The following is a 72,089-nucleotide window of genomic DNA, read 5'->3' as shown; positions in this document are numbered from 1 at the left end:
TTCTTCTGGAGATATCATCTAAAACAAGAAAATCCATATTTTAGCGAAGCATGACGGTGCTATGGGATCTGGTACACATCCTGCACACCCGTATAACCTTGTAAGTATCTGTCCTCCGGTACAACATCAAGGTCGATTCCTCTTATTTGATCAACCATTCGCCGTGTCAAAAATGCAGAGGGGGATGCAAGGAGCACAAGGCCTGCACATCCAAGCAAGTGGTAACATGGACTTGTACATGGAACATCCCAAGCGCAAGCAGAGCTGCAGTGAGCCTGTACAACGAGCTAGCGTAAGTCCCTGCATTTCATTTAATTCGTACTGGCATTTGTGTATAATTTGTGTGCAGTGGCTGATTCACGAATTCAAGTAACCAGGGGCGAAAATTTAACTTAAAAAATATGAAGGCACTTGCACTTCGGAAATTGACATAACTTGAAAAATGTGAAGCTACATGCACTTTGAAAACCAGCTAATGATCCAAAGTAGTTCAGATTATAAACACTAAATGATGCAAGCACCAAAAAACACAAAATGCAACATGGTGTACAAGGACTACAAACATGGTCTGTACCTTCTTAAATTATTCGTTCTCTAGCTGAAAATACCAAAGTGTAATTGCATATATAACCAGTGCGCAAACTGCATATCAATATATCTATCCTGCACAAGTATGCCAATAGTTTCAAACAATAGATTAGAAAAGTATTTATGCTATGTTGTCATGATACGGGGACTTTCTGGTAGATGGCCTCGACATTTCCTCAAGCTATGAAAATGCACTATAATTTGCTTGTCATCAATGCCTGCAAATCTCTGTCTCTGTCAACATAGTAGATCATCATTAGACACTAAATCCTTCAATGAGCTTGCAAAATGCTTGCATTAGATCCCTCATTAGACACTATATGTTCATCACCAGGAGCATGTAAAATGTTTGCATCAAATCCTTCATTAGCAGTCTGTTCATTAGACACTTCAGGCTCAAGAACAACATGAGCTTGTATGTTTGCACCGGAAACTTGATTAGATACATCAGATTCAGTCAGTTCAGTATTGATTGGGGGAGTTATAAAATAAGTAGAAATTGGTTTCATTTTCTCATAGATTCCCTACATACAAGCAGTTTTACAACACCGTCAGGTTTAACTATTGGCCAGAAATTGAAGAGTTGAATTAGATATAATCAGGGATGTGATGTACCTGCTCGGTGCGCATGCTACTCTTGCAAGCTGCGATTGTCCATTTGCGCAAGCTCGATGCCATGCCCGTGCTGCCACCGCTGCCTCCCACGCAGGCTACACCCAGGGTTGGATCTTCATCTTATTTTCCTTCCGTTCGCTTGAAGCCCGGCGATCGCCCTCCAACGAGGGCGCGAGGAAGGGCTGTGTCGGTCTGTCCAGTGGTGGCTAGGTTAGGAGCGAACCAGACTAGAGGCTGGAGCGAATGAATTGGGATTTTTCCTGCTGTCGATCGATAGGCGAGGCGCTCGTTTGGGCCGCGAGCCTGCTATAGGGCCTACCTTGCACTTATGTTATTGGCCCATCCAAATTGAAACATTTTTCTTCATTTTTTACATTGCCTGCTCGTGCATTGGGACGAACAAAACTAGCATGGGCCAACCTGGACGACTCAAACTAGGTGCACACTTGCCAGCCACCTGAGGCGGCCGCCCATACCAGCCCCTATGGTGGCGTCGCCCCCCTTTTTGCGTGTATGATTGGATAGTGAAAAATATTCCAGTGCCGCTTTTGATTTACCCACAGAATGGTTGAATTGCTTGTTTCTATGAACTGAGTTCGCCAATAATGTGAAGGATGCTAGTCTTTTCATCCTATTGTAGATTGCTTAGATCTCAATATGCCAAAAGTAATCACATGAAATATATAGTAAAAGCCAGTGTGATGTGTTTGGCTACAACTAGTCTGACTACACGTCCTCATATAACATATCAAGGACGCACCATCTTACCAGATTAACCATTCAACTTACCCAAGCAGTGTGGGAAGAAAGAAGTATTGGGACTGCGTATCCAAGCAATTGATGCCATGGACTCCTTCGTACAACCTTGTAAGCGAAAAAGAAGTTGCAGTGTGCCTGTACAAAGAACTAGCGTAAGTTCAGTTACATGCTTCTCAGAATTTTAGTTAGCCACTTATTGCAAAATTGTTCAATTACGTTGCTTGGCTTAATTTAGTTTGCTACTGATTACATAATGGCACAGCCTGTTAATCATATTGTAGACTGCGCCTATCTATGTGTTTGATACTTACTGTTAAGAATTACATGTTTGCCTTAACTTAAATATCTACTTGTTTGTTTAACTACTTTGCTGCTGCAACAGCGGGTTACAATGATGTTAATAACTACTTTTCAGCATCCAATTGAAACTCTTTAATTCCTTGTTTGTTTAACTGGTTTGCTGTTATAACTCTCAGTTGAGATGTTTTGCTAACTTCAACTTTTCTGAATCCAATCGGAACTTCAATGGTAAAACAGGTTAGCCCAAGATCAAAGAGCGAGGTCCCCATGGACGTTGCATCATCCCACAACAGTGGCACCGGACCAATCATGCATTATGAATTGCCAACTGCTGATGCTCTAGAGGCTAAACTAGTGGTAGAAAGAGATTCTGCTTCTGCACTTAGAGATGAAGTTGACATGTTGAGGAAGCAAACAACACAATCACAAGCAGTAATCAAGACAACCATTAAATATTTGGTGGATTTAAAAACGAAGCAAGCTGAGACTGACCAGATTGTTAAGGTCCTGAAGGAAAAAAGGAAATTAAATTCTTACTTGGTAAATCATAGGTGAAATGTTCTTTCCATAGTTGAATAACCTTTGTGTTGTCTGTTCATGTAATAAATCAAACCATTTGTTTTAGAGATCATGTAATAATTGTTTTTTTTTGTAATTTTATTTGAGCACAAGTCTGTATTAATTGATAAGACTCGGAGACATTTCATTTGGATTGCTGTGCCAGACCTACAAATATGCCAATCGGGCTGAATGTGCATTCAGCAATAGTAGTATAGATGGACCTTAAGTGGCACGCATCGGAAAGGGCCAAGATGCTGGCTAAAAAAGGATGTTGTTGTAGCCAAAAAAAAGTACAGCGGCCTGGCTTATGTATGTTAGTTGATATTATTGATCCATATAATCTATAAGTGTTTATATGTCTGTTAGTTCCGTACATTCTTGGTTGATTGACTCGGTATTTGAATCTTGATACATCGCTTGTGTACATATCTAAATGGGAGTACACATTATGCTGCGTGTGGCATTTGATTGGACATGAAGTGTTCCAAATATTCGAATTCACCTTAAACTGAATTCTAGTTTCTGAATTTGAGTATCGGCATTTGTAAACCATATTCATATATGACAGTGGAATACATCTTTGTCATCCTTTTGAAGATATATAAAAACACATAGAATGATTTATAAAGATTCATATAGGAATACAAAATGGATTCAAATTTAGTTGCCAGGGTAAACGTGGATGCTTATTGTCCCAAAATTCGAAAGAAACAACAAAATGTCCACTCCCACATCGGCTGCCCGAAGCCAAGTGTTTGGGAGATGGAAATTACTGTCTACCCATTACACGGACAATCCATCGGCTCGATTTCCACTGCTCTAAATAGGGGTAGGTTAGTAACTTCAATTAGACGTGACACGACCGCCTTTGAGCCCATTCCGACACGGTGGGCATCAAACATGGGCGGCAAAACTCATTTGATTCAAGCTCGTCCGAAAGACCTTTGTTCCCCCCCCCCATTCCCCATTCATACACGGTGGGCGGCAAAACACCCTCTCCTTGTTCAAAATAGATGTAGGCTAATATTTTAAATAGGGGCAGATGTGTAACTTCCATCAGACGTGACACAACCGCCCTACCTGTCAGCCCCATTCATACACCATGGGCGCCAACCGTGGGCGGCAAAACACCCTCTCCTCGCCCGAAATAGTTACCGGCAAATATTTGGGAGATGCGAGATTACCGTCCTATCCCCAACCGACGAGACGTCCAAATTTGAAACGGGCGATAAGTTCGTAACTTTCCCATATTTCAGACAGGCGCGTCCCAAAAACATGGTTCCCCGTACCTCTCCCTCCATTTTCCCATTCATACACCGTCCGCGCTAGAACACCCCATTCCCACACCAGCCTCCGTCTGCCACCACATCCATCGCCGCCGTCCTCCACCACATCCATCGCCACCGTCCTCCACCATGCCAGAGCGCCTACCAAGACTGCGTCGTCCACTGCTAGAGATGGACGTTTCTCATCCATGGCGACGGAATAGCCTTGCATCATGTCCTCTCGCTTCATCGGCACCGTCGTCCTCTTTGCCGGGGCCGCTCACACAACCTTCTCTTCCACCGCAACGGGACTTATCCCCCGATGCACCCATCTACCATCACGGATCTGCTTCAACGCCACCGACAGCCATCGCACCCCCGATGCCTACACGGCGCCGCAAGAGAGGTGGTACTTCATATCTCCTCAACTTTTTGATCTCAACCAGAAAATAGATCTTAACTTGGTTACTCTACTTTCTTTTCGGCTCTTAGAATTTAGTTCTTAGTTCGAAGCAAACAATGGATGCTAAATATCATTTCTCCGGTTTGCAGCTTCAAATCTGCCATGGCACAGCCATAATACGGTTTAATTGATCATGCTTAGGGTTTAATTGATCATGTTGGTTCCGTGGTGGTTTCTTTAATAGAAATCAGAGGGGAAACCCTCTTTTGCTAAAAAATATATGCTTAGAGTTTCCCCCTTTTATGATCACTATATGATCAGAATATATGCTTCGTGTCATAATAACACTGCTCCACCCATCAAGCTAAACAAGCTTAGTTGTTCAAATACGAATCTGATATTATTAAAACAAAGTTGTTTAATTGGTCAGCTAAATGTTCCTAAATTAGTTTTGAAAATGCATGTTCGCCGCTCGGGTGTGTATCTCTGTGTGTGGTCTGGTCAGCACGGTTGGGGAGGTGAACTTTGCATATGCAGGGGTTTATAGGGAGACACTCTCCGAGTTGAAACCGCAATGCATTCCATAGATAATCTGACTACTTTTTATGTTTTCATGAATCTCAGATTCTGAACAGCATCATAATGATTATGAGCTTGCGCGCATGAAAAGAATAAAGCAGAACAATGCCATGGCTGTCAAACTTGGCATTAAGGGACTGAAATCAAGTCTGGATGCAATGCAATGCAAACACTCTCCACCTACAGATTCATGCTCAGAATATGATCCTAACAGTGATTCTGAGCTAGAGGGAGACCTAAGTCAATGTAGCTCCCTAGTGGAGGGGTCAGAGGAAGATGCCCTATCTTATTCACCCATCAAGGTACTTGCTCTAACTTTCCAAGGTAACATTGCTCGCACATATCTTGCAACTGATGCTTTGCATTACTTCTACTTTGTTGAATTGCCATTAGCTTAGTTTACACATTGTGTATGTGAATACGCCCTGCCTATCCATTTTCAGTACATATTCCATCTGTCATCATACCATATTTATCCATTCAAATGATGTTCTTGTGTATCAGACGTTCAAAAGGAAGAGGGCGATTGCTGATCGTGGAGGAGCACAAGCAAAGTATTTGGAAAAGGTAGTGCCACCTGATAAATCAAATAGCCCATTAGGTGTAGTTGCAATATCACCTGACCCACAAAATACCCCAACTCTAGCAGACTCTAGCCCTACTACACTGGTCATTTCTGATGCCCCAACTCAGCAGACCCCAACAGCAGCAAACAGTATGATTATGCCAGTTGGCATAGCACCAGCTGTACGACGCAAAACCCCCATTCCAGCAAAGAGTACACCAAATCCAGTTGCCAAATCCCTTTTCGAACCAGAGAGAGCCCCAATTGCAGCAAATAGGACCCCTGTTCCATTTCTTCCCAATTTAGAAGACGAAGCTTATGTTGTTGTTAGGAACTTTGTGCGCATCTTTCCTTCATGGAAAGATTATACCGCAGACACAGAACAATTTCCAGTCTTCCTCCGCAACTTATGCGTAAGTAATGTACTAATGTTATTCATGGTCATTACTGCATATGTTTCTGCTGACAGAAGACACAAGATTTCATTCTTTTAAATAGGTGAGGCGCAAACTGGATTGTGATGACGAGCAAGGGTTGGTTGCGCTTTTCAAGCACTCATTGATGAAGTATCATTCCTACCTGAAGCAAGCGCACTTCGATGGCAAGCCTCTGAACGAAATTTCTGTAAAGTCTCCGGTGCTACATTTATCCGACGGTGACTGGAATAATTTTCTTACACATTGGTCTCGGCTGCAGCGTAAGGTACTGTCTATGATATCACATCACAATTTGAACTACATTTCTACATTTGCCTTAATGTCTCACTTGTAAGAAAACTGTTAGCAGAAGAACATTCGTTCTCAAGGGACCACAGAATCTCGCAACTATACTGCACACTGCATTGCTCTTCCGAGTACCTCTTGCCCTATATGACCATACTTACTTTCATAGTTGTTTGATTATGTAGCATCACTGCACATGTTAGCCTCGTAATCGTCCATTTGGTGGACATTACAAGATCCGTATGAACTCTTACATTAATTTGGAATCAACCCAATGCTTTTGAAGAGGTTTAGCTCTGCAGTCCTCTTGTAAGGACTGAACGTGGTCTATCACTGTACTTACATTAACAGCTACTCCCTCCGTCCCATAATATAAGAACGTTTTGTACAGTACACCAGTGTTCAAAACACTCTTGTATTATGGGAAGAGGGATTGGTTCATTTTGTAGCATTCTGCATCTTATCTCCCTCGCCCACCATTTACTAAAAAAGATCAGATCTATATTTAATCTTACCAACAAGTAGAATACACAGACAATGCCAGTGCAGAAGTGTAGCCCATTGCTCTTGTCAGTACATTTTGTCCTGTAACGCTTGTACTGCCAGGGATTGGTAGTTGATTATGTAGCATCAATCTACATCTTATCTTCAATATCCTCTATCCCTTCTAGTATTATCATATCTATAATTACTCTCTACAAAATGTAGAGTACAGGCAATGCTTATGAGGAAGATTCTATGCTAAAATTCTTGAGTTATCCTTCCCTTGACATGGAGAAGGGCATTATAAAGCCGGTGTTAACTGTTAATGTAAGTCAGTCCTTCTAAAGCCTTTATCCTCAACTGCTGTTTAATTTGCTCATACTCCCTATCGTTTACTGCTGTTTAGTTTGCTGTTTCTACCAAAATGCATGTTCGTAAGAACCGTAAGTTCTAAGTTTTACTTGTAAAACCAAATTCCTTATTCATACCACGCACATTACTTAATACTCCCTATATGTATGCTTGTTTTTGTGGATCTATAATCCAGTGTGTGGTGAAGCAGCCCACGTTTGCACCTTGTCATCTCTTGTTTTATCTTACTGATGTGGCTGATGATATGAACAACATGACATGCACATTATCCAAAATAGATACAATGATTTTCTTTTCCCTTCATCTATGCTTGTTATGTTGACATGGTAATCCAGTAGTGTGGTGAAGCTCCCCACATTATGAACAATGCCAAAATATGCTATTGATATTTTGAACATACTCTTTATTTTCTAATTTGAAATTGGATAGAATTGACAGAACAGTTATCATCTTTGTTTATACACGTGCAAAACCTGTCATCTCTCTGCTTTGTTTCAGGGTGATATGCCTGATGGCATGCACAAGTCTGCTGAAGGATGTGAGACAAACCCAACATATATTGCAGCAAAGAAGGCAAAACATCTTGAAGATAGCGAGACAACCCCAAAGTCTTGTCTTGATGCAGTGTTCAAGTTACTTGAGACTAACAGTCAGACAAGCTCACAAAATTCGTTGTCTGAATCAGTTCGACTTCTTTAGTCCCAAGTTCTAGCAGAAAGGCATTCTGCAACTCAACTTCGACTTGAAGTCCTATCTCTAAGAAAGATTGCAGAGAACACCAATGAGAACCTCATCGCTAAACAGCTACACCTGGAAGCTATGACCGACATGCTAGGCCGGTCTCACAGCCTTGCTCAGCAGCTTGCACATCAGTTCCCCCGCAAGGCTAACCTTTCTTGAACTGTCTTGGAAGTGGTCTCGGTTCAGTATTATTTTGTTACGCTGCAATGGTGCCCAGTTTTTGTAATCTGCTTCTTCGTTGCGCTTTATGATCACTAGTGGCGAACTTTGATGCCCAGTGGATGTAATATACCTTAAATCCTTTATTGTGTAGTGTAGGTTTATTCTTAGTTACTATGTCATGATTTCTTTATTGTATAGAGTAGGTTTGTTCTTAATTCCTACTAGTTACGCAGCAGCCCAAAATGAACCCCGGCCCATGATTGTGCGAATCAAATCACGGGCTTTTAACAGGCCAAAATTGTCTAGGTCCTTGTTTGGCTCAATCAGATATCGGTTGCGAGCAGGCGAGATGCAAAACGGGCCATAGTTAGGCCCAACTATATGACGGGCTTTTAACAAGCCGAATTTAATATAGGGCTGAAATGTTAAACGGGCCCTTAACAGGCCAAAAATAATATCAGGCCGAATTACTAAGTGGACCTTTAGCAAGTGGTCCCAAAAGCATAGTGTCTAGTTGACGGGCCGAATCTGATATGGGCCATAATTGAGCCCAAAGCCTCTTAAAGGGCCGGACCTGATCTGGGCCGTAATTTGGCCTAGAACGTGGTAGGCTTTTAATGGGCCGGATCTCATATGGGCCACTATTAGGCCCGGAGCGTGGCACGCCATTAATGGACCGGATCAAATATGGGCCGGCATTTGGCCCAAAACATGGTAGCAATTTAATGGGCCGGCCTACTAGGGTCCTCAAAATCTTGTGGGCCTACAGCTGGGACGGCCCATTAATGTCGGCGAAATCTCGTGGGCCTTTAGCTGGGCCGGCCCATTATGACCCGCAAGAATCTTGTGGGCCTTTACCTGGGCTGGCCCATTATGGCACAAAAAAAATCTCGTGGGCCTTTTCCTGGGTCGGCCCATTATGGCCTGCAAAATCTTGTGGGCCTTTAGCTGGGCTAGCCCATTATGGTCCGCAAAATTTCGTGGGCCTTTAGCTGGGCCGGCCCATTATGGTCCGCAAAATCTTGTGGGCCTCTAGTTGGGCCGGCCCATTTAAACTTGTTCGGCCGTGCCACATGTCGACGTATCATAGGCGCCTTCTGTCCAGTGAGTGGATGACATCTGTCCCGACGATGAGCCGACACGTGTTTCCTCTAGCCAACGATGATTTTACACGTGGAAAATCCTCATTGGTCAGGGCTGTTAACGGGTTATCGGATCCAAAACCCGACCCGATAGCTTAACGGCGTTCCGTTACGGTGGATGCCACGTGTCGGTCACCCTTGACGAAAGCACTTATGTGACGCGCGATTTATTGTCATGGAAGTGGACACTTCCGTGATGATAATTTTGGTAATGTCATGGAACACTTCTACGACAGCACAGGTATGACTATCTTGATTCTGTCATAAATTTGTCATGGATGTACATGCATGACAAAAAAGCGACCTACTGTGACAAACACGTATCATCACAGAAGTGTATTTTTTTGTAGTGTCCACAGTTTACGCCTCTGGTCATATTCACCTAGTGCTTAGGCGAAGCCCTGCGCGGACCACTTCACCATCACCGTCACCACACCGTCGTGCTGATGGAACTCTCCCTTGACACTTTGTTGGATCAAGAGTTTGAGGGACGTCATCGAGCTAAATGTGTGCAGAACTTGGAGGTGTCGTACGTTCGGTGCTTGATCGGTTGGATCGAGAAGACGTTCGACTACATCAACTGTGTTAATCTAATGCTTCCGCTTCGGTCTACGAGGGTATGTGGACACACTATCCCCTTCTCGTTGCTATGTATCTCCAAGATAGATCCTGCGTGAGCGTAGGAATTTTTTGAAATTGCATGCTACGTTTCCCAACAATCGCATCTGAACCAGGTCTATGCGTAGATGATATGCATGAGTAGAACACAAAGAGTTGTGGGCGGTGATCGTCATACTGCTTACCACCAATGTCTTATTTTGGTTCAGCGGTATTGTTGGATGAAGCGGCCAGGACCAACCTTACATGACTACGTTCATGAGATCGGTTCCACCGACAGACATGCAACTAGTTTTGCATAAAGGTAGCTGGCGGGTGTTTGTTTCTCCAACTTTAGTTGAATCGAATTTGACTGCGGCTGGTCCTTGTTGAAGGTTAAAACAACAAACTTGATAAATCACCATTGTGGTTTTGATGCTTAGATAAGAACAGTTCTTACTAGAAGCCCGTAGCAGCCACATAAAACTTGCAACAACAAAGTAGAGGACGCCTAACTTGTTTTTGTAGGGCATGTTGTGATGTGATATGGTCAAGACATGATGTGATATATGTTATTGTATGAGATGGTCATGTTTTGTAAAAGTTTTCGGCAATTGGCAGGAGCTATATGGTTGTCGCTTTATGGTATGAAATGAAAACGCCATGTAATTGCTTTACTTTATCACTATGCATTAGCGATAGTTGTAGAAGCAATAGCTGGCGAGACGACCACGACGCTACGATGGAGATCAAGGTGTCAAGCTAGTGACGATGGAGATCATGACGGTGCTTTGGAGATGGAGACCAAAGGCACAAGATGATTATGGCCATATCATGTCACATATTTTGATTACATGTGATGTTTATCTTTTATACATCTTATTTTGCTTAGTACGGCGGTAGCATTATAAGATGATACCTTAACTAAAATTTCAAGGTATAAGTGTTCTCTCTGGGTATGCACCATTACGACAGTTCGTCGTGCTAAGACACCACGTGGTGATAGGGTGTGATAAGCTCTATGTTCACATACAACGGGTGCAAGACAGTTTTGCACATGCGGAATACTCGGGCTAAAATTGATGAGCCTAGCATGTACAGACATGGCCTCGGAACACTGGAGACCGAAAGGTCGAAAATGAATAATATAGTAGAGATGATCAACATAGAGATGTTCACCATTGATGACTACTCCATCTCACGTGATGATCGGACATGGTTTACTTGATTTGGATCACGTATCATTTAGATGACTTGAGGGATGTCTATCTAAGTGGGAGTTCTTAAGTAATATGATTTATTGAACTTAATTTATCATGAACTTAGTCCTGATAGTATTTGCATATCTATGTTGTAGATCAATAGCTCGCACATCGCTCCCCTGTTTTATTTTTGATATGATCCTAGAGAAAACTAAGTTGAAAGATGATAGTAGAAATGATGCGGACTAGGTCTGTGATCTAAGAATTATCCTCATTGCTACACAGAAGAAATATGTCCTTGATGCACCGCTAGGTGACAGACCTATTGTAGGAGCAGATGGAGACGTTATGAACGTTTGTAAAGCTTGGTATGATGACTACTTGATAGTTTAGCGCACCATGCTTTACGGCTTAGAACCGAGACTTCAAAAAATGTTTTGAACGCCACGGAGCATATGAGATGTTCCAAGAGCTGAAAATGATATTTCAGACTCGTGCCCGTGTTAAGAGGTATGAGACCTCTGATAAGTACTTTGCCTACAAGATGGAGGAGAATAGCCCAACTAGTGAGCATGTGCTCAGAATGTCTGGGTACTACAATAGCTTGAATCAAGTGGGAGTTAATATTCCAGATAAGATAGTGATTGACAAAGTTCTCTAGTCACTATCACCAAGCTACTTGAACTTCATGATGAACTATAATATGCAAGGGATGAACAAAATGAATCCCGAGCTCTTCGCGATGCTGAAATCGGCAATGGTAGAAATCAAGAAAGAGCATCAAGTGTTGATGGTTAACAAGACCACTAGTTTCAAGTATAAGGTCAAGGGAAAGAGAGGTAACGTCAAGAAGAATGGCAAGAAAGTTGTCGCTCCCGTGAAGAAGCCCAATGCTAGACCCAAACCTGAGACTAGTGCTTATACTGCAAAGGAAATGGTCACTGCAAGCGAAACTGCCCCAAAACTTGGCGGATAAGAAGGATGGTAAAGTGAAAAAAGTATATATGATATACATGTTATTGATGTGTACTTTACTAGTGTTCGCAGTAACCCTTGGGTATTTGATACCGGTTCAGCTGCTAAGATTAGTAACTCGAAACAGGAGTTGCAAAATGAATAGAGAGTAGTTAAGGTAAAGGTGACGATGTGTGTTGGAAGTGATTCCAAGGTTGATAAGATCACCATCGCACACTCCCTCTACCTCCGGGATTAGTGTTGAACCAAAATAAATGTTATTTGGTGTTTGCGTTGAGCATGATATGATTGGATCATGTTTATTGCAATACGGTTATTCATGTAAGTTAGAGAATAATTGTTGTTCTGTTTACATGAATAAAACCTTCTATGGTCATACACCCAATGAAAATGGTTTGTTGGATCTCGATCGTGGTGATACACATATTCATAATATTGATGCTAAAAGATGCAAAGTTAAATAATGATAGTGCAACTTAGTTGTGGCACTGCCGTTTTGGTCATATTGGTGTAAAACACATGAAGAAACTCCATGCAGATGGACTTTTGGAATCACTTGATTATGAATCATTTGATACTTGCGAACCATGCCTCATGGGCAAGATGACTAAAGCTCTGTTCTCCGGAACAATGGAGCGAGCTAATGACTTATTGGAAATAATACATATCGATGTGTGCAGTCCGATGAGTGTTGAGGTTCACAGCGGGTATCATTATTTTCTGACCTTCGCAGATGATTTGAGTAGATATAGGTATATCTACTTAATGAAACACAAGTCTAAAACACTTGAAAAGTTCAAAGAATTTCAGAGTGAAGTAGAGAATCATCGCAACAAGAAAATAAAGTTTCTATGATCTGATCGCGGAGGCGAATATTTGATTTATGAGTTTGGCTTCATTTAAAACAATGTGGAATAGTTTCACAACTCAAGCCACCTGGAACACCACAGCGTAATGGTGTGTCCGAACGTCATAACCGTACTTTATTAGATATGGTGCGATATATGATGTCTCTTACCGATTTACCACTATCGTTTTGGGGTTATGCATAGAGACAATTGCATTCATGTTAAAAAGGACACCATCTAAATCCGTTGAGACGACACTGTCTGAACTGTGGTTTCGCAAGAAAGCTAAGCTGTCGTTTCTTAAAGTTTGGGGTTGCGATGCTTATGTGAAAAAGCTTCAGCCTGATAAGCTCTAACTCAAATTGGAGAAATGTGTCTTCATAGGATACCCAGAAGAAATTGTTGGGTACACCTTCTATCAAAGATCCGAAGGCAAGATCTTTGTTGCTAAGAATGTATCCTTTCTAGAGAAGGAGTTTCTATCGAAAGAAATGAGTGGGAGGAAAGTTGAACATGATGAGGTAATTGTACCTTCTCTCGAATTGGAAGTAACTCATCAGAGAAATCCGTTCGCGTGATGCCTACACCAACTAGAGAGGAAGCTAATGATGATGATCATGAAACTTCAGATCAATTTACTACTGGACCTCGTAGGTCGAACAGAGCATGTTCCAGACCAGAGTGGTACGGTAATACTGTTCTGGAGGTCATGTTACTAGACCATGACAAACCTACAAACTATGAAGAAGCTATGATGAGCCCTGATTCTGATAAATAGCTTGAGGCCATGAAATTTGAGATAGGATCCATGTATGACAATAAAGTGTCAACTTTTTGGACTTGCCCAATGATCAGCAAGCCATTGAGAATAAATGGATCTTCAAGAGGAAGACGGACGCTGATGGTAGTGTTACTATCTAGAAAGCTCGACTTGTCGCAAAAGGTTTTTGACAAGTTCAAGGTGTTGACTACGATGAGATTTTCTCACTCGTAGCGGTGCTTAAGTCTATCTGAATCATGTTAGCAATTGCCACATTTTATGAAATCTGGCAAACGAATGTCAAAACTGCATTCCTTAATGGATTTCTTAAAGAATAGTTGTATATGATGCAACCAGAAGGTTTTGTCGACCCTAAAGGTGCGAACAAAGTGTGCAAACTCCAGCGATCCATCTATGGACTAGTGCAAGCATCTCGGAGTTGGAATATACGCTTTGATGAGGTGATCAAAGCATATGGTCTTATACAGACTTATGGTGAAGGCTGTATTTACAAGAATGTGAGTGGGAGCACATAGCATTTTTGTTATTATATGTGGATCACATATTGTTGATCAGGAATGATATAGAATTTCTGGGTAGCATAAAAGGATACTTGAATTTTTTTTCAATAAAAGACCTCGGTGAAGCTGCTTATATTTTGGGCATCAAGATCTATAGAGATAGATCAAGACGCTTGATAGGACTTTCACAAAGCACATAGCTTGATAAAGTTTTGAAGCAGTTCAAAATGGATGAGTCAAGGAAAGAGTTCTTGCCTATGTTACAAGGTGTGAAGTTGACTAAGACTCAAAACCCGACCACGGCAGATATATAGAGAGAATGAAAGGTATTCCCTATGCCTCATTCATAGGTTCTATAAAGTATGTCATGCTGTGTACCAGACCTGTTGTGTGCCTTGCCATGAGTTTGGCAAGGGGGTGCAATAGTAATCCAGGAGTAGATCACTATACATTGGTCAAAATTATCCTTAGGTACCTAAAGAGGACTAAGGAAATGTTTCTCGGTTATGGAGGTGATAAAAAGTTCGTCGTAAAGAGTTACATAGATGCAAGCTTTGACACCGATCTGGATGACTGTGAGTCTTCATCTGGATACATATTGAAAGTTGGAGCAATTAGCTAGAGTATCTCCATGCAGAGCATTGTAGACATAGAAATTTGCAAAATATATACAGATCTGAATATGGCAGACCCATTGACTAAACTTCTCTCACGAGCAAAACATGATCACACCTTAGTGCTCTTTGGGTGTTAATTACATAGCGATGTGGACTAGATTATTGAATCTAGTAAACCCTTTGGGTGTTGGTCACATGGCGATGTGAACTATGGGTGTTAATCACATAAAGATGCGAACTATTGGTGTCAAATCACATGGCGATGTGAACTAGATTATTGACTCTAGTGCAAGTGGGGGACTGAAGGAAATATGCCCTAGAGGCAATAATAAAGTTGTTATTTTATATTTACTTATATCATGATAAATGTTTATTATTCATGCTAGAATTGTATTAACCGGAAACTTGATACATGTGTGGATACATGGACAAAACACCGTGTCCCTAGTAAGCCTCTACTAGACTAGCTCGTTAATCAAAGATGGTTAAGTTTCCTAACCATAGACATGCGTTGTCATTTGATGAACGGGATCACATCATTAGGAGAATGGTGTGATGGACAAGACCCATCTGTTAGCTTAGGATGTTGATCATTCAGTTTTATTGTTATAGCTTTCTTCATGTCATATACATATTCCTTTGACTATTAGATTATGCAACTCCCGGATACCGGAGGAATACCTTGTATGCTATCAAACGTCACAACATAACTGGGTGATTATAAAGATGCTCTACAGGTATCTCCGAAGGTGTTTGTTGGGTTGGCATAGATCGATATTAGGATTTGTCACTCCAAGTATCGGAGAGGTATTTTTGGGCCCTCTCGGTAATACACATCATAATAAGCCTTGCAAGCAATGAGACTAATGAGTTAGTTACAGGATGATGTATTATGGAACGAGTAAAGAGACTTGCTGGTAACAAGATTGAACTAGTGTCGGAGTAATTGGCCACGGGTACCTCGAAGACGGCGAGACAATAAATCAAGACATCGGGGCTAGCAAAGCCCCTCAGTCCGACTGCCCGGCCGCTCCTGCCGACTCCCCGTCCGAGTGCTCCACATGGACGGCTACCTGGCCAGCTGCCGGCTGCCGACTGCGCCAACCAGCCGGCTGCCGATTGCGCCAACCAGCCGGCTGTCGACTGCAGCCCGACCCGACACCGACAAGATGGCCGTACCGCGACGTCATCTATAGTGTACCATGTCCCCTGGGCATTGATTTATAAAGTGTCCCAGGGGACAAGCATGGCATGCACCATGCCTCATACATGGCTTGGTTTGTAAGCTACCTAGCTTACAACTAAAACCACCCATCATTGCCACTAGCTAGCTTACATACTAAGGTAGCCTCACTATATATAGCATCCATCCATCCAGGCTCACATGCACTCACGCATGAGCACACGCATACTTATGACCACGAGCCATGAGCATGGCCGGCCACTAGAGCATACCACATATGAGACATATATGAAGCCAGATGCCTATGGCACTAAGCTTAGATATAGCTCTAGGAGCAACTCCGTACCAGATATACTCAGACATGCAGGAGTAGGGGTGTTATCTCTCCGGAGAGCCTCGAACCTAGGTAAACTATCGCGTGCTAGTCGCATACCCGCTCCAGGGCCTATCAGCAGCAGTCTTGCCCTCACACTAAACCACCTTGTGGCATCTGTCGTCTTGCACCCCCGTGAGAATACCACGACAGTTGGCGCCCGCCGTGGGGCAAGCTGCTGCTGGTTTTGTAGTCCGGACGGGACCCCTTTTTCGTCGTCATCACCGCGGCATCGCCGTCGCCTCTCCGGTAGCGCTCGGGGGCTCGACATTAACCTGCCCCCGGAGCGGCCGCGCGGGATGGCACATCCTCATCATCGGCCTCGGCCTCTTCATCGGCACCGCTGCGACTCCGGCGGCCCGTCCGCGCATGCCGCACGGCCTTGTTTCGGTCGGCCGCGGTCGTCCGCGCGCCCCGCAGTTGTTCCGGTCGCGCGCTCACGGCCGGCCTCTCCTCCTCTTACCACCGCGACGTCGCCGCGTCTCTCTGGCGCCGGTCGCCGGCTCGACATCAGCATCCACCGGCGCGACCGTGCGTCGTCGTCGCGTGCCCTCCTCAACTCACGCCGTTGTTTTCCCTGCCTTCGCTGTAGCGGCTCCCACGCTTCGCTGTAGCCATAGTTGCTGCCATGCAATGTTTCGCTGTTGTTGCATTTACTGCCACGCCTCGCTGTCGCCCGTGTGCATGCATGCATTCATGCATGGCAAGCTAGCTAGCTAGCCCAATGGATTCGGTGGCATGCAGGCTGCTAGCTAGCCCGGTTCAAATGCACGAAGGGTCTTCCAGTGGGTGCGCGCGCCGGCCGTCCGCCTCTAGCTTGATCCAACCAGCAGCTCCATCGCCGCGCTCCTCCAGCCGGCTGCTCCGCGCGTCCGCGCGCTGCTTGCCGCGGCCGCGGCAAAAAACTCCCCTGATGAGGCCGTCTCCGTCCTCGCCTGCGGGCCATCCGCTCCGTCTACTACTCCACCAGGCAAGTGCCACAGCCGCCTATCCGCCCCGCGCCTCCCTCCATCACAGCAGTCGGCTCTGCGCCCGCTCCTGCTGCCGGCTTCGCGGCAGCCGCGCGGCCGTGCATGCCGCCTCCACTACTCACCTCCGCCACTATAGACGGCTCCGCCGCCCCGCCCCGGCATCGCGTGCGCCGTGCCGTTGGCCCAGGCCGGCTCCAGTTCCGCGCCCCGCGGTCCCCGTCGGCTGCGCCTCTCCATCTCTGCTCCGCGGCCTCGGCTGTCCGCGCCCGCCCCTCCGCCGGCTCGCACCGCCACCCCGCGCCTCGGTCCGGCCTCCTCGTCCATCGCCACGTCCGACTCGCAGCCCCGCCCGGCTTGTCGGCCGGCTGCCCACGCCGGGCACGCCCTCCGCACAACCCGGCCTCCGCCGCCTATCCGCCCCGCGCCGCCCGGCCTTCCGGCTCGCGACGCCCGCGTGTGCCGGTTCCACGCCTGGGCCGGCTTCCCTGTGCCTGCCGGCTGCAGCCCCTGTTCCGCGCCGGCTCCGTTCCACGGACTTGGTCGAGCCCCCGCTGTTGCGGCCGCCTGCTTCGGCCGGGTGCTCATTGACAGAAGATGTCGGGCCAGCTAGAAATTGAAAGAGCGGTCAGGTTGGGAAAAGAAGTGAGATGTCGGCTGCGCGAGCAGAAAGAAAAAAAGAAAAGTCAGTGCCCGAGTGCTAGAAGAAAGGAAAAGAGATGGATCCAGCTACCCACAAGCTGGCTAGAAAAGTCAATAGTCCGGCTGCTCAGTCAGATATATATAAAAAAAAGAAAGAAAGAGGTCGGCTGGGACAAAGAGAAGAAAGGAAAAAACGTCCGCTTGACCCGTCCGCCTGCTTCGCCACTCGGACGATCAGTCGTGACCGGCGCTGCCAGCCCGAATCTCGAAGGCTACACCCAATGGGTGCGCTGACGCGCCCCCGCGAAAAAGAAGACAAAGTAGTTGCTGGGAGATCGGGCCAGACTGCTCAGCAGTCGGCCCGAATCTCGGGGTCTACACCCAGTGGGTGCGCTGACGCGCCCCGTGAAGAAGAAGACAAAGTAGTCGCCGGGAGATCCGGCCCGAGTGCTCAGCAGTCCTCCCGAATCTCGGGGGCTACACCTAGCGGGTGCGCTGACGCGCCCCCGCGAAGAAGAAGATAAAGTAGTTGCCGGGAGATCCGGCCCGACTGCTCAGCAGTCGACCCGACTCTCGGGGATACACCCAGTGGGTGCGCTGGCGTGCCCCCACGGAAGATTGCAAGAAGCAAAAAACAAGAAGAGTTTTGTCCGGCTGCTAGCAGCCGGCAGAAGAGAAAAAAGAAGAAGAGGGCGCTGCCAGACGCCTCGCCGTCTGGCCGGCTGCGCCAAGCCGGCTCGGCCGCGTTCCGCTCGCCGCCTGGCCGGTCAAGCCCGACCGACTGGACCCTTCTCGAGCACCCGGAGGCTCGACGGCTGCACCCAGTGGGTGCGCCGACGCGCTTCGCGAGCGCCGAGTTGCGCCGACTGTCTTCGATGACCACGACTACATGAAAATCAATGTGAGCTCCTCACCCGCATATTTTTTGCATCACGCAAGTACGGATAACCCCGAACGAAGCTCGGGGGCTATCTCCGCATTTTTATTATAGTTGCACTACTGTTAGCTCCGGTGCCAGCCAGAGTTGGCCCGGAGGCTGGCTGCTTGGCCTGAGACGTTATTTCCCACAGACGGCTTAGTAGCGTGTGCAGTACCAAAGGCCCACCTCTCAGCCACAGACCGTAGAGCGGTTGTTCGGCTAGCAAGAGCAAAAGCTGGAGGTCACCCCACGCGAAAAAACGTCCGGGAAGAGAAATGCTTCGGGCGACCCGTCCGTTTGCTTTATGAGTATCTGCTTAGTCAAATCTGCTCCCAGAGTCCGAGTACTGTACACTCCACTTCACGGCCCACTCTCAGCCACAGACCACAGAGCGGCTGTCCGGCGAGCGAGAGCACAAGCCAAAAAGCGGGAGGGTGGGGGGACACAAAAAATATTGAAGGGGGCTCGGACAAAACCGAGTCGGCACCCTCCGCACAAAACTTGCAATGCTAAAAGCATTCATTTGATATATCTGTGTGGACTAATTTTGTTTTTGCATGATCATTTCCGCGAACACCCGCCAAAAAAACCTCCGCCCAACTTTGCCAAGTTGCCCGGAGGCTTGGGGGCTACTTTCGGAGTAATTGGCCACGGGTACCCCGAAGACGGCGAGACAATAAATCAAGACATTGGGGCTAGCAAAGCCCCTCAGTCCGACTGCCCGGCCGCTCCTGCCGACTCCCCGTCCGACTTCTCCACATGGCCGGCTACCTGGCCGGCTGCCGGCTGCCGACTGCGCCAACCAGCCGGCTGCCAACTGCAGGCTGACCCGACACCGACAAGACGGCTGTACCGCGACGTCATATACAGTGTACCGTGTCCCCTGGGCACTGATTTATAAAGTGACCCAAGGGACAAGCATAACATGCACCATGCCTCATACATGGCTTGGTTTGTAAGCTACCCAAGGTAGCTTACAACCAAAGCCACCCATCATGCCACTAGCTAGCTTACATACTAAGCTAGCATCACTATATATAGCATCCATCCATCCATCCAGGCTCACATGCACTCACGCATGAGCACACACATGCTTACGACCACGAGCCATGAGCATGGCCGGCCACTAGAGCATGCCACATATGAGACATATACGAAGCCATATGCCTATGGTACTGAGCTTAGATACAGCTCCAGGAGCAACTTTGTACCAAATATATCAAATATACTCAGACATGCAGGAGTAGGGGTGTTATCTTTCCGGAGAGCCCCGAACCTGGGTAAACTATCGCGTGCTACTCGCATACCTGCTCTCGGGCCTATCAGCAGCAGTCTTGCCCTCACACTAAGCCACCTTGTGGCATCTGTTGTCTTGCAACCCCCCCCCCCCCGTGAGAATACCACTACAACTAGGTATGAAGATACCGACGATTGAATCTCGGGCAAGTAACATACCGATGACAAAAGGAATATTGTATGTTGTCATTACGGTACAACCGATAAAGATCTTTGTAGACTATGTGGGAGCCAATATGAGCATCCAGGTTCCGCCGTTGGTTACTGACCGGAGAGGTGTCCTAGTCATGTCTACATAGTTCTCGAACCCGTAGGGTCCGCACGCTTAACGTTCGATGACGGTTTTGTATTATTTGAGTTATGTGATTTGGTGACCAAATGTTGTTCGGAGTCCCGGATGAGATCACGGACATGACGAGGAGTCTCGAAACGGTCGAGATGTAAAGATTCATATATAGGACAATCATATTCAGACACCGGAAATGTTCTGGGGGTACCGGGTACATATTGGGTCACCGGAAGGGGTTCCAGGCATCCCCCGGCAACTACATGGGCCTAATGGGCCGAGAAGGGGACAGACCAGCCCCTCGGAGGCCGGTGCACCCCATGTAGGCCAAACTAAGGGGGAAGGAACAAGGGGAAGAGAGAAAGGAAGGGGAGTAATTCAGCCACCCCTTCCTTCTCTCCTCCCTCCTCCTTCCTTTCCCCTCCGGATGAATATGGAAGGGGGGACGCCGAATTGGGAGGCATAGATTCCTCCTACTTGGGGCACCCCCTTGGCTGCCTCTCCTCCCCCAACCTATATCTATGGACAAAGCTTGTATTCCCAGATATTGGTGTTTGCTGCATAGAAGAACTTGTCCGTGCTTCTGATGATTCCGGTGTATCTTGAAATCTGCCTGTTTTGTTGAAGTATCCAGGTGGTATTTCTGGTGTTACCCAACTAGGTGGTGCCCCATGTCTGCTTGGCTGATCAAACGCTCGCTGCGTGTGTCACCTTGCTCGCTTCTGCAATGACATAAAACAGTTTTGGGATTAATCTTTTCTGCATTTTTCTCGTATACATGCTATGGGTAACATGTCATGCACCGAAGGCATTGTAGAAGTTGAACTTGCATCGCTCGTTGTTGAACTTCAGAGATGTACGGATATGCATATATATATATATATATATATATATATATATATATATATATATATATGAGGGGGGGCACCGCTAGAAGACACATCAATTGTTCCAAGCTGTGTGCGGCGTCCCCCTCCACAGTTTACGCCTCCGGTCATATTCACGTAGTGCTTAGGAGAAGCCCTGCGCGGATCACTTCACCATCACCGTCACCACACCGTCGTGCTGACAGAACTCTCCCTTGACACTTTGCTGGATCAAGTGTTCGAGGGACGTCATCGAGCTGAACGTGTGCAGAACTCGGAGGTGCCGTACGTTCGGTGCTTGATCGGTTGGATCGAGAATACGTTCGACTATATCAACAGCGTTAAGCTAACGCTTCCGCTTTCGGTCTACGAGGGTACGTGGACACACTCTCCCCTTCTCGTTGCTGTGCATCTCCTAGATAGATCTTGTGTGAGCGTAGGAATTTTTTTGAAATTGCATGCTACGTTTCCCAACAAAAATTCCTACGGTTTTTCTTTCAAGGAGACACTAAAGGAACAAATCCTACAATTTTCCTTTGCTCCATTCCTTTGAACCAATTGCATGAATAGTAGCACCATAGGAAACATTCCAATTCCTATGTTTTTCCTTCACTTTTCCTTTCAAGCACTAGCAAGTCTAGTTGGCAGGCTTGAGCAGGGAAAAGCCTACACTCAAAAAATATTTTTGGTCTACTTCTACTACTTTGGACCCAGGCCACTGCCCTACTAGCTCAACTCCCAGGCCCATCTACAAATGCACATCTCAAATGCGTAGAGATAAATAATGATGGCATTCGAGAGAGTCCATCACGGATAGCTAAGTTGCCTGGTACCTCACTGCTTGTCATATAGTAGGAGAAACTAATCATATTTCACATTACTACATGTGCTCAGTGGACAATATATATATAACATATAGAGTAAAAAAAATGATGCAACAAGTGTACAGCCTCTTTGGCGAAGCCATGTCAATCTCAGCGTGATTGGGTTGGTCGGTGAGGATGCTCCAGCTGATTTGGCTGTCGGAGGAGGTGAAGAAGATCTTAGGCATCTGGAGATGGAGCCTAGGGTACTGCTCCGTTGTGATGGAGGGTTTCGTCATTGGATCAGCTCCGGTGAGTTGTACGATGGCGAGGTTGAAGCAGGACAAGAGAGACAACGTTAACCTGAGTGGAATTCTAATTGCATCTCCAATAGATGACGTAAAATACATAACCACAAAGTGCTAGATCTAAAATACATCAGCCGCTCATCTCTGAACTTAACTATCAAAACTGAATTTAACTGTCAAAACTGAATTTAACTGTCGAAACTGAATTTTGTTGTCGAAACTGAATTTTACTGTCGAAACTAAACGCACTAGTAGCAGAAAAGCAGCAGCAGCTGCTGCGCCCGGAGTAGCAGCGCGTGCGAGAGCCGGGGCAGCTGGTCATGTAGCAGCATCTCAGGTAGCAGTTGCAAGGGCTCGAGCAAGAGCAGGATCTGCTGCTCGTGCAGGAGCAGTGTGTGCAAGAGTAGAGCAGCAATGCGTGCAAGAGCGAGAGACGCAGCGCAAGCAAGAGCAAGAGCGAGAGCAGCAACGCGAGCAAGAGCAAGAGAAGATCAGGCAGGGGACCGAGAGCAAGAGCAGAGCAGCAACGCGAGCGAGAGCCGAAGCAGCAGAAGCTCCTACTGATGTGGATGTCACCGTTGAGGGAGCGACGTCATGGAGGAAGTGGTCGGCGATGCTACTGTGGATGGAGCCGCGCCATGTCGGCTCAGGACCGAGCGCCAGCAGCACCTAGAGATCGAATCAAGAAGAAAATACGGCGATTAGTGTAGAACTTCTTTGGTGGCGCTGATTAGGCCTCAGCTTCATCTGAGGAATCAGTGATGAGGCTGCTCTTTCGGTGGTGCAGGTGAATACGGCGGTGTGGGAATGGAGGTGGCGCGAAAGACGAGGGGAACATCGGGGAAGCTCCTTGCAAGTGGAGTACGGGGTGGCTGAACCGGCGTGACGACGAGATCGGCGACGGATCCTTATCCCGTGCGATGGATGAGGGACGTCGAGGTCTTTCTGTGGACGACACCGTCGGGGAAGAGGCTCCGGCTGGGTGGCGGACGGAGGAGGGTGTGGGACTTCGCGGGTTTTCGCGGCCTCCGTGTATGGATGGGTGGGTGGATGGGAGGGGAGGGGGAACCATGGCTTAGGGATGTGCTTGTCCCGAAATGTGGGGTAAGTTACGAAAGTACCCCCACAGATTTGAGCTAGGCGGTTCTTTCGGTTCAGGGGTATCACCACAAAAAAATACACTTCCGTGATGATACGTGTTTGTCACAGTAGGTCACGTTTTTTGTCATGCATGTACATCCATGACAAATTTATGACAGAATCAAGATAGTCATACCTGTGCTATCGTAGAAGTGTTCCATGACATTACCAAAATTATCATCACGGAAGTGTCCACTTCCATGATGATAAATCGCGCGTCACAGAAGTGCTTTCGTCAAGGGTGACCGACATGTGGCATCCACCGTAACGGAACGCCGTTAAGCTATCGGGTCGGGTTTTGGATCCGATAACCCGTTAACAGCCCCAACCAATGGGGATTTTCCACGTGTAAAATCATCATTGGGTGGAGGAAACACGTGTCAGCTCATCGTTGGGACAGATGTCATCCACTCATTGGACAGAAGGCGCCTATGATACGTCGACACGTGGCACGGCCCAACAGAGGCCCATTCCTGTGAAAAGGCCGGCCCGTTTGACTTGGTCAAAAGGTGGCGGGCCGGCCCATGGAAAGCATGTTAACGACATGTTCGCATATAGCCCATTTACAGCCCATTAACCCAAGGCCCGTTACGCCCTATCCGAATTAGGCCCAGTAGCGTCATCTGGGCCATCCAATATGATTCCAGCCCGTTTTCACTTCTGGCCCATGTATGGCCCATGACGTCTTTCGGCCCATATGAGGCCCTATGTAACTCTTGGCCTATTAACGGCCCGTGGTGAAACTGGCCCGTAATGAACAGTGTATCACTTTACACCCATTAACGGCCCGTGGTGAAACTGGCCCGTAATGAACAGTGTATCACTTTATACCCATTAACGGCATGTTATTCCGTTGGGCCGTTCCAGCCCATGTTATCTTTCGGCCTTCTCGGAGCCTATTTATTCTTGGGCTCATTTCCAGCATTCGTTTACTTATGGCCCGTTACTGTCATTTTCTGCTTATGGGCCAAATTCAGCCCGTGGTTACAGTCGGCTCGTTTGTGGTCCGTTAATACATTGGGCCGATTTCATAGCGTCATCAAATACGGCCTATTAATGATGGCTCGTTATGGTCGGCCCATGAACGGACGATTCCAACTCTAGCCCGTTTACGGCCATAATGCGGCCTGTTATTGGCCCATGTTTGGCCAATCGATCATACGACCCGTATAAGGCCCATTGATGATACGGCCCGTAGAAGGCCCATTGTTTCTACGTCCCGTAGAAGGCCCATTGTTTCTACGGCCCGTAGAAGGCCTACTGTTTCTACGGCCCGTAGAAGGCCCACTGTTTCTACGGCCCGTACGAGGCCCAGTGTCCATACTGCACTGACTACAAGCAAGCAAATAAACAAGACAACAAGGAAATAAATAAGCAAGCAACTTATGCTAGGCTATCACGGCTATGACACATATTACATCCACTGGGCATCAAAGTTCGTCACCAGTGCAAATATAGGGAACAAAGCAGCATATAAACGCTGCAGCAAAACAAGTCCAGAACTGAAACCACTTCAGAAGAGTTCAAGAAACAATATCCTGGGTACCCATAATGCTGGCAAGATGCTTATCAAGCTTATTAACTTTCTCTTGTTTGGCGCTTAAATCCTCCAGCGCTTGCTGTTGCACAAGAAAGTACGCATTTGAATTCTGCAGGGACTTCCTCAGTCCTTCGGCTTCTTACCGCAGCACAGCTGACTGATGCCTTTCAACTTGTAGCTGAGACTGATGAAGCCGAAGTGATTCAGGCAGCGAGTTCGAAGAGCTTGTGCCAGCGGTACTGGCCAGTAACTCGAACACTACATCAACGCATGACTGTGGGGTTTTCTCACTGTCTACAAGATCGTTTTTATCACCTTTCTTGGAGACCAACAGGGTTGTCTCACTATCTTGAACCTTATCTGCATTACTTTCAATACCATTGCATAGTGGGGTGCTCTTCTCCAATATTCTATTTGCATACTACAAGAGAAACAAGCAGACACATCACAGGTTTAGCTTGTAGTATATGAAACTCATTTTGGTAAACCAGTTCAGTAGTAAGGTGGACAGGATAACAGCATGAAACAAACATATATCTATGTGCTATGGTCACTGTATTGTCCATATCATTCTAGTTTATGTTCACTGATCAAGATAGAGACATAGTTCAACTCACATATTTTTAGGACACAACAACATAGACAGAATATAAGTGTGAGAAACTACACAGCATTGGCAGCACTTGTAATGTGCATCACATGAGAACATAACTGTTTATACAACTTAAACTGAAATCAACATAGAGCAAGAAGTTAGAACAGCAATCCAGTTAAAGAAATAGGTTTAAAACATATATGTTGCGCCATTAGAGTTTCAATTGGATCCTTCAAATTTGAAAGTAGTTGGTATGAGTAAATACAGTGATGCAACAGCAAAGGAGTATGGACCATAGCTATGGAATCTGACCTGAGAACAGTTTCTCTTCTGCTTTAAACATGGAGTTTGGGTTAGCTGTGGTGGTCTTCGTGCTTTGGGCACTGCAGTAGCTTTACAAACTGCTCGTGTGGGGGTATTCTGTGGTGGACATGGTGCTTTGTCAACCATAAGTGGGTTACTATCCGCTGGGGTTGCGGTTAGATGGGTTGTAGCTAGTTCTCTGCCCAACGGTGTAAGTGTGCAATCTGGAAGAGTCTCGATTATGTGTGGTGGGGCTAGTTTGTGGGCTAGTACAACCATGGTTCTATCTGCATCAACGGGTAGCACTATCTATTGTGAAGACTGGGTTTTTGCTCCCTTAGATACTGCCATCACCCCCTCCAATTGAAATGGCTGATAAACAAGAAAAGAAATTGAACGTACAGACATTGTATGATAGATAGATGTGGTAATTCACATATATGTTGTCTAACCAAACAGGACAGCATGACACAATTTCACATATATGATGCCTAACTAAACAGGATAGCATGACACAGTTGCAGATATATGATGGATAACTTAACAGGATATAACGGCATAATTCAACATATGATGAGTACCTAAACAGGATGACATGACAAAACTATATGATGTCTTTCTAAGATAGGTTGGGATGAAATAATTCACATACATGTTGTCTAAGTATACAGGATGGCATGATATAATTGACATAATTGATTCATATACTAAGCAGCTGGCACTCGCATGTATGATCTCTAAACTAAGCAGATAGAATTCAATATTGTGCATATGATGTCTAAACTAAGCAATGCAAGACACCATATGCATCATATGAGAAATATAAACATTGCAACTTAGAGCATACACCTCAGGTGGGATATAGGGCTGGTCATCTGTCTCTGAATCCTCCCCTGAGGAGCTCCCTATAAACATCGAGATATATGCTTCAACAGGTACCATTTCCTACTCTGAAGAACTTGTTTTCACTCCAGATTTTTCCATAACTGGCTCAAATGGCTGATACACATGAAGAGTAGTTCAATATACACAGATTGTCGACAAATTGAATACGTAATGGAAAAAAAGATGGCATGAGATAATTCACATATATGATGCCTGGCTCCATGGCAGTGCATAATTCACATATATGATAACTGGCGGAAAAACATTGCATTGCATAATTCACATATCTGATATAGAAAGCAAACAGGAGGCTTTCACACAAAGCATGTCTAATCTAAGCAGATGGCATGGCAATGCAAGACACCATATGCATGATATGAGCAATATAACCCAGCCAAGTTAGAGCATGCACCTCGGGGGGGATACGACTGGTCATCTCTCTCTGATCCTCCTCTGAGGAGCTATCTGTAACCAGCAAGAAATCTGCATCGTCAGGTAGCACTGACTGCTCAGAAGACCTTGTTTTCACTCCAGATTTTCCCATGACCGACTCAAATGGCTGATGCACAGGAAGAGTAGATGAATGTATAAACATTGTTGACAAATGGCATACATTATGGAAAAAAAATATGGCACGATACAATTCACATATACGATGAGTGGCTAAACAGGATGGCATTGCATGATTCATGTATATGATGGATGGCTAAAGAAGATGGCATTGCATAATTCCCATATACTCCCTCCATTCCTAAATATTTGTCTTTTTATAGATTTCAAATGGACTACCACATACGGATGTATATAGACATATTTTAGAGTGTAGATTCACTCATTTTGTTCCGTATGTAGTCACTTGTTGAAATCTCTAAAAAGATAAATATTTAGGAATGGTGGGAGTATGATATAGAAACCAAACAGGTGGCATTCACACAAAGCAAATCTAAACTAAGCTGATGACATATCAGATGTATAATGTAAGCAATGCAAGGCGCCATATGCATGATATGACCAACATCAGCATGCCAGGTTAGAGCAAACACCTCAGGTGGTAAACAGGTGTGGTCGGCTCCTTCTGAATCTCCATTTGAACAGTTATCTTCCTCTGGAATACAATCTGGAAATGCAGGAGGGGGGGCACTTCGCCCACCATGGAGCGGCGTTTGCATGACATTATATTCGCACGCAACGGTCTTCTCTTTTTCTCTACATGTTCAGTAGGATTGTGTACAATATCTGACATGCATAATAAAAAAAATAGTTAGATTTTGTAAGGCCTAAGGGGTGCATGCAAAAATCAAGACTGATGGTAGCAAACGAGTGGATGGATCCAAAAACTAATGATAGCAGGTAGATTATAGCTTCAGTTTAAAAAGATAGACAATGGATCATCTATTGTTTGTTGCCCACCCAACATGAACCACATAGAAGACCCCAGATGAACCAGATAGTAGACAGGTACTATTCGTTGCTGGCTCGATATGAGACCCATGGGCAATTCAAAACTCAAGATTGAACGATAAAGTAGGAGGTAATAATAACCGATGTATAACGTAAGCAAACACGAAAGACCGCGACCTCTCTTTTGGAACTGTGTAGTCCTCAAGTTCATCTGCTCAGTCGATGATGGTAATGCAGTTGGCCTGGCTATCGACAACGGGGAAGATGATCTGAGGCGGCGAAAGGAAGTCTGCATGGGGGATCTCTGCTGCAGTGAACGCTTCTGTCGATGGTGCACCTCAGGTGGGGTGGATGACGGCACGGCAGGAGCAGGACATAACACACAGAGTTTTCTTTGACGCCTATTTAAAAATGAAGTAAAGCTGTAAGGGCTCCTTAGAATTGGAGGATTCTATAAACGCAGGGATAGGAAAAACACAGGAATAGGATAGGAATGCACGTGCAAAACAGAGCATTTGGAAACATAGGATTTCAGTGAACCTGGGTGTTTGGCTCACATGAATTGGAAGAACAGAGCAATGGAGAAACAAAGTGATGCGACGAGTGTACAACCTCTTTGGCATAGCCTTGTGGACCTCAGCATCATTGGGTTGGACGTGGAGGATGGTGATGATGCCGGTGTGACTATCAGAGGCGGGGAAGAAGATCCGAGGCCTCTAGAAACAGCACCGAGGGTACTGCTCCACTGTGATGGATAGTTCCATCGTTAGAGCAGCTTCGCTAAGGTGTACGGCGACGAGGCTGAAGCATGAAAAGACAGGCAATGTTAATCTGAAGTGGGACCCTAATATCATCTGCAATAGATGATGTAAAATACATCACCAAAAAGTGCTAGATGTAAAATGCATCAGCCACGCCACGACCGCTCCGACAGATGATGTAAGTACTGTTCACTCTGAACTTAACTGAAGAAAATGAACTTCACAGTCGAAACTGAATTTTACTGTCGAAACTGATTGAACTAGTAACAGAGCATTGCAATAGATGTTTAGGGCGTTTGAGCACTAGTAGCAGAGAAGCAGTGATCTAAATCAGCAGACGCTCGAGCAGGGAACACACTAGCAGAGAGCAAGTCGTGCAGTAGCACCGCAAGTGAGTGCTAAAGCAGCAACTCCTGTAGCTGCCGCAGGTCATGCAGCAGCAGCGCAAGCGAGAGCAAGAGCATAGCAGCAGCACGAACGAAAGCAGGAGCAGTGCAGCAGCGCGACCGACAACAAGAACAGAGCCGCGGCGCGAGCGAGAGCCGGAGCAGCTACAGCTAGTGCCGTTGTGGAAGTCGCCGCCGAGGAAGCAACGACATGGGGAGAGACGCCATGGATGATGTGGCCGGCGATGGCATCGTCGATGGAGACATGCCATGTCTGCTCGGTATCGAGCATCGGCAGCCCCGTGAGATCGAATAAAAGATAAAATGCAGCGGTGAGTGTAGAACCTCCTTGGTGGCGCCGAGTTGGCCTCGGCTTCATCGGAGGAATTGGTGAGGGTGTTGCGGTTCCGGTGGGGCAGGTCAAGACGGTGCTGTGGGGATTGAGGTGGCGTGATAGACGAGTCGAACATCGGGGCAGCTCCTTGGAGGTGGAGGACGGGGCGGCTGATCCGGCGGGACGACGAGATCGACAACGGATCCTCATCCGGTGCGGTGGATGAGGGACGGCGAGCTGTTGCGGTGGACGCTGTAGTCGGGGAAGAGTCTCCGGCTGGGCGGCCGTCGGGAGGCCGACGGAGGAGCATGGGGTTTTGGCGGCCTCGGTGTACGAATGGGGGGCGAAGGGGGAGGGGGAGCCAAGCTTAGGGACGCGCTTGTCCTAAATGTAGGGTAAGTTACCAGCGTACCCCCACCAGTTTTGACACCACGACGTGGAGCTTCATTTCCGGCTGAGGGGTAGAAGGTGGATTTCGTGTCTCTGGGCTGCGGGAGCGATTTCGGATGAGGAGGGAGTTCTCGCACGCGTCCAAATTGTGGGATAACAAGGCGTGGCGCGGGTTGAAGAAGCGGGAGTTTCAAAGCAGGTGAGACAAAAGATACCCGAGCTTGAAAATTTCAGGATAACAAGGTGCGGATTCCTTGTTCGGCAGAACAAACTTAACGTGTAAAAAAACAATTCATACAAGACACAAGAGAGTCATGTCCCCTTTTACTATATTGAAATAGATGCCATTGAAAAAACTACAAGAAAAATGTAAAAAAAATCGGGAGAACAAGATTACCCTGCGCAGTACCAAATCGATTTGCACTTCCCTCAACAACAACAAAAAACAAATCAATTCCCACCAAAGAAAGAGTAATGTCCCTTTTTATATGATTACAGATGCCATGATCTCGAATTTCAATTTTTGAATCCACGTTATGTTGAATTCGAATATATCGTTAGGTGACCTTGCGTTTTATAATTGATGTAGTCATATATTTTGATCTTCCATCATATATGAACATTTTACTCCACCATGTGAACATATATTTTGTCGTCTACCATATGGACTAAATTTGAATCAATTTTCCTTATTTGAATACGATTGTTGTCAAGTTATACAATAATTTAAATATTATCTTGATAACAAAAAACATACATATAGCAGTAATCATATTTCACTATGAACTACATGTACCATACGCTCTCCAATTCAAATATTTGTATCCATTTTATGTTGAATTCAAATCATAGTACATTATTGGTCTAGGTAGCGAGATGTTTGGGATAATCTAAACCCTGTTTTCATACGTATAATTTTTGGCTAAATTGGGACAAGTTTTGGTATAAGCCTCTTGCAAAACCGGAGATTCTCTCAACAAGCCTCGTGGTTCCGAGAGGGAACGTGTCACCTTTGTGTGCGAAACGATATACGCTGCCTCCCCCCTAATTTTATTTATAGAGGCAACATAGAACTATATGAGTGCCCTGCTAAATTTTGGAATTATTTTGGGTTCATTTGCCTTTTATACATTAATTGAGTTTCTGGACTTTTAATGTGCATAATATAAATATGAATTGCAAGCACATGCTCCGGTGCACCAAAGTGGGATGAAAAATCACATGTGTGTCCTTGGTTGAATTTCTAGGTCCCATGGAAGAAATGAGAATGAAATTCAAACATCTGGGCGTCATGACTCGGCCGAGACCATCGAGAAACTTTGATTTTAAATTCATGTAAATCCAAAACTCGCCTGGAAATCATGAAACTTGGCATGGTGTCATGTCATGGCACTAACATGTTGTGGTAAAAAATTGGACCGATTTGGAAGCTCGTTGTTCTAAGAGGGAACATGCCACCTTTGAGTGTGAAACGATATACGCTGCCCCCCCTTGAGTTTCTTAACAAAGGCAACATAGAACTACATTAGTGCCCTGTTAAATTTTGGAATTATTCCGGGTTCGTTTGTCATTTTTATACATTAATTGAGTTTCTGGTCATTTAATGTGCATAAGTCAAATTTGAACTACAAGCACATGCTCTCGTGCACCAAAGTTGGTTGAGAAATCACATTTCTGTCCTCGGGTGAATTTCTAGGTCCCATGCAAGAAATGAGAATAAAATTAAAACATCTGGGCATCGTGGCTTGGCCGAGAACATTGAGAAACTTGGTTTTAAAATTCTTGTAAATCCAAAACACGTTTGAAAATCATGGAACTTGGCATGGATGTCATGTCATGGTACTACCATGTTGTGGTACAAAAATAGGCCGAATAGGAACAGATTTTGGTATAAGCTTTTGCAAACCGAAGCTTCTCTCAAGAAGGCTCGTGGTTCTGAGAGGGAACGTGCCACCTTTGAGTGTGAAATGATATACGTTGTCCCCCTTGAGTTTATTTACAAAGGCAACATTGAACTACATGAGTGCCCTGTTAAATTTTGGAATTATTCCGGCTTCGTTTGGCCTTATTTACAGATTAATTGAGTTTTTGGTCATTTAATGTGCATAATTCAAATTTGAACTACAAGCACATGCTCCCGTGCACCAAAGTTGGTTGAAAAATCACATTTGTGTCCTTGGGTGAAAGAGTAGGTCCCATGCAAAAATTGAGAATAAAATTCAAATATCTAGGCATCATGGCTCGGTCGAGAACATTGAGAAATTTGGTTTTAAAATCATGAAACTTGGCATGGTGTCATGTCATGGTAGTACCATGCCGTGGTAAAAAAATTGGCCGAATAGGAACAAATTTTGGTATAAGCTTCTTGTAAATCAGAGCTTCTCTCAAGAAGGCTTGTGGTTCTGGGAGGGAACGTGTCACCATTGTGTGCATAATTCAAATTTGAAATACAAGCACATGTTCCAGTGCACCAAAGTTGGTTGAAAAATCACATGTGTGTCCTCGGGTAAATTTCTAGGTTCCATGCAAGAAATGGGAATGAAATTCAAAATTCTGGGCGTCGTGGCTGGGTTGGAAACATTGAGAAACTTAGTTTTTTAATTCCTGTAAATCCAAAACACGCATGAAAATAATGAAACTTGGCTTGGTGCCATGACATGGCACCAACATGTTGTGGTAAATTTGCAGTCCAATTTGTGAAGGCGCACACATTAACAATCAACAAAGTCATTTTGGAACAAGTGTTGTCACGTTACAATCGGAAACACAATATTATTGAAACCATGGGCGTTCTACTTACTAGTACCATTTACGTGCCGCCACGCGTCCCCATTTTTTATTAGCTAGGAGGCGCCGTGCAGGGTAGCTATTTGAGTACGAGAGGCGTGCGATCAGACCCCTACGCGTGCTTATCGGGAGGAGAGCCCTTTGACCTCCATCTGCCGTCCAGCTCTCTCCCAAGGTCTCCATTAATGGCGCCCGAGCCTCTGTTTAATGGTGTGGCTATGTCTCACTCGACTGAAATTTAAGAGAGAAAAAAGAAAATCTGAAAGCACGAATCTTGATGTAAGATCCGACGGACCTATATAGCATCTACCGCGACTTATAGCAAGACTGATGAATATATAAGGACGATTAATTTTTCTTTTTTGATCAAAGAAGGGCTTGCCCCTTTCGATTTTCATTACTGAAAACTACCACAATTCACAAGAAGTTCAGCACAACTCCAGCCTAACACGAAGGACTAAAAGCTACCAGATTGAAATCGCAACATCCCAAGAGGCCAACAAAGGCCAAACATCTGCGCTAGAACCCAACATTTCACAACCGACGACACAATCCACATCCTAAACCGATTATTACATCAAAAGAAACCAGGAAATTAGTCTCCGCGGCGAGCGGTGATGAGCTCTTTCGTGTCCTCAAGATGCTGCTTCAGAACATCCATGGATTCCTCCACCAGCCTTTGGCGCTCGTTGTGGAGCATGTCATTCTCGTCCATAAGTTTCTTGACAAGGCACTGGTCTCCTCCTGCTGGTCTGCACTTCGGATGATCTTCTCCCTCAGCAGGTCGCGCTCGGCCCGGAGCCTCTCATTGCCCTCCCTTAGTTGCCGGATGACGCCGGTAGCCTGTTCAAACGAGGCTATCATGTCGTCCTGCAACCTCGCCGAGCCAGAGATCTGATCCATCTGGCTATGGACGATCGCATGCATGCGCCTGTAACAGTCATCGCCTGCCCGCGAGAAAATTTCCCAGGCCGCCGCGGCGCGGTGGGACATCTCTGCAGCATTCGTCGCGCGGCGGTACATTTCTGCTGCTTTCGCGGCGCGGCCGGACCGGTCTGCTGCATCGACGGTGCGGCGGGACCTCCGTGCTGCTTCAGCGGCGCGGCGGGACCTCTGTGCTGCTACTTTCGCGCGACGGGACATATCGGCTGCTCTCGCAGCGAGGCAGGACATCTCTCTTGTTGGAAATATGCCCTAGAGGCAATAATAAAAGTATTATTATTATATTTCCTTGTTCATGATAATTGTCTTTTATTCATGCTATAACTGTATTATCCGGAAATCGTAATACACATGTGAATACATAGACCACAATATGTCCCTAGTGAGCCTCTAGTTGACTAGCTCATTGTGATCAACAGATAGTCATGGTTTCCTGGCTATGGACATTGGATGTCGTTGATAACGGGATCACATCATTAGGAGAATGATGTGATGGACAAGACCCAATCCTAAGACTAGCACAAAAGATCGTGTAGTTCATTTGCTAGAGCTTTGCCAATGTCAAGTATCTCTTCCTTTGACCATGAGATCGTGTAACTCCTGGATACCGTAGGAGTGCTTTGGGTGTATCAAACGTCACAACATAACTGGGTGACTATAATGGTGCACTACAGGTATCTCCGAAAGTATCTATTGTTTTATGCGGATCGAGACTGGGATTTGTCACTCCGTGTAAACGGAGAGGTATCTTTGGGCCCACTCGGTAGGACATCATCATATGCGCAATGTGACCAAGGAGTTGATCACGGGATGATGTGTTACGGAACGAGTAAAGTGACTTGCCGGTAACGAGATTGAACAAGGTATTGGATACCGACGATCGAATCTCGGGCAAGTAACATACCGATAGACAAAGGGAATTGAATACGGGATTGATTAAGTCCTTGACATCGTGGTTCATCCGATGAGATCATCGTGGAACATGTGGGAGCCAACATGGGTATCCAGATCCCGCTGTTGGTTATTGACCGGAGAACGTCTCGGTCATGTCTGCATGTCTCCCGAACCCGTAGGGTCTACACACTTAAGGTTCGATGACGCTAGGGTTATAAAGGAAGCTTGTATGTGGTTACCGAATGTTGTTTGGAGTCCCGGATGAGATCCCGGACGTCACGAGGAGCTCCGGAATGGTCCGGAGGTAAAGATTTATATATAGGAAGTCTTGTTTTGGCCATCGGGACAAGTTTCGGGGTCATCGGTATTGTACCGGGACCGCCGGAAGGGTCCCGGGGGCCCACCGGGTGGGGCCACCTGCCCCGGGGGGGCCACATGGGCTGTAGGGGGTGTGCCTTGGCCTACATGGGCCAAGGGCACCAGCCCCAAGAGGCCCATGCGCCTAGGGAACCCTAGAGGGAAGAGTGCTCAAGGGGGAAGGCACCTCCGAGGTGCCTTGGGGAGGATGGACTCCTCCCCCCCCCCTCTTGGCCGCACCCTTTCTTGGAGTAAGGGGCAAGGCTGCGCCTTCCCCCTCTCCCTTGCCCCTATATATAGTGGAGGGGAGGGAGGGCATCCACACCTGAGCCCTTGGCGCCTCCCTCCCTCCCGTGACACCTCCTCCTCTCCCGTAGGTGCTTGGCGAAGCCCTGCAGGATTGCCACGCTCCTCCACCACCACCACGCCGTTGTGCTGCTGTTGGATGGAGTCTTCCTCAACCTCTCCCTCTCTCCTTGCTGGATCAAGGCGTGGGAGACGTCACCGGGCTGTACGTGTGTTGAACGCGGAGGTGCCGTCCGTTCGGCACTTGATCATCGGTGATTTGAATCACGACGAGTACGACTCCATCAACCCCGTTCACTTGAACGCTTCCGCTTAGCGATCTACAAGGGTATGTAGATGCACTCTCCTTCTACTCGTAGCTGGTCTCTCCATAGATAGATCTTGGTGACGCGTAGGAAAATTTTGAATTTCTGCTACGTTCCCCAACAGTGGCATCATGAGCTAGGTCTATTGCGTAGATTCTTTGCACGAGTAGAACACAAAGTAGTTGTGGGCGTTGATGTTGTTCAATATGCTTACCGTTACTAGTCCAATCTTGTTTCGACGGTATTGTGGGATGAAGCGGCCCGGACCAACCTTACACGTACTCTTACGTGAGACAGGTTCCACCGATTGACATGCACTTGGTGCATAAGGTGGCTAGCGGGTGCCAGTCTCTCCCACTTTAGTCGGAACGGATTCGATGAAAAGGGTCCTTATGAAGGGTAAATAGCAATTGGCATATCACGTTGTGGTTTTGCGTAGGTAAGAAACGTTCTTGCTAGAAACCCATAGCAGCCACGTAAAACATGCAAACAACAATTAGAGGACGTCTAACTTGTTTTTGCAGGGTATGCTATGTGATGTGATATGGCCAAAAGGATGTGATGAATGATATATGTGATGTATGAGATTGATCATGTTCTTGTAATAGGATTCACGACTTGCATGTCGATGAGTATGACAACCGGCAGGAGCCATAGGAGTTGTCTTTATTTTTTGTATGACCTGCGTGTCATTGAAGAACGCCATGTAACTTACTTTACTTTATTGCTAAACGCGTTAGCCATAGAAGTAGAAGTAGTCGTTGGCGTGACAACTTCATGAAGACACGATGATGGAGATCATGATGATGGAGATCATGGTGTCATGCCGGTGACGATGATGATCATGGAGCCCCGAAGATGAAGATCAAAAGGAGCAAAATGATATTGGCCATATCATGTCACTATTTGATTGCATGTGATGTTTATCATGTTTATGCATCTTGTTTACTTAGGACGACGGTAGTAAATAAGATGATCCCTTACAAAATTTCAAGAAGTGTTCTCCCCTAACTGTGCACCGTTGCTACAGTTCGTCGCTTCTAAGCACCACGTGATGATCGGGTGTGATGGATTCTTACGTTCACATACAACGGGTGTAAGACAGTTTTACACAGCGAAAACACTTAGGGTTAACTTGACGAGCCTAGCATGTGCAGACATGGCCTCGGAACACGGAGACCGAAAGGTCGAGCATGAGTCGTATAGTAGATACGATCAACATGAAGATGTTCACCGATGATGACTAGTCCGTCTCACGTGATGATCGGACACGGCCTAGTTGACTCGGATCATGTGATCACTTAGATGACCAGAGGGATGTCTATCTAAGTGGGAGTTCATAAGATGAACTTAATTATCTTGAACATAGTCAAAAGACCTTTTGCAAATTATGTCGTAGCTCGCGCTTTAGTTCTACTGTTTTAGATATGTTCCTAGAGAAAATATAGTTGAAAGTTGATAGTAGCAATTATGCGGACAGTAGAAAGCTTATGTCCTTAATGCACTGCTCAGTGTGCTGAACCCCAAACGTCGTTTGTGGATGTTTCGAACATCGAACATACACGTTTTGATAACTACGTGATAGTTCAATTAAATGGTTTAAGTAGAGGCACCAAAGACGTTTTCGAAACGTCGCGGAACATATGAGATGTTTCGAGGGCTGAAATTGGGATTTCAGGCTCGTGCCCACGTCAAGAGGTATGAGACCTCCGGCGATTTTCTTAGCCTGCAAACTAAGGGAGAAAAGCTCAATCGTTGAGCTTGTGCTCAGATTGTCTGAGTGCAACAATCACTTGAATCAAGTGGGAGTTAATCTTCCAGATGAGATAGTGATGTTTCCCCAAAGTCATTGCCACCAAGCTGCTAGAGCTTCGTGATGAACTATAACATATCAGGGATAGATATGATGATCCTTGAGGTATTCGCGATGTTTGACACCGCGAAAGTAGAAATCAAGAAGGAGCATCAATTGTTGATGGTTGGTGAAACCACTAGTTTCAAGAAGGGCAAGGGAACAAAGGGATACTTCATGAAACGGCAATTCAGCTGCTGCTCTAGTGAAGAAACCCAAGGTTGAACCCAAACCCGAGACTAAGTGCTACTGTAATAAAGGGAACAGCCACTGGAGCAGAATTACCCTAGATACTTGGTAGATGAGAAGGCTGGCAAGGTCGATAGAAGTATATTGGATATACATTGTGTTGATGTGTACTTTACTAGTACTCCTAGTAGCACCAGGGTATTAGATACCGGTTCAGTTGCTAAGTGTTAGTAACTCGAAATAAAAAGCTACGGAATAAACGGAGACTAGCTAAAGGTGAGCTGACGATATGTGTTGGAAGTGTTTCCAAGTTTGATGTGATCAAACATCGCACGCTCCCTCTACCATCAAGATTAGTATTAAACCTGAATGGTTTATTGAATCTCGATCGTAGTGATACACATTTTCATGCCAAAAGATATAAGATAGTAATGATAGTACCACTTACTTGTGGCACTGACATGTAAGTCATATTGGTATAAAACGCATGAAGAAGCTCCATGTTGATGGATCTTTGGACTCACTCGTTTTTGAAAGGTTTGAGACATGCGAACCATGTCTATTGGTGTATACGCATGAAGAAACTCCATGCAGATGGATCGTTTGAACTCACTTGATTTTGAATCACTTGAGATATGCAAATCATACCACATGGACAAGATGACTGAAAAGCCTCGGTTTCAGTAAGATGGAACAAGATAGCAACTTGTTGGAAGCAACACATTTTGATGTGTGCAGTCCAATGAGTGCTGAGGCATGCAGTGAATATTGTTATGTTCTTACTTCACAGATGATTTGAGTAGATGTTGAGTATATCTACTTGATGAATCACGAGTCTGAATTATTGAAAGGTTCAAGTAATTTCAGTGTGAAGTTGGAAGATCGTCGTGATAAGAGGATAAAAATACCTATGATATGATCATAGAGATGAATATCTAAATTACGAGTTTGGCACGGAATTAAGACATTGTGGAAATTGTTTCACAACTAATACAGCCTGGAACACCATAGTGTGATGGTGTGTCCGAACATCATAGTTGCACCCTATTGGATATGGTGCGTACCATGATGTCTCTTATCAAATTACCACTATTGTTCATGGGTTAGGCATTAGAGACAACCACATTCACTTTAAATAGGGCACCACGTAATTCCGTTGAGATGACACCGTATGAATTATGGTTTAGAGAAACCTAAGTTGTCGTTTCTTAAAAGTTTGGGGCTACGACGCTTATGTGAAAAAGTTTCAGGCTGATAAGCTAGAACCCAAAGCGGATAAATGCATCTTCATAGGAATCCCAAAACAGTTGGGTATACCTCCTAATTCAGATCCGAAAGCAATATGGATTGTTTCTTGAATCGGGTCCTTTCTCGAGGAAAAGTTTCTCTCGAAAGAATTGAGTGGGAGGATGGTGGAAACTTGATGAGGTTATTGAACCGTCTCTTCAACTAGTGTGTGGCAGAGCACAGGAAGTTGTTCCTATGGCACCTACACCAATTGAAGTGGAAGCTTATGATATTGATCATGAAACTTCGGATCAAGTCACTACCAAACCTCGTGGGATGACAAGGATGCGTACTACTTCAGAGTGGTACGTAATCCTGTCTTGAAGGTCATGTTGCTAGACAACAATGAACCTACGAGCTATGGAGAAGCGATGGTGGGCCCGGATTCCGATAAATGGCTTGAGGCCATAAAATCCGAGAGAGGATCCATGTATGAAGACAAAGTGTAGACTTTGGCAGAACGGCTCGATGGTCGTAAGGCTAATGAGTACAGATGGATTTCAAAAGGAAGACGGACAATGATGGTAAATGTCACCATTAAGAAAGCTCGACTTGTCGTTAAAATGTTTTCCGACAAGTTCAAGGAGTTGACTACGATGAGATTTTCTCACTCGTAGCGATGCTAAGAGTCTGTTGAAATTATATTAGCGATTACTGCATTATTTATGAAATCTTGCAGATAGGATGTCAAAACATTGTTTCCTCGATGATTTTAATGAGGAAAGGTTGTATGTGATACAACCGGAAGGTTTTGTCAATCCCGAAAGATGCTAATAAGTATGCAAAGCTCCAGCAATCCTTCTAAGGACTGGAGTGAGCATCTCGGAGTTGGAATGTATGCTTTGATGATGATCAAAAATTTTGGGTTTGTACAAAGTTTATGAGAAACTTGTATTTCCAAAGAAGTGAGTGGGAGCACTATAGAATTTCTGATGAGTATATGTTGTTGACATATTGTTGATCAGAAATGACGTAGAATTTCTGGAAAGCATATAGGGTTATTTTGAAAGTGTTTTTCAATGGAAAGCCTGGATTAAGCTACTTGAACATTGAGCATCAAGATCTATAAGGATAGATCAAAATGCTTAATAATACTTTCAAATGAGCACATACCTTGACATGATCTTGAAGGTGTTCAAGATGGACCAGTCAAAGAAGGAGTTCTTGCCTGAGTTGTAAGGTATGAAGTTAAGACTTAAAGCTCGACCACGGCAGAATAGAGAGAAAGGACGAAGGTCGTCCCCTATGCTTAAGACGTAGGCTCTTCAGTATGCTATGCTGTGTACCGCACCTGAAGTGTGCCTTGCCATGAGTCAGTCAAGGGGTACAAGAGTGATCCAAGAATGGCTCACAGGACAGCGGTCAAAGTTATCCTTAGTAACTAGTGGACTAAGGAATTTTCTCGATTATGGAGGTGGTAAAAGAGTTCGTCGTAAAGGTTATGACGATGCAAGCTTGACACCTATCCGGATAGCTCTGAGTAGAGAGACCGGATACATATAATGGAGCAATAATTTAGAATAGCTCCAAGTAGAACAGTTGTTTGGAATAGCTCCAAACAGAGCGTGGTAGCTGCATCTAGGAGATGACATAGAGATTTGTAAAGCACACACGGATCTGAAAGGTTCAGACCCGTTGACTAAAACCTCTCTCACAAGCAACATGATCAAACATAAAACTCATTGAGTGTTAATCACATAGTGATGTGAACTAGACTACTGACTCTAGTAAACTCTTGGGTATTAGTCACATGGCGATGTGACCTGTGAGTGTTAATCACATGGCGATGTGAACTAGATTATTGACTCTAGTGCAAGTGGGAGACTGTTGGAAATATGCCCTAGAGGCAATAATAAAAGTATTATTATTATATTTCCTTGTTCATGATAATTGTCTTTTATTCATGCTATAACTGTATTATCCGGAAATCGTAATACACGTGTGAATACATAGACCACAATATGTCCCTAGTGAGCCTCTAGTTGACTAGCTCGTTGTGATCAACAGATAGTCATGGTTTCCTGGCTATGGACATTGGATGTCGTTGATAACGGGATCACATCATTAGGAGAATGATGTGATGGACAAGACCCAATCCTAAGACTAGCACAAAAGATCGTGTAGTTCATTTGCTAGAGCTTTGCCAATGTCAAGTATCTCTTCCTTTGACCATGAGATCGTGTAACTCCTGGATACCGTAGGAGTGCTTTGGGTGTATCAAACGTCACAACGTAACTGGGTGACTATAAAGGTGCACTACAGGTATCTCCGAAAGTATCTATTGTTTTATGCGGATCGAGACTGGGATTTGTCACTCCGTGTAAACGGAGAGGTATCTCTGGGCCCACTCGGTAGGACATCATCATATGCGCAATGTGACCAAGGAGTTGATCACGGGATGATGTGTTACGGAACGAGTAAAGTGACTTGCCGGTAACGAGATTGAACAAGGTATTGGATACCGACGATCGAATCTCGGGCAAGTAACATACCGATAGACAAAGGGAATTGAATACGGGATTGATTAAGTCCTTGACATCGTGGTTCATCCGATGAGATCATCGTGGAACATGTGGGAGCCAACATGGGTATCCAGATCCCGCTGTTGGTTATTGACCGGAGAACGTCTCGGTCATGTCTGCATGTCTCCCGAACCCGTAGGGTCTACACACTTAAGGTTCGATGACGCTAGGGTTATAAAGGAAGCTTGTATGTGGTTACCGAATGTTGTTCGGAGTCCCGGATGAGATCCCGGACGTCACGAGGAGCTCCGGAATGGTCCGGAGGTAAAGATTTATATATAGGAAGTCCTGTTTTGGCCATCGGGACAAGTTTCGGGGTCATCGGTATTGTACCGGGACCGCCGGAAGGGTCCCGGGTGGGGCCACCTGCCCCGGGGGGCCACATGGGCTGTAGGGGGTGTGCCTTGGCCTACATGGGCCAAGGGCACCAGCCCCAAGAGGCCCATGCGCCTAGGGAACCCTAGAGGGAAGAGTCCTCAAGGGGGAAGGCACCTCCGAGGTGCCTTGGGGAGGATGGACTCCTCCCCCCCCCTCTTGGCTGCACCCTTTCTTGGAGTAAGGGGCAAGGCTGCGCCTTCCCCCTCTCCCTTGCCCCTATATATAGTGGAGGGGAGGGAGGGCATCCACACCTGAGCCCTTGGCGCCTCCCTCCCTCCCGTGACACCTCCTCCTCTCCCGTAGGTGCTTGGCGAAGCCCTGCAGGATTGCCACGCTCCTCCACCACCACCACGCCGTTGTGCTACTGTTGGATGGAGTCTTCCTCAACCTCTCCCTCTCTCCTTGCTGGATCAAGGCGTGGGAGACGTCACCGGGCTGTACGTGTGTTGAACGCGGAGGTGTCGTCTGTTCGGCACTTGATCATCGGTGATTTGAATCACGACGAGTACGACTCCATCAACCCCGTTCACTTGAACGCTTCCGCTTAGCGATCTACAAGGGTATGTAGATGCACTCTCCTTCTACTCGTAGCTGGTCTCTCCATAGATAGATCTTGGTGACGCGTAGGAAAATTTTGAATTTCTGCTACGTTCCCCAACATCTCTTTCTTCCGCTTCCATGCTCGCCTCTCCCTGGTGGCAATCTCTCGACCCAGAACTCATGATGGCCATGGCTGACGCAAGGGAAGGATGCTGAATGACTTTGTTTTTGTGGATGAGGAGTTGAGGAGGAATGTGCAGTCATCTTGGCATACTAGTATTTATAACCGAGTACTAATCTATACCTACTATTAAAGGGAATAGGTATTCTTAGTTTGGTTTAGTCCTTTTCGTTTGGTTTGAATGCATGCTAAGCGATCTGGGCCAGGTACTTGTACGTTGATGGGCCTTTTATGGGCTTTTATAGAGACTGCGGATAATAATTAGGTCAAAATAAATCAATATTGTCGAAATTGATCACAGGAACTCCTATCTGGATGTTTTATGTAACAACCAACGACCTATACACCATTCACATTTACTAATCCCAACTCGTTCTAAATATATGAGTGGCAGCCCTCGTGTTTAGGGCGAGCTAATTAAAGGAAGGGCTTGAGGTAAAAATATAGCATAATTTAAAAAAGATTTGTAGGCTTTAATGTGTTGGGCTACTAAATTAGAAAAGGAATAATTTGATTCCCGACTAAAACAGGTGAGGACGTCATGGTAACTAAAGGAAGAATTTTACTTAAATGGAATCGATGGAAGATTATGCCCGGCAAAGAAAATATAACATGGCTAAATTGCATCGTATTTTTTTATGTTCATTTTATAGAAGGATGCTATGAGACATTATGCTTGAACAAAACACCATTTTTTCCTGTTGCAACGCACGGGCATATGTGCTAGTACGCCCCTAAGTGGGAAACCGTTTAGGTTGTGATCGGTGTGAACAGGTTTGCAATTCAATATAGCATGGAGTAATTTGGAATGTGACGAGACGCAAGCTCAAAATTTATTGACGGTTCTAGTTTCGAAGTGCGGCACTATTCCCGGATGGAGTACTTCTTTTTCTACTCCCTCATTTCCGGTTTTATAGGGCTTATCACAAAAATTTATTTTTTCCATTTTATAAGGCTCAATTTGGTTGTTCCCCAACACATGTTCAGATTCCAAGGTGCATTAAATCATTGCATGCAAGTATTAAGAGAAAATTGACCAATGCATGTACTTTATGCATGCATGCATTGCAATTAATGCATTGATAAACATAATTTTTTGAGAAAAACAATAACCGTGTGGCGAGCTCTAGGCTAGTCTTTTTTTTCAGACGCATTAAACCTATCTCTCGGGACTTCTCGCATGCACCATCGTGCCACCCACAAAAACTTGTACTCTGAGTTTAGTAGTACGTTATACAGGAAGAGAAGAGGTGCATGCACGCACTCGTCCTCTCACACACGCGTCTGTTTTTTCTCGGAAAGGAGGATGATGACCCCTGTCCTCTGCATCTGGGAGCCACACACGCAAATTATTGAAATATATCGAGTGCAGTGCTTTGATGTGTCGCGTCAACTCGTACATCAACGAGAAGTTTGATTATCCTCTCCCTCGCGGACTTAACTGCACCTGCCTTTGGTTGTATGACAGGTTGGCCACACACCTGTCGGGCCCACCTATCATGCACACAAAGGCAGGAGCGTCCCTCCCTCGCCCATGAGCGTGGTGGCTGGCAAGACTAGGAGAAGCTTTCGCTACACGCTCTCTCTCCCGCACGCGGTGGACATGCAACAGTTCATCGGTGTCAGATGGCCAGAAGCGTACTATAGTACTCCTCCATTGCAGTAGTATTCCATCATTGTTCGACTTCCCGAAGAGGCGAAGAGCCAAGCGCAGCACGCATGCTCGTGTGGCGGTTTCATGTGTAGAGTAGTCTAGGATAGCATGTACCGTGCCTGTAAGCTTAAAATCGTTGGGGTCGGCTCCATGCTCTGTGGCCGTCTCGAAGTTTTTTTAAAATTAAAATAGTCTTCTGGCCCTACCCAAAAACTGCCGCGCGTACTGCGCGGGAAAAGCCCCGCCCTCAACTTTTAACTACGCGAAAATAGTTTGAGATTGTTCGTTCTATATAAATACAGTACTTATTGTATGTTTATTCACCCGTGAGGTTGTTCAATGAATGGAGGGGCGGGGAGCACAAGTGAACAATACTGTAGTACTACTAGTAGTAGTAAGTAGGAGTCGTACAGTAGTCACCTTAAATAGAGAGTTTCTTTTCTTTAATGCCACGTACACAAATTGAAACGCTTGTTGTGGAGAGAAAAAAGATAATCACTCCACTATATATGGACGCAGGGGCCTGAGCGCTTGCTTTACTAGGGTTGCTCTCTTCATTCTCTCATCCTCTCCAGATATAAACAAGATAGCGGTAGTGACATTTTCTCTCTGCTCACCGCTGGTCACAGATCCGGCCGGATCCCTTCGGCCTGTGTGTGTAGAGGACTAAAAGGTGCATCGTTCACGTGGTCATCGCTGCCGAGGGAGGAAACCCACAGCTGCCAGAGGGGCCCGATCCTCTGTCCGTGTCGTTCTCTCCGACACATGGCCGGCTCGGGAGGTCCTCCGACCCTTCTTCCACCCTGCCGCATTGTCCGCAGATCCGACCTGTCGCCGCCGACATCCTGGCGACCCTCAGGTATAAGTTCTTCGAAAGCGGCCTTGCTCTACTGCCCCAGCTCCCCACGTGTCTGCATGTGCATCTTTTTCTACTCCCATCAACTCTTCCAAAGCCACCTAAATTTTTAGTATTATTAGAGGTAAAGCTACTTCATGCATTCGAATCTAGGGCTTTATTCAAACAACGAAGAAAGGGGGGAAAGTTGTAGCATGAATCTAGGACTTGATTCAAAGAGGAAATGATATGGTGAAAGTAGTAGAATCCTGATACCCAACCGGTCTCTTGGTTGAAATGGGAAATAATGGGAAAACGCAGTACAAACTGGATAAGGAACAGATCTATTATTGGTCGAAAAAAGGATAGAAAGTGGCGGCCGGTGGACAAGTCAACAGAGTATGTCCAGGATTAGATTTGTTGCCATCACATAGTAAAAGGTCTCCAGGATTAGATTTGCTGCCCTCACATAGTAAAAGGTCTCAGGATTAGATTTGCTACCCTCACATAGTAAAAGGTCTCTAGGATTAGATTTGCTGCCCTCAAATAGTAAAAGGTCTCCAGTATTAGATTTGTTGCCCTCACATAGTACAAGGTCTCCAGGATTAGATTTGCTGCCCTCACATAGTACAATGGCACTCCTGCTGTTTTCCCCAGTATGATAAGTAAGTTGCTCCTTTACGCTCCTGAGTGTCTTGGTGTCCCCGCGGTCCCATGCCATTAAACCAACTCTTTAGCTGTTGTTGATTTACTATGTCTGTTAAACAAGCAATGCCACCATTAAAGATATCCCATATTTGAGGAATCTCATTGTTGATCATAATGCTTCTGCTAACATGAAGCATTGCTGACGTTTTAAAATTTCTACTGTCCTTGCATGATTGCCATGAACAAAATTAAGATGCTTCTTTTCATTTTGTATATGTTTCGTATATTCTTATTGACCATCAATTGTTTACTTTCTATCTTTTGTGCAGATAGGGATATCCATTTCACCTTGTTGCTATTGTGACCTTTTGGTGAACTGCACAAAACACTTTTTTTGGGAATGAGTGTCTTGTGTAGTTCAACTAAAATGTCACATGGGCAACATCTCTCAATTTTGGTGGAACTGCACAAAATGGTGATCGGAGTTTCCAAAATCTCCGTCAAGTTCTGCTGGTAATCTCGTGCAACATTTTATTAGCCTTTGTAAGATGGAGTCGTCACTGTCACCACAATAGCACTTTATTTTAGTGGAACTGCACAAAAGGATAAGAAAATTATAGTTGCACCTTACATGAGCCAGACATCCAACCTTAATGTTCCTCAATTTTAGTGCAACTACTAAAGAAGAACCTGCCAGCTCACAAGAGCAAGTACTTCTTGCTAGCTGAATGATGCAATCTTTGCTTCATTTCAGGTGAACTGCAGAAAAAGGCGCATGAATTGAATCATGGAAGTCCAAGCAGACCTCATCCAAGTAGAGCTGGAGGTTGAGTTCAAGGAGGCCGCTATTAAAGCGAAATCATGCTCTCCTGTCTCCTTGTTTGTGATGTGCAAACATGCTGTGCAAACAGGAATACTCAACTACAGATGTTGTGACGGTCAAGAGCATTCGCCAAGTTCTTCGATTGTATGACATGGCTAGCCAAGATGGATTTAATCCCGATATTCACTTTATCAAAAGGCTTTGATGGGTTGGTTCTGAATCTTGCAAGCTGGGAATCATTGGATGTGTAGGCATCTTTGTTGTACTTATTACTTGAATCTTATTTGTTAGTTCTAAATCTTGCAAGCTGGGAATCAATGAGATGTGTAGGCATCTTTGTTGTACTTATTATTTGGATCTTATTTGTTGGTTCTGAATCTTGCAAGCTGGGAATCAATGAGATGTGTAGGCATCTTTGTTGTACTTATTATTTGGATCTTATTTGTTGCTTCTGAATCTTGCAAGCTGGGAAACACGGCATGATGATGCAGAGGACAACAACCATAACAAACAGTTCAAACTTGGTAGTATTATCTTTGTGAAAGTGCGGCAAATGTGCTGATCGTGTGCGTCCTGAGAATAATAATTCTAATGTTGTGCATGTTGATCCTGTGGCACTGATAGAACGAGCAAATGCATTGCTTGTTTTAAGTATAAATTTCTATTAAAGCTAATTAAATTTAAGTAAAGTGACCACTAACTCCTGTTATTACAGTACCAATATAGACCCGCTCATGAATCGACGTGTGACCGAGGGTGCATCTTCTACCGGGCGTGCAGCGGACGAGCGAGGGGTAGTAACTATTGTCGCCTCTACACACTCAGCTTACTATTGAATCCCGTTCCCCAAGAGCTGAAAAATGAACTGCTACCGCCGCCTACACACTCGTTCACTCGAAGAGACTCCAATGGCGATCCGAGGGGTGAGCCTGCTGGATATGGACTTCAGCAAGGTGTTCCCCTTTGAGTTCGCCGTTCAGTCCTATGGCTACACCAAGTTGAATGTGATGTACACCAACGATACGAACTCGGTGAAGCTCTGCCTCGCCTTAGTCCTATGGCTGAACCAGGTTCTGGAGCATTCGCCCGTTTCATCGGCAGCGTCGACTGCACCTTCGCTACAGTGGAGAGAAGGAAGAACACGACGATTCGGCCATCTGGTGCAACAAGCTTGTCGACATCCAGAAGCAATACAAGATCATCAGCAACGGGCAGGAGAAGGACTCCATGGTTAACCTCGCTGAGACCATCATCGACCCCTGATACACCAACATGAAAGAAGATGACCTGAACACGTGGGAGGTACCTCTGAATCTAGCCTACATAACCTACGCGGCCAAGGAAGCATACGCGGGCTACGACATGTACAGGTAGATCTTGGACATGAGGGCGTGTCTACTTCCCATAACCGACGAGTACACGGACAGCCGCAGCGTCATGATCAAGCGTGCCAGGAAGGTCTAGATGTTGTACTTTATCTATTTATAAGCACCTTTATCATCTGAGTGTTTCATGCATTAGCCTATGTGTCGTAATTATCTATTTTGTCCGAAATATTTCTTTTAAGAACCCATTAACCTGATTGCTTTTCTTAGTGGCTATTTGCTTATGTATGTAAACTAGTTCACTTGTCCGTAAAAAAAACTAGTTCACTCGGTTGCCATGCTTTGAATCTCCTTCCTCCCAACATATTCCCCTCCTCAGGTGGACCCAGCAGGTCTCTGAATTTTCTCCCACTTCCTTTTTCGATGTAAACTGAGTTTTCTCCCAGTACTTTCCCCGTCTAGCCCAACATGATATTTTCACCCAGCCCAGCAAGTCCGCGGATTTCAAGAAAAATGCAAATGGGATTTAAACGGGCTGCATAGATGCTACATCATTGTTTCACCCAGCCCACCAAATGGACTAAAAAACAAATGGACTGACAGCTGGGTCCACGGCCACAGCCCGGTTTTTTTGTGATTTGCCAAGTAAGTCGCTTTGTCAGGCCTGTTGGGCTACAAATCTTTCAAGACGAGGAGAGCTTCATTCGGCTGGCCGAGAAAATGGCCTATCAGTAATGAGAAATGGGTTGTACATTTTTAAAACACATCAAACCGACAATTAGTTTCAAATATCTTTTTTCATTTAGAGATTTTAAATTACATTAATTTTTATGCGTGCAGAATTTGTTGGATTTTATATTGATATACATTTATTTTTTAAATCAGTTTGAATGTGAGTCAAAATTTCGGGATAAAAACAGTTCGGACCGCACCGAAATATGCAAAATTTCATATAATTTTTTAACCGTGTCCACAGTATGGGTTGTAATGCTAACAAAAAGAATATGGGCTCCAAAAAAAACCTTAAGAATTAGCAAATGGGCTGTAAATTATTAGAAATAATGGCAGATGGGATGTATGTTGTTTTCCACAGATTTGAGGCTTTCTTAAAAAAAGGTTGACGCACAAGTAGTGACTGTTGGATGGCCATCCAACGGCCGTCGTGCTTCTTCAATCTCTGCTCTTCCTGCTCCAGCCACTCAAACAAGCATCGTCGGGACTGCCTGCTCCCTCCTCCCCGCGGCCGGCTCTGCTGCCGCGCAGGCCTCACCGCCCCACCGTACTCCCATCGCTGGCCTAGCCATCCCTCTACTCACCCACACCTGCTGTTATTCTCCGACGACGGCAGATGAACTAGTAAACCCTTGTACAGTCGTACTGCCCTCCGTGTGGAAAACAATTGTCGAGTCTTCCCTGCCTCCGTGTCGTTCCCTTCCTAGGCCTCGCTGTCGTCCACCGCCCTGGTGCTCTCGGCGCGGCATGGTCAACATGGTCAAGGAACGGCTTCCATCGGACGTGGACTATACGTGGAGAGCCTGACAGCTGGGTCCACGGCCGCAGCAAGGAAGTGCCTCCTTATTACGTGCAAAATAATTATTCCTCCACGTGACAGCGGGGACCCACCGGATGGGCCACCATATTTCACGAAAAAAACGTTTGCCCCTGACTACTGGGACCCACCAGCTACATCTTCGCACGCAAGGAAGTGCGTCCGGGCAAAAAACGATTCGCCCCCCCCCCCTGACTGCTGGGACCCACCAGCTACATCTTCGCAGGCAAGGAAGTGCCTGACAGTCGGGACCCACCTGGTCGAAGTGTACGTAGCGTTGTTATTCTGGTCACGAACCAGTACGTACATATATATTGGTTGATGTAGAGGCGCGCACGTGTCGTAGTAGAGGCACGTACGTGTCGTAGTAGATGCGCGCATGTAGCATGTACACGTACGTACAGCGGCCAGGGTGCAAGAAAGAAAATATGGCCACGTACATACATACGAGCAGGGTCTCGAACACCTACTCGCGCGTACGTACGGCCAGGGCTCGTGTACATGGCTGGGTCGGAACGGAGAAACAGCGTCGTCGTCGTGTTCATGGGGAGGCAACGGAGTGCGTCGTGTTCATGGGGAGGCAACGGAATGTGTCGTGTTCATCGGGAGGCAACGGAACGCGTGGGAGCCAACCGGCTGGGTCGGAACGGAATGCGTGGTCGTTTTCATCGAGAGGGCTTGGACGGAACAGGCGATGGAAACGAGGCCTGGCATACCGCAAAACAAAGGAAACGGCCTTGTGTTCGACCGGCCATGTTCGAAACGGGATCCTGTTCATTGGGAGGGGTCTGGCGTACCACAAAACGGAGGAAACGGACCTCCTACGGTCGAAAAAGGGGTTCTATTGATTGGGAGGGGTGTGGCGTACCACAGAACGGACGAAACGGACTTGTGTTGGAGCGCTACGGTCGAAACGGGGGTCCTGTTCATCGGGAGGGGTGTGGCGTACCGCAAAACGGGACTCCACGGGATACTGTTCATCTCCACCGTCGACCTCCTCCAGCCTCCACGGGCTACCGTCGACCTCCTCCAACCTCCACGGGCTCCTGTTCATCCAGCCTCCACCGCGCGCTACTCCACCGGCTACTGTTCAACCACCCCTCCACCGTCTGATGTTCATCCAGCCCTCCACGCCATGAGGTCCTGTTCAACCACCCCTCCATGGGCACCCCTCCACCGTCTACTGTTCATCCAGCCCTCCACACCACGGAGTCCTGTTCAACCACCCCTACACGGGCACCCCTCCACCGTCTACTGTTCATCCAGCCCTCCACCACACCACGGGGTCCTGTTCATCCAGAGGCAACGCCACCGCTCACTATTCATCCAACCCGCCCCCCCCCCCCGCAACGCTCACTGTTCTTCCTAGAGGCAGCATCAATCGGCTTCATTTAGCAGCAGTAGCGAAGGAATCGCTTGTTCGGGTTCAGTTAACAGCCATCGATCGATCGCTCGGGTTCCTGCAGTGCAATCGCTCGGGTTCAGTTAGAGCCCAATGCCTCGCTTGGGTTCAGTTAGAGCCAACGCCTCGCACACACGCGCGTACATGTACGAGAGAAACGCGCATCGCTCGGCCCCCGACCTCCCACCGTAACCGGGAACTCCCCGAAATTTTCCTCCCCCTCGCTTCTACCATGGTTTTTTCCGTCATGGACGGCCCAAAGAATGTCATGCAACTGCGTCTCCGGCCCGCCCAGGACGAAAAGCCCATTTTCTGTCATGATTTTTTGTCATAAAAGTAGGAGCCCACCACATCTATGATGGTACCGGGTTTTGTCAAAATTATCGTCATAGAAGTGTCATATGTATGGCAGAGAAAAATTTCGTTCGGCCCAAAATGTCACGGATGTGTCTTTTTTTGTAGTGTATCACGGGCATTCGCGTGTCGGGATTTCGCAGGAGGTGAGAGTTTTCACGCTCGTTGTTATTGTGGGATAGTAATGCGCGGGTTGAGATGGAGGGAGTTTCCGAAGCACAACGAGACAAAAATATATCTTTAATATTTCGGGGTAACAAGGCACGGGTTAAATTTTTCGGACAAGCCTAACATGTACTGTACCAAATCAATTCGCACTTCCCTCGATGAAAAAACAAAAAGAAATTAATTCGCACCACACAAGAGAGTCTAGTCCCGTGTACTGTACCAAATCAATCGCACTACAAATTCCATTCAAAACTTTGAATTCATGTTATGTTCAATTAAAATATTTCGCAACGTGTATAATGCATGCAAATGAATGTTTTAGTGCATTCCAAATGTATATACTACCGCTTGAATATCAACTAAATTTGAATTCATTTCTCTATTAGAATAAGATCTACAATCATCATTGTTGTCAAGTTAAACCATTTGAATTTGTTTCATTATTTTAATAAGGTGAACAATCATCATTGTTGTCAAGTTATACCATCATTTGTATATTATCTGCACAGCACACCACACAATTACTGTCGAGATAGATATGAACTATGTGTACTATATGAACTCTAACTCGACTTTTTGAATCCACTTTACATTGATTTCAAATCATAGTGCATTTCAAGCTCTAGCTATGTAGCGACCAGACCTCAAACAGTATGATCTCTATGTATAAGTGTCATCCCTGGATTGGTAATGCTGACACACACAGTACTTGAAGGATTTATAACAGAGTGGCAATCACACACTTATTACATCGAATGTCTCAAAAGAGAACTTATTACAATAAATATGGCTTCAGGCCATCTAATACAATAACAGCGGAAGGCTTGGAAGATAAAGTGAGTCCATCAACTCCAACGGCATCACTGAGTGAAAGACCACGACCTAAGGCTCCTTACTCGTCGTCTGAAAAGTCTACAACATGATACGTTGCAGCCCAAAAATGGGTCGGCACATAGAATATGCTGGCAAGGTAACACAAGAGAATAATGAGCAGAATAAAGCTATCACTATATGCATATATGGCTGGCGGAGGCTGTATGGTTGATATGTTTTGCGTAAAGCCAAATTTTCCCTACTGCAAAGGAATATATTTTATTTAACTGCAAAATTTGTTGAAAACATTGAGAATGGTAAACCCCATCTCAATCCCAATTAAAAGTAATCATTAACCCAAACAAAATTATATAATTAAAAGTGATGAGATCCACATGATAATCCGAGAACTAGATACTCAAGATGTCCATAACCGGGGACATGGCTAACCATGATTATTTTGTACACTCTGCGGAGGCTTGTGCACTTTTCCCCACAAGACTCGATCTCCTCCATTGGATTTCTCGCACTACATAATGTTTGAGAAATGGATGACCGAGACACAGTCTTTCAGAAGCTTTAGCACCTTACAATGGGTGGACCGGTACACCTACATCCCCTACATATGCTAGTCTACCACTGTAAGAGTTCACACAACTTAATCAACTATGCTAGAGCCCATAATAGCATGTGGTTGTGTGACGCCCCGAGACCGATGCGCCAGGTGTCTTCCAGTTATTCGCCGTCGTTGCCATGTCATTCGCTTGCGTGTTGCATCTTGTCATGTCATCATGTGCATTGCATCATCATGTTTTCAAAACCTGCATCCGTTCGGGTTTCCACAGTTTCGTCCGTTGTCCGTTCTGAGCACAACAAACACTCGCACGCCCCGCGGCACGTCCGAAATATTATTTTATAATTGGCCGAAAAATGTTCTCGGATTGGGTTGAAAGTTGGCGTGTGGTCTTATTATAGTGTAGATAGACCGCCTGTCAAGTTTCATCACACTCGGAGTTCGTTTGATAGCCCAACCGTTAAACTATAGCGGCATTATAGTCGGTCTAACGTTGGACGTTTTCTGTCTCCGGAAACCATGCCGGGCTGCATCCCTCCCCTCTTCTCTCAGCCCAACCCGCTCTCCACAATCCACCTAGGTCATGCCTACCCCAGTTTGCACAGTGCATCGGACCTCCTCCCGCGCGCGTCCGAAAGCTGTCCCGGACCCGACCCGGACAGTCATTACTGTTGTGTCCGGATCATCCCCAAACATCTACAAAACATCTCTGTTTTGTTAATTGGGCTCCCTAGCCTATTTTTCCTGATCGTCCGATTATGATCGGAGGGTCCATATAGCCCCTAACCTAATCCCCTCGCTATATATATTAGTCTATCCGAAGACCAAATCCCTAATTTCTAGGGATCCTCCATGCCGCCACCTACAGCCTTCCCCCTCCTCGGATCTGTCGCCGCCACCCACTCACCAAATCTTCCCATCGGGATCCCTTCCCGATCCAGCACGCCAACCAAGCCCCAAGCGACCTCGCTCCCCTGCCGTCACCGACAACCATGTCACCAGCTCCGCCAGACCGGCCTCGCCCCATGCCTTCCTCCTTTCCCGTTCTTCTCTCTGCCCCCTCTCTCTCATATGAAGCTCCTAGTCTCCCAGGAACTACCCGCGGGCGACGACCTCGAGTGGCCATGCAGCCTCGGCCTCCTCTGCTAACCCCGACGCCCAAGGCCCCATCCTCGCCCACTCCAGCGACCTCGACTCCGAGCCAAGTTCCGCGTCGTGCCAAGCTGCTGTCGCCTGCCTCGTCGTCAAGTGCCCGCTGCTGCATCCTCCATCTTGCTCGTCCCGCACCATCCTCTATATCGAGCAGAGACGGACCATGCCGCCTCGATCCCCTTCGGCAGCAGTCGCCGCCGCCCCATGGAACCTTCTCTGCCTGGAGCTTCTTCACCTACATTGTCCCTCCCTCCGTCTAGATCCGTCGTCTCCGCCACCCTTCCTTCATCTCCGGCGAGCAGCCGTGCCGCCGCGGCTCTGCTACCTGTCATGCAGAGGACGCCCGCTCGTCCCTGCCGCGTTGACCGCAGCCAGCGCCCTTGGCCCAGCTTCAGCGGCCACATGGGCCACCAGCAAGCAGGCCCAGCGCCCCCTTCCAGCCTCCCTCTCCTAGCCGACCAGCCTCAAAGCCCAATGTGAGCAGCCCAGTCCCAGCAGATCTGGCCCGTGTCATGTTTTTTTCAGTTCTGCGAATTTAGCTATTATTCGAGGACTTACAGTTTTGCAGAAAAACCCCTAAGCATCGTGCATATAATAACTCACAAACGGTGCATCGGATTAAAACAAACTTTATATGTAAAATGCTTAGAATTGTGTCTAGTTTCATAATATGCTATTTTCATCCATGTTTAACATGTTTAAAATGTTGTTTGCATATATTTTGCCTATTGCCATGTTAAAATGCTTTAATTCATAACTAAATAACCGTAGCTCCAAATTTAATAAACTTTATATGCATTTGGGGTAGAAAAATGCCTAGTTTAACATGGTGGCTTCACTTTGCATGTTTAACAACTCTAAAATTGTGTTTAGGGCAGAACAGTACCAAAACCTAAAATATGCACATGAGGAGTTTCCGGACTTGTTGTTTGTTGTTCCGGCCTCATTTAAACTTGCCTAGATAGGTAGTTTTCATTTGCTTCACCCTCTTGCCATGTTTAACAACATTTAATATTGTTGGGTACATAAACAAGATCGAACTAAATAAGTCACGTGGTGTTTCGTCAATATGCAATGGAGTTGCATATTGAGCTCCATTTAATTTGTAGGATTGTTTGTGCATTTTGCCATGACATGCCTCATTAAACCGGACATGCATCATACTTGGTTGTGAATCATGCCATGTCTATGTGGTGGTTGTTTACTATGTTGTTTGTTTATTTCCGGTGTTGCTTCTTCGGGTTGGTTCTGATAACGTCGCGTTTGTGAGGATTCGTTCGACTACGTCCGTTTGTCTTCTTCATGGACTCGTTCTTCTTCCTTGTGGGATCTCAGGCAAGATGACCATACCCTCGAAATCACTTCTATCTTTGCTTGCTAGTTGCTCGCTCTTTTGCTATGCCTATGGCACGATACCTACCACATGCTTTATCATGCCTCCCATATTGGCATGTCAAGCCTCTAACCCACCTTGTCCTAGCAAACCGTTGTTTGGCTATGTTACCGCTTTGCTCAGCCCCTCGTATAGCGTTGTTAGTTGCACGTGAAGATTGGAGTTTGTTCCATGTTGGAACATGGATATGCTGGGATATAGCAATATCTCTTATTTAATTAATGCATCTATATACTTGGTAAAGGCTGGAAGGCTCGGCCTTATGCCTGGTGTTTTGTTCCACTCTTGCCGCCCTAGTTTCTGTCATACCGGTGTTATGTTCCTTATTTTTGCGTTCCTTACATGGTTGGGTGATAATGGGAACCCCTTGACAGTCCGCCTTGAATAAAACTCCTCCAGCAAGGCCCAACCTTGGTTTTACCATTTTCCACCTAGCCTTTTCCCTTGGGAGTCGCACATCCCGAGGCTCATCTTTATTTTAACCCCCCCTGGGCCAGTGCTTGTCTAAGTGTTGGTCCGAAACAGAGCCACTTGCGACGCCACCTCGGGGAAACTTGAGGGCTGGTTTTAGCTGTACGTAGTGTTCATCCGGTGTTGCCCTCAGAACGAGATATGTGCAGCTCCTATCGGGATGTCGGCGCATCGGGCGGTCTTGCTGGACTTGTTTTACCATTGTCCAGATGTCTTGTAACCGGGATTCCGAGTCTGATCGGATTGTCTTGGGAGAAGGAATATCCTTCGTTGACCGTAAGAGCTTGTGATGGGCTAAGTTGGGACACCCCTACAGGGATTTGAACTTTTGAAAGCCGTGCCTGCGGTTATGGGCAGATGGGAATTTGTTAATGTCCGGTTGTAGAAAACCTGAAACCTTAACTTAATTAAAATGCATCAACCGCGTGTGTAGCCATGATGGTCTCTTTCCAGTGGAGTCCGGGAAGTGAACACGGTGTTGGAGTTATGCTTGAACGTAAGTAGGCTAGGATCACTTCTTGATCTTAGATTCTCGACCGTGCTTTTGCCTTTTCTTCTCGCTCTCATTTGCATAAGGTAGCCACCATATATGCTAGTGCTTGTTGCAGCTCCACCTCGTACCTTTTACCTTACCCATAAGCTTAAATAGTATTGATCGCGAGGGTGTGAGATTGCTGAGTCCCCGTGACTCATAGATTCTTCCAAAACAAGTTTGCAGGTGCCGATGAAACCGTGCAGGTGACGCAACCGAGCTCAAGGAGGAGCTCGATGAAGACCGTGTTCGTTATGTTGTTCCGTGTTTCAGTTGATCAGTAGAGGAGCCCAGTTGGGGCGATCGGGGATCTGTAGCAATAGGGGTGGTCTTTCTTTATTTATTTCCGTAGTCGGACCTTGATTGTATTCTGGATGATGTAATGCTATATTTATGTTTCGTGTGAAGTGGCGATTGTAAGCCAACCCTGTACCTCTTTCTTATTCAGTACATGGGATGTGTAAAGATTACCCCTCTTGCGACATTGCCTACAATGCGGTTATGCCTCTAAGTCGTGCTCCGACACGTGGGAGATATAGCCGCATCGTGGGTGTTACAGGCTGCACACAAAAGTTTCGAGTATGAATAATCTTATTGTGACACCCCGATAGTTAAACTACAGTAACCCCTATTAATGATGCCAGTTCATCATAATTAAAATTTTGCTAGACCTCACTTGTTTCAAGATAAATTCAAATGACAAGTCAAATTATAGTTTCTTAAAACAGTAAAGCAAAAAGAAAAAGAAAAAGGCCTACCTAATATTGTACTAGTGGGCTCTATGTGCAACAGTGCTATGGCCCAGCCCAATGGGGTTCATCCCCTTCCTTTGTACAGGACAGAGGGCGTGGCGGCCATCCACCGGCTCCATAGCCGGCAGGGTGCACGCGCTGTCCATCCACTACCTACCCGCCGTCTACAAGACCATCCCGACACCTAGACGAACCCTAGTCATCCACTCCTTCCCCCTCGCGCCGTTCTCTTCCTCCCCGCACACACCCGAACCACCACCGCCATGGCCGTCGTCATTCGCGCGCTCCACATCATCCTCGAAGCCTGAGGTCGTGCCCCTGGACTTCGTCATCGCCCACTACTTCCTCTACTGCCTCCTGTTAAAGCTCGGCGCCACTACATCGCCTGCATCGAGTCATCTTCCACCTCCGACCGCCACTCATCGCCGCTTCGATTTGTCGCCTCCAAGCCTTCCCCGAGCTTGCTTTGCACCTCTACAGGTTCGCGGTGAGGTCCCCGACCGATTCCCCTCGTTCCCAACTTCAATCAACCCCATTAGGCGCGCCCCTGTGCTCGTCCATGGCCACCATGGCCAGAGCCCGAGCTCTTGCGTACATACACTGCTGCTGCCTCCCCCTCACTACTGCGCCCTGCCTCACCTGCAGCACCTCCGGGCTGCGCCCTGGCCGCTTGCCGGTCGGGCCGCCTGCAGCCGTCCATGTCACCTGTGGCGCCCTCTCCCGCTTGCTCCTGCTGCCGTTGTTGCCCGGCAGTGCCCACTTGCTGCTCGCATATTGCCGCTGCTTTGCTGCTTTCCTGCCGCCACTCCCAGCCGCATAGGCGCGCAACCGCTCGTACACACGCGCATGCCTGCTCGAGTACCTGCAGCCGCGCTGCTCCTGGCCGCCGCCGTGCGCGCCATTGCTAGCCATGGCTGCATGTGCCTTATGTGTGCGTGTGTGCACAACCTTGAGAACGGCTTGTGACAGCGCACCTGGGGCCGACCCAATTAGTTTAGCACTAATCTGACTAGCTAACCCCTATGACATGTGGAGCCCCCACAACTAATTTATCCAATTAACTATAATACTTTAGCTACTGATCATGACATGTGGGACCCCCACCACTAATTAAACTAGTTTAAATAATTTATTAACCCATAAGTCAATGACAGCCAGGACCCACTTCTACTATTGATCTTTTGACCAGTCAAATGTTGACCGGGTCAACTCTGCTAACTGGACCCTCCCTGGACCACTGTCAGCCATAGGTGCACTTTGGCTAGGTACACTTTTGGGTGCCTATAGCTTTTAGTGTTTAATTTTCAAATTAATTTAATTCCTGAAATTTAGAAAAATCTGTTAAACTTTGGAAAATCATAGGAAATAAACCGTAACTCGGATGAAAATACTTTGTACACCAAAGTTGCTCAGAACATCGAGACGAATCCGGATACGCAGCCCGTTCATCCGCCATGCATCCCTAGCATAGCGAACACGCAACTTTCCCCCTCTGATTCATCTGTCCGAAAACGCGGAACACCGGGGATATTTTCCCGGATGATTCCCCCCTTCACCGGTACCACCTCATACTGCATTAGGTCACCCCTAGCACCGCGCATCGCCCATGTTATGCTTTGTGTTGATTTGTTTTCTCTGTTATTTATTGTATTCCCCCTCCGTTACTTCTTTTCGGTAGACCCCGAGACCGCTGCCGGTACCCCCCGATCAACTACGGTGTTGACGACCCCTCTCCCTTGCCAGAGCAACCAGGCAAGCCCCCCCCCTTGATCACCAGATATCGCCTACTCTTCTCTCTACTACTTGCATTAGAGTAGTGTAGCATGTTACTGCTTTCCGTTAATCCTACTCTAATGCATAGCCTGTCATTGTTGCTACAACTGTTGATACCTTACCTGCAATCCTAAATGCTTAGTATAGGATGCTAGATTATCATCAGTGGCCCTACATTCTTGTCAGTCTGCCATGCTATACTATCGGTCGTGATCACGTCGGGTGTTGATCACAGGTAAATACATACATATATACATTCTATACAGGTGGTGACTAAAGTCGGGTCGGCTAGTTGAGTACCGGCAAGTGATTTTGATGTGGGGGCTTTAGGGGCAGGTGGCTCCATCCAGGTAGTGGTGGGCCTGAGTTCCCGACGGCCCCCGACTATTACTTTGAGGCGGAGCAACAGGGCAGGTTGAGACCACCTTGGAGAGAGGTGGGCCTGGCCCTGGTCGGCATCCGCGATTATTTCTAAATAACACGCTTAACGAGATCTTGGTATTTGATCTGAGTCTGGCCACTGGCCTATATGCACTAACCAACTATGCGGGAACAGTTATGGGCACTCGACGTCGTGGTATCAGCCGAAGCCTTTATGACATCAGCGACTGAGCGGCGTGCGCCGGGTCGGATCGCGTAACGCAACTTCCTTTGTAATGGAGGTTTCTAGGTCTGCTCTCTGGCCGCCCACGAAACGTGTAGGTGTGCAATGGGCGATGGGCCCAGACCTCTGCGTGCATAGGATTTAGACCGGCATGCTGACCTCTCTGTTATGCCTAGGTAGGGCTGCGACGTGTTGATCTTCCGAGGCCGGGCATGACCCAGAAAAGTGTGTCCGGACAAAGGGGGTCGAGCGTGTTGGGATAGTGGTGCACCCCTGCAGGGAAGTTAATCTATTCGAATAGCCGTGATCTTCGGTAACAGGACGACTTGGAGTTGTACCTTGACCTTATGATAACTAGAACCGGATACTCAATAAAACACACGCTTCCAAGTGCCAGATACAACCGGTGATCGCTCTCTCACAGGGCGACGAGGGGAGGATCATCGGTTAGAATTATTGCTATGCGATGTTACTTGGTGAACTTACCATCTGCTCTCTTCTACATGCTGCAAGATGGAGGTTACCAGAAGCGTAGTCTTCGATAGGGCTAGCTATCTCCCTCTTTTTCCGACATTCTGCAGTTCAGTCCACATATGATACCCCTTTTCCATTTGATACCAATGCATACATATGTAGTGTAGCTCCTTGCTTGCGAGTACTTTGGATGAGTACTCACGGTTGCTTTGCTCCCTCTTTTCTCCTTTCTATCCCCGATTGCTACAACCAGACGATGGAGCCCAGGAGCCAGACGCCACCGTCAACGACGACTCCTACTACGCTGGAAGTGCCTACTACTACGTGCAGCCCCCTGACGACGACCAGGAGTAGTTTAGGAGGATCCCAAGCAGGAGGCCTGCGCCTCTTTCGATCTGTATCCCAGTTTGTGCTAGCCTTCTTAAGGAAAACTTGTTTAACTTATGTCTGTACTCAGATATTGTTGCTTCCGCTGACTCGTCTATGATCGAGCTCTTGTATTCGAGCCCTCGAGGCCCCTCGCTTGTAATATGATGCTTGTATGACTTATTTTATTTGTAGAGGTTGTGTTGTGATATCTTCCCGTGAGTCCCTGATCTTGATCGTACATGTTTGCGTGTATGATTAGTGTACGGTCAAATCAGGGGCGTCACACTTATGATCCCTTTGAGCCTGGGTGTCAGTCCATAGGAGAATCACACGGTACCCTGGGATTTCCAAAAAATACAAGCAATCACTGGGTTCCACAGGTGCCTCAATCCACCCAGATGTGTATTAAATTTGCCACCTTAAATTGAACCATTAATTAACAATACTCACATCTGTCATGAAAACTCTCAAACCCAATCCACGTCTACGAGCATAGCATAACAGTATAAGCATAACGTAGAAGTAACTCCCAGGGTTTGATAATAAGCAGGGTAATAGGTTCCTACCTCCTCAACTACTTCCCAACCCACAGTTTAATTCAGATCCTAACCATGCAATGTCTGAGGGTTGATCTAATGCAATAAAAACTGGGTAGTAAGAGGTATGATCAAAGTGTTACTTGCCTTGCTGATGATCCGCGAAACCTAGAGACTCGTAGTAGCACGCTTCGCACTCCGGGTACTCTATCGCAAACAAACAAGCATATAATAAGCAATCAAGCAAGGGCACGGGTAAAACTCGAATAAGAGATCTAACCAGAAAGTTCAACTTAAGAACTCCGATTTGCAAAAAGAATCAAATCAAACAAAGCAACAAAACTCAAACGGCGAAAGAGACAGGCTTCATTTACTAATCTGGACTAAAGTCAAATTTTACTAATGCAAAAACTTGTTTAAGTTGATTAAACGGAAAGAGGGTTTCGAGACGAAACTATAGGCGTTTGAATCGCCTGATTCCGCTAAACGAGCGAAAGTTATACTAAAACGAAAATCGGATCAGAAATCGCGATCGAAAATAATCCCAGAAAATCTAAGAAAAAGAAAAACTGAAGAACAGGCTAACGAACGAACGTTTGCTGTCTACGGCTAAATGGAGAAAACCGTTAGCTAAAATGAACGTAAAAACGGGCGTTCGCTAAATAACTAAACCGAAAAAAACCAAACCGGATCTAAATAAAAACGGATCTAGGGTTTTCAAAAAAACAAAACAGTTTTCTCACGAAAACCGAGGCAACTACCTCAAGGTCCGGCGAGGGTGCGGCGCTCCGGCACCGCGGCGTGGGGTGCAGCACGGCGGCAGGTGGCAGGCGGCATGGTGCGGCGGCTGCGCGGATCGGGGCTAGGGTTAGGGTTAGGGCGCGGTGCGGCTTGGGCTGGTCGGGGGCTCGGGGTCGTGGCTTATAAGGTCCGGCCTGAGGAGTCCTCGCCGCTTACGGCCCGGAGTTGGTTCGCCTCTTTTTAAAAAATAATAATTCTGACGCTCAGAAAATAAAAGAAAAGAAATACTAAACGGACTCCAAAAACCCCGAAAAAATTTCCCCGTCCTCTAAAAATAAGCCGGATAAGGTGAACATTTATTTGGGCCTAAAATACAGTTTTGAAAACGCACTTTTTTTCCTAATTCAAATAAAATATCAATAAAACTCCGAATAAAGATCTTATTTTATTTTAATATTAAATCTTTGATATTTCTCTATTTTGAGGAAGTCATTTTATCCTCTCTCTTTTATTTTTATAAAAGAAATAGTTGAAGAGTAAATAATTAAAATCAAACGATCCTCTTTTCAAAATTCGAGAAAAACTCGAATATGAAAATAACGAAATCCCCAACTCTCTCCGTGGGTCCTTGAGTTGCGTAGAATTTCTAGGCTCAACCAAAATGCAATAAAATATGATATGCAATGATGATCTAATGTATAGCATTCCAAATTGAAAATTTTGGATGTTACAAACCTACCCCCCTTAAGATGAATCTCACCCTCGAGATTCGGGTTGGCTAGAAAATAGGTGAAAGTGATCCTTCCGTAGGTCTTCCTCCCGTTCCCAGGTGGCTTCATCTTCGGCATGGTGTCTCCACTGAACTTTGCAGAACTTGATTACTTTGTTGCGTGTAACACGGCTGGCAAACTCGAGTGTCTTAACTGGTTTCTCCTCATATGTCAAATCGCTATCCAACTGAATCACCTCCAAGGGCACGGTATCTCTTAATGGTATATCGGCCATCTCAGCATGACACTTCTTCAGCTGTGAAACATGAAACACATCATGAACTCCTGACAGTCCTTCAAGTAACTCCAACTTGTAGGCAACTTCTCCCATACGTTCCAAAACTTTGTATGGTCCTACAAAACGTGCGCTAACTTTCCCTTAACTCCAAAGCGCTTAACTCCTCGAAATGGGGATACACGAAGATACACTCTGTCTCCAACTTCGTAAACTATCTCCTTGCGTTTAGAATCCGCATAGCTCTTCTGCCTGGATTGGGCTACTTTGAGTCTATCGCGAATCAGTTAACCTTTTCTTCCGATTCCTTAATCAAATCTGGTCCAAACAACTGTCGGTCTCCAACTTCATCCCACAACAACGGTGTTCTGCACCTCCTTCCGTACAAGGCTTCGAAAGGGGCCATCTTCAAACTGGCTTGACAGCTGTTGTTATAAGAGAACTCTGCGTAAGGCAAATTATCGTCCCAACTAGATCCATAATCTAGCGCACAAGCTCTCAACATGTCCTCCAGAATCTGATTTACCCTCTTAGTCTGTCCATCTGTCTGCGGGTGAAAAGTTGTACTGAACTCTAGCCTGGTTCCCAAAGTTTCATGCAACTAATTCCAAAACTTTGAAGTAAACTAGGTTCCTCTATCTGATACAATGGTCCTCGGAACTCCATGCAGACATACGATCCTGGTCATGTATATCTTTGCCAACTTAGCACTGGTATAAGTGGTCTTCACTGGGATGAAATGAGCTACTTTTGTCAAACGATCGACTACAACCCATATCGAGTCATAGCCAGAACGAGTCCTAGGTAATCCCGTGATAAAATCCATGCCTAGCTTATCCCACTTCCATTCGGGTATCGGCAATGGCTGTAACAATCCGGCTGGCTTCTAATGCTCTGCCTTCACTCTCTGACATACATCACAAACTGCTACATACTCCGCAATATCCTTCTTCATTCTGGTCCACCAGAAACTGTCCTTCAAATCTAGATACATTTTGGTATTACCTGGGTGAATCGAATATGGCGAATCATGGGCCTCTTGCAGAATCAACTTCCTGATCTCCTGATCATTTGGCACATATACACGGTCCTCGAACCATAAGGTATCGTGCTCATCCTCATGAAATCCTTTAGCATTTCCTTTACTCATCCTTTCCTTTATCTCGGCAATCTCCTTGTCCTTCTTCTGAGCTTCTCTGATCTTATCCATCAAGGTAGACTGACTTTCCAACGTTGCTACATAACCTCTCGGAACTATCTCCAAACATAGCTCGTGAAGGTCTTCTGCTAACTCATTGGGTAACTCTTCGGTCATGAGGGTATTTACATGACTTTTTTGGCTCAATGCATCGGCTACTACGTTAGCCTTTCTGGGATGATAATGCAATTTCATATCATAATCCTTTATTAGCTCTAACCATCTTCTCTGCCTGAGATTCAATTCCTTCTGCGTGAAGATACACTTCAAACTCTTGTGATCCGTGTATACTTCACAATGGTTTCCGATGAGAAAATGTCTCCATGTCTTCAACGCATGCACTACGGCTGCTAACTCCAAATCATGCGTAGCATAATTTAGCTCATGGGGTTTAAGCTATCGTGAGGCATATGAAATAACTCTTCCTTCTTGCATAAGCACTGCTCCGTTCCTCGACGAGAAGCATCGCAATACACATCATAATCCTTGTGTTGATCTGGCAGGATCAACACTGGCGATGTAACCAAGCGTCTCTTCAACTCCTGAAAATTGGCCTCACATTCCTCAGTCCAATTGAATTTGGTGTCCTTCTTTAACAACTCTGTCATTGGCTTTGCAATCTTCGAGAAATTCTCAATGAACCTCCGGTAGTATCCTACGAGTCCAAAAAAACTCCGGATCTCTCCAACTGTCATGGGTGCTTCCCAATTTTTCACAGTGATGAATTTGTTGGGGTCTACTGCTATTCCTTCTCCGGATATAACATGTCCAAGAAATCCCACTTCCTTTAACCAAAACTCACACTTGCTGAACTTGGCGTATAGTTGATGTTCTCTAAGCTTCCCAAGTACCAAACGCAAGTGCTCCTTATGCTCCTCTTCATTCTTCGAGTAGACTAGAATGTCATCTATGAACACTACGATGAACTTATCCAAAAACTCCATAAACACTTTGTTCATCATGTTCATAAAATATGCAGGTGCGTTAGTCAGGCCAAATGACATAACAGTATACTCATATAGCCCGTACCTTGTGGTAAAAGTTGTCTTAGGTATATCCTGCTCTCGAATCGTCAACTGGTGGTACCCTGATCGCAGATCGATCTTGGAAAACACCTTAGCTCCTTGCAGCTGATCAAATAAATCATTGATCATCAGTAGTGGGTACTTATTCTTAATTGTTACTTCATTCAATCCACGATAATCAACGACCATTCTAAATGATCCATCCTTCTTTTCCACTAGAAGTACTGGTGATCCCCAAGGCGATGAACTTGGGAGAATATATCCTTTATCCAGTAACTCCTTAATCTATTTCTTAATTTCCTCCAAATCCTGAGCGGGCATTCTGTACGGTCTCTTAGATATTAATCCTGTGCCTGGCAAAAGCTCAATCAAAAACTCGATGTCTCTATCCGGTGGCATGCCTGGCAACTCTTCTGGAAATACATTCGGGAATTCCTTCACCACTGGTACTTCCTCCTGTACTACTCCTGATAAGCAATTTACTTGAGTCCTATTCAGCACATGCCGGGATACATACTTGATCCTTCTTCCTTCTGGGGTGGTGAGAAAAATTGACTTACTGGCGCAATCGATGTTTCCTCCATACATCGATAGCCAATCCATACCTAGAATCACATCCAAACCTTGTGACTCTAGAATTATCAGGTCTGAGGGGAAAACGTGCCTACCTATGGACAATGGCATCTGAAAACATCCTTGGCTTGCCATGTACTCTGCTCCTGGCGAGCTCACTAACATTGGTGTACTAAGAACTTTGGTGGGCAGTTTATACTTATCCACAAATCCCATCCATATGTATGAATGAGATGCACTAGTATCAAAAAGAACGACTTCAGTAAATGACTTAACCAAAAACTTACCTATTACTGCATCTGGCTGGGCTTCAATCTTCTCCACGTTAACGTGGTTCACCTGTCCCCTGGTGAAAGTGTTGGGCTTCTTCCCAGAGCTTCCATTTCCATTTCCGTTCTTAGCTTTAGGACATTCATTGGTGTAATGTCCGGTTTTCTGGCACTTGTAGCAAGTAACGTGGCTTAGATCCTTCTTGGCAGGTGTTGCTGGGTTGGAACGGTTCTGTCCGTTGCTTCCTCCATTACCATTTCCGTTCCTGGGGCCACTATGGTTGTGCGAACTCCCTCCATTATGAGTGTGGCATCCGTGGTTATGCACAAGTCCTTCCGAGTTCGGGGTGAAATGGGGTCTCTGCTGAGCTCCTGAATTATACTTCCCTTGTCCATACTTCCTCTTGCGGCTGTCAATCTGCTGTTGCTTCCCTTCAAGCATGAGAGCTCTATCCACCAACTCCTGGTAGTTATTGAAATTTGCTACCATCAACTGCATGCTCAGCTCATCATTCAGTCCTTCCAGAAACTTCTCCTTCTTAGCTGCATCTGTAGCAACGTCATCTAGGCATAACGTGCTAGCTTACTAAATTCCTCCACATATTGGCCAACAGTGCGCCCTCCTTGGCATAAGTTGCGAAACTCACGCTTCTTCATGGCCATAGCTCCTGCTGAAACATGGGCAGTGCAGAAAGCTTGCTGGAACTAATCCCATGTGAAAGTGGCTATAGGATAGGTGACAGTGTAATTCTCCCACCATGAGGCTGCTGGTCCATCCAATTGGTGTGCGGCAAAACGCACATTCTCAGCATTTGTGCATCCTGCAGTGGTTAGCTCCCTTCCAATCCTGCGGAGCCAATCATCTGCAACTATCGACTCGGTGCTACTGGAAAACACCGGCGGCTGCAACCTCAGAAAATGGGCTAAGTTGTCAACCGGGGGTGGTGGTGGTGGTGGGGGTTGTTGTTGTTGTTGTTGCCTTGGTTCTGAACTAACAACTACATCAAGGTATTCTGCTGCTGGATCAACTGAGTGAGCTCCGGTGGAAAGGTAAATCCGGGGTCACGTCTCGGAGGCATCTAGGGTTTAGAGAGAAGAGAATAGAATAGAATGAGGTCTAGTGAGAAAACACTACCCATATGCACATGAGACAAACACAATCATTTCACTCAATCAATCAAAGGCATAGAATCGGTCTAGACCTTATCATTATAAAAGTTCTTGGACTATACTATTTACATGGTAGAGTACTACTACTGTTTTGGTGGTCAACTAGAAATATTATTCGGTCGAAGATTCCATGATATCTTCTCCAGCTTCATTAACATAGTCATCATCGCTATCGCCGGGATCCGAATCGGTGTCGTCAATGATGATGTAATCCTCAGGGAGAATATCCATGGGTTCTTTGTCTTCTTCTCCTGGCGCGGGGTATCCCATGAAAACTCCTAGCTTCCTTTCCAGATTGTCATTCTTTTCCACTAGCACGACGATTTCCTCCTCATAATCGTCGCGCGTAGCCTTGAGTGCTTCTTCAAGCTCCGTGATCCTTGTCATTGCCTTCTTCAAATCCATCATGCCTGCTTACATCTGATTCTCCTGGCGATAGATGTGTTGGTTTAACTCCTGAATGAAAGCGGCAATTGATCTATCCTTCCTGGTGCTGATCATCTACCATTGCTCATCTCGGCACCCACAAATCTGGTAGAGAGTATCCTTGAGATCCTTTTGGTAAATTTCTCCAATGCGTCCCATTGTGATGTGAGCTGCCATACTCTTTCCTAGACTCCAGGTTGGTGCATCAAAAAAAAACTCCTATGGGCTCAGTGACTGGCGTAAATGTCCTTCCTGGTACTTGAACTTGAATCATCCAGCGCTCCTCTTCTGGTAAAGTGGCATTGTAAGTCCCGGTGAAGCTTGGTATTCCAATGTTTAGGTACTTAGTGGCTTCCTTCAAGTGACGTCCAAAAGGGGTGTCTTCATCCGGTTGCGTGAACTTGATCCTTGCATCTGCCATCCTAAAGAGTAGAAAATGGAGAGGAGTTAGAAGTGAGAAGAGAGTAGTGTTCTAGGGCTTTAGCTTAGTGGTCGTGTCCTACAGTCAATGTGAGTTCTGATACCATCTTTGTAGCGACCAGACCTCAAACAGTCCGATCTTTGTGTATAAGTGTCATCCCTGGATCGATAATGCTGACACACACAGTACTTGAAGGATTTATAACAGAGTGGCAATCACACACTTATTACATCGAACGTCTCAAAAGAGAACTTATTACAATAAATATGGCTTAAGGCCATCTAATACGATAACAGCGGAAGGCTTGGAAGATAAAGCGAGTCCATCAACTCCAACGACATCACTGAGTGAAAGACCACGACCTAAGGATCCTTACTCGTCGTTTGAAAAGTCTACAACATGATACGTTGCAGCCCGAAAATGGGTCAGCACATAGAATATGCTGGCAAGGTAACACAATAGAATAATGAACAGAATAAAGCTATCACTATATGCATATATGGCTGGTGGAGGCTGTATGGTTGATATGTGTCGGATTTCGGGTTCCGACAGACCCTTGAGGTTCGAACACTAGGGTGCGCGTAGAGATTTCGCCTCCTACCTACGTGCACCCCTCCTCCATGCTAGGATCTAAAACTAAGGAAACAACAACACAAGAGACACAGGGTTTATACTGGTTCGGGCCACCGTTGTGGTGTAATACCCTACTCCAGTGTGTGGTGTGGTGGATTGCCTCTTGGGCAGATGATGATGAATAATACAAGGAAGAACAGCCTCGCGAGGGTTTGTTCTTGGCTAGGGCGATGAACTGCTCGGAGGAGTTCAGTCACCTTTCTCTCTCTCTCTCTCTCTCTCTCTCTCTCTCTCTCTCTCTGCTTCCTACCAATCGACCGAACCCCCTTGCTATGTGGGTGGCTGGTCCTATTTATAGAGGCCCTGGTCCTCTTCCCAAATATCGAGCGGGAAGGGAGCCAACAATGGCGGGCTAATTTGAAGGGGGACAGCAAGTATCAGCTATCCTGACAAAAGTAGTCTTCGCCTGCGCAAAGCTCTAGTGATGACGCCGTCTTGGGCTCCACGGTGACCTCTGTCTCGTAGTCCTCCTGGTCTTGGTCTCGTTGCACCGAAATGGCAACCTTTGCCTGATGCCTCGGTACTCCGCGGCTGCGCTTTCCCCCTTTGTACCAAAGAGGAAAGGAGGACGCTGCGCGGGCTGGCACCCGCCTGGCGCCCTGAGTCGTCATGGCTTGCGTCACGGGCACCTCGTGAGGCACCCCGCCTTGATCTCTCTGCCTCCTCGTGAGCCAGCCTGATGAGGTCGTGCCTGAGGAAGCTCTGCGTCGTCCGCCCCGCGAGGCTTGGCCCCTCGCGAGGGTCTTGGGTTTGTGTTGGTGAAGACTGGCCGTGCTGGGCCCCCCTTTGAGCCACGCCGCAGGCCGCAGGCAGGCAAGTCTGGGGACCCCTATTCCCAGAACACCGACAGTAGCCCCCGGGCCCAAGGCGCGCCCGGACTTGGCCGTGCAGGGAGGCGGAAGGGCAAGAGCGAAGCGCTGCGGGCCCTAACAGCCTGCGGCCTTGGGCGCCGCGTGGCGGTTGATTGGACGTGGGTGGCACTGTTCCCCCACGCCCTCCTTATTTTGCGCCAGGCTAGGCGGACCCGCAGTCGTACACAGTCGTTCCCCTTTTATCGCTCGAGCGCCCTCTGTCCTTCCTCCGTTCGAACTCCGGTTTCTGTTTTCAACTCAATCTCGAACCTCCCTCCCCCCTTCCCATCGCCATGGCTCCGACAAAGAAGGGGAGAGGGAAGAAACCCGTGTCTCCGCCTTGCCCGCCGCCGTCGGCGGCCCCCGCCGAGGGCTTGGGCAAGGTCAGCTTGGCTCTGGCCACCATCTTCAATGAATGCGGGAGGACGACGGCCTGGCCTGCGTCCCACTTCTCCATCGACAGGACAGCCACCGAGGTCCCGTATCTTGCCAACGGCCTGTGGGCGGGTCTGGTTCCTCCCTTTTCTGATTTCTTCAACACCGTGCTTTCCCACTATCAGATCCACTTGATGCATCTGGGTCCTGAATCCATCACCCTCCTTTCGGTCTTCGCCTTTGTTTGCGAAGCTATGGTGGGCATACCTCCTTCAGTTGCCTTGCTGCGCCACTTCTTCTCGTTGCATCTTGTCGTCCCTACCCAATGCTGGGCTTGCGTGAGCTTCGTTGTCGCATCTGAAACTACGGCCTCTGGGATTGACTTCAAGCTCCCCCTGCCCGTGGTTGGGTTCCACGAGCGGTGGCTGTATGTGGACGCAGGGGTGCCCAGCCCCCTGCTATCGGAGCCGACCTCACCTGCTGTCCCCAATTCGGGCTGGGGCCAGGAGACGCTTGAGAGCCCCCGGCTCGTCTTCGTCTGGCACTGCTTCGCGCTCTTGAGGTCGCTTGGTGTGACGGCGCCCAAGGTGGTGAAGGAGTTCCTGCTATGCCGCGTTGCTCCTCTTCAACGCCACTCTCGCCGGATGTGGGCCTTCCGTGGGCGCGAGGATCGTATGAGGCTCCAGGAAGAGGACCTGACTCCTGAGGTGCTGAGGACGGTGCTCTTGACCCTGGCTGGGGACCCCAACCCCGGTAGCTTTTGGCAGGGAGGGGCCTTGCTATACCTCTGCTAGAGCAGGGGCGACTTTGTGAAGCAGATGCCTGTCTTTGATGAGTGGGGGCCGCACCCCGCCGGCCTTCAGGGACCTCGCGAGAACCCAGTGGTGGTGACTGCCCTTCCACTCGGCCAAGGCGACTCATCCTCGAGTGGCGGAGCAGGGAGGCATGAGGCGCCAGAGGCCGAGGGGGATCCCGGCACGGTGACAGCATCGTGCGAGGCTCATAAGGAAGCAGCTCTTGGGGCCCGTGTCGCTGAGGCTGAGGGTGACGAGCAGCTGCCCTCAGTGCCTGCGACTGGGGCCCCTGAGGCTCCAGCTGCTTCTCTAGGGGAGGCGATTGGCAACGCACATCAGGCAGGCACCCCTGCCGCAGATCGCCTTGACGCTCCGTCTTCGTCGAAGGTTGATCCATGCGCCCAACTCTTGGGCCGCTTCCGCGTGAACTTCGAGGCTCTCTGGAAGAGAAGGGAGGCCCTGGGCGACGATTACCATTGTCGCCTGCCGAAGCGCAGGAAGTACTTCGCCACTGATGAGTAAGCCTTCTCCTTTCCCGGCTCCCGATCCTTCTGTTACTTGTACTGACCCTTGCTCTGCAGGCCCCTTCCAGCCGAGCTTGCGGAGACGGCTGAGGAGCCGTCCCCCTTGGCTTCGCCCCCTCCACCATCCATGAGCGCTCCGAGCAGCGGAGCCCTTGTGGCGAGGGCGACTGACGAGACGAACTGTCCCGAGGCGTATCGTGGCCCCGCGCACCTCGCGATCCTCCTTCGCAGGCCTTCTCGTGGCATAGCCAGCCTGCCATGGGCTTCTCACCTGGTCGTGAACTGCGACTGGCTGAGGCGCTTCCTGCGCTCTTCTCCTGAGGATAGGCTGGCCCTAGGCCGGGCTTCTGACGCGACGCGCCCAGCCGTCGCGAGGGTGCCAGCCCCCAGCCCCCAGCCCGGAGGGGGAGTGCGGACTCGTGGCCCCCGGCGCTTGCTTGGGGCAGATGATGGTGTGGAAGACGTGCTCGAGCGCGCTCGGGAGCGTCGCGCTCTCCGCCAAGGATTCCTTCGAAGGGCGACTGACGCAGTGAGCCTGCTTGGTGAGGAGCTTGCTGATGAAGACACGCGCCTTGAGGCCGAGGGCATGTGCCTGGCTGCAGAAAGGCGCGAGCTGGAGGGCGCCATCGCCCTTGCGCGCCGTCAGCGTGATCTTGATGAAGCAGAGGCCAAGGCGTCGCTGGTAGCCTCTCGGGAGGCCCGATCTTTGGCTGCTGAGGAGGCTCGAGAAGCTGACCGGCGGCGAACGGCGGCGGAGGAGTGGGCTCGGGAGCTCCTGGCCTGGTGCCACTTGCTGGAGGAGTAGGCGGAGCTGCGCGAGGCAGCCCTTGCGTCGATGAAGGTGGCCTCCGGCGACTCAGCAGAGCTCCAAAAGCGTGAGGAGGCGCTGACGCTGGAAGCCGACGAATGTACCCGTGAGTACGAGCGTCTGGAGACGAGGGAGCGCTTGGTGACGCAGGCGGAGGATGATGTTGCCGCACAGGAAGCCCGCGTCCTGGAGGAGGTCAGACGTTGAGTGGCGATGGCGCGCTTGAACCTTGAGCACGAGTTCGAAGAGAAGCTGGGGCTGATCCGGGCTGAAGCTGAAGGCAGGACCGCCGCCTTGAGGGCCAAGCTGGAGAAGGCGGCGCGGCGGGCCGATGCTTCCCGGACCGCCCTTGAGGTGGCGCGAGGTGAGTTAACCACCT

This window comes from Triticum aestivum, chromosome 3A (assembly GCF_018294505.1).
Source record: "Triticum aestivum cultivar Chinese Spring chromosome 3A, IWGSC CS RefSeq v2.1, whole genome shotgun sequence".
Taxonomy (NCBI): Eukaryota; Viridiplantae; Streptophyta; class Magnoliopsida; order Poales; family Poaceae; genus Triticum; species Triticum aestivum.
The sequence above is the reverse complement of the archived record's forward strand: the minus strand, read 5'-3'. Positions refer to the sequence as shown.